The sequence below is a fragment of the Haliotis rubra genome, unplaced genomic scaffold, assembly GCF_003918875.1.
Source record: "Haliotis rubra isolate DU_JTF1 unplaced genomic scaffold, ASM391887v1 Scf21, whole genome shotgun sequence".
Classification (NCBI taxonomy): domain Eukaryota; kingdom Metazoa; phylum Mollusca; class Gastropoda; order Lepetellida; family Haliotidae; genus Haliotis; species Haliotis rubra.
In genome coordinates, this window is record NW_025766114.1 from 2654214 (window position 1) to 2726302 (window position 72089).

Consider the following 72089-nt stretch of genomic DNA (forward strand, 5'->3'; position numbering starts at 1 on the left):
TAAATATATTTCTTCATCTTTTCTGGTCACAAAAAAACCCGGTGTCATGAGTTCGATCCTTCGGGTGAGTGAGTGAGTTTAGTTTTACGCCGCACTCAGCAATATTCCAGCTATATGGCGGCGGTCTGTAAATAATCGAGTCTGGACCAGACAATCCAGTGATCAACCGCATGAGGATCGATCTGCGCAATTGGGAACCCATGACATGTGTCAACCAAGTCAGCGAGCCTAACCACCCGATCCCGTTAGTCGCCTCTTACTACAAGCATTGGATACTGAAAGTTCATTCTAACCCGGACCTTCACGGGTCCTTCGGTATCGTGTCATCTTATGACATACTCAAATACAAGTTGAAACAGTGTCTTATAGTTTCCTTAATCAAAACACGAAATGTCAATAAAGTATTTACAACAGTTTAATATCATGACATCACCATATCGAAAGTACAAATGCTTCTAATTACCTCTATTTTAAACATATAATCAAACATCTTACATCTGAGGAGTAAAATATACTGCATATCTAAACAAACGCGAATGGGTACATTTTACACTTGTAGTTTCCCAAAAACAGAAACGTAATGCTGGATATTTTGCAGAATCAATACACACAGAGAATATGCTTTTAATGCCGTCATATCTCTGTCCAAGACAAAATAGGTTTCTCAATACTATAGATGAAATACAGTGTTTACCAGTACACTAAATTAAAGATTAGATAACAGAGGAAGAATGACAAAGTATTTTATTAGGATAAAAGGCATCAGTTGATTGGTCTCGCTCTGTTGTTCCTGCAACTGCACCTTTATATATATTGAGAGAAACAAATAAAGGATCACAGTAAAATTCCAGCGTTCCATTAATATTTTTCAGTTTTCATCACCACAACGCTATTCAAAGCTTTACCTGTTTCTCTCAGTATATGTATATGTCTATCAAGTTCTTGGGGCGATGGGTTAATTAGCCTAGTGGTTAAAGCGTTCGCTCGTCACGCCGAAGACCCGGGTTCGATTCCCCACATGGGTACAATGTGTGAAGCCCATTTCTGGTGTCCCCCGCCGTGATATTGCTGGAATAGTGCTAAAAAGCGGCGTAAAACCATACTCACTCACTCACTCACTATCAAGTTCTTAATGTGTCTTCAACCATAGCCAAATACGTCAGTTCAAAGAATAGCACACTGGGCTATGAAGTACAAAAGGTATAAACGTCACTTAACGTATCACACAATGCCCTAAACCCAAAGCTTTTGAGATCATGTAAATCTGGATCACTTCTGTGTAAAGGGTATAACGGTTTGAGTACAAAATCGCGACATAATTGTAATACTTGACCCCAAATAATGTCACCAGAAAATTTAGCAGTGCTTTAACATCTCCAAATTTCCAAGCTACGTATACAGTCAATCAGATACTGTGATGAATTAAAGTCATGAAACATTGCATACAATATAAAACTTCTCTCCTTAAAGTATGGCACACTTTTCTTGTACAGAGATGGGAAATACATATTCTGAGATATGTGACTGGGAGAATGTGGTTTAAATACACATGTTTGTCACATGCTTATTCCTTCATATTTATACACATATTATTTCCTTTTCTCGACCACCTGCGTGACCTTTGCAACGTAGTCCAGTATACATGTGTAATTAAAAGATCATCATATATGATGTGTATGCGGCTAACTTCAACCAAGTTGGCTAGCACAAACTGAGAACTATATTATAGTCAAGCGACAATTCAAGCATCAAGAACTCGTCCCCCCCAGACAACACTGATATAGGATGTCTCTGTGTAGTTTCACATTGTCAGGTTCAAGTTCGTTTTGTTATTATCTAATGCTGAATATGTTCTTACACTTACATAACTTGTTTGGCACACATAACCTATGTTATATTGTGTTAAACGTAAACTTAATATGACAATTTAAAATATGAAATCAAATAAATTACATTAAATACTTAAGTCAAATATTTCAGCATTATTTTTCATCTTTCAATATACTGTCTTAACCCTCACTCCACAAGCATCCAATTGGCACACGCCGGTATTCTCCTGAAAACAACAATGATATTAAAACTTCTGCAATGCTGATGAAATTCATATTACACAATATACTTCTACTATGACTAATAAATAAAGTGCAATTCAATGTGTCCATTTCACTCTGTGTCGGTGAACCTTGTTCATCTGGTTTGGGCGGGTGAGATTGCACGAGTGTGTATATCCCCACCCCACTGATTCCTCCACTGAGAAAGCCGGTGAGACCCAGCAGTGATGCTCATGTTATGCCAGGGGTTCAGGATTTTTCAGATAATTCCTTGCAACTTCGAAGCAGAAAGTGTACTGGCTCTGAAATAGACACATAAGGCTACATGAGTTTATAATTATGCGTAAATGAGTTATATTTAATTTTTTTAATTTTTTATTAATAATTAGACACTCAAAGAATAGTAAAACTGCCGGAACGAAAAATGTATGATACGTTGTCAACTTGTTCCCTTTACACATAAACATTAAATAAAGAAACTCTCTAACGATGCGTTATATATTTAGGCAAAGTACATTGCATTTTTACTTTCATTTTATCTAGTTTTAAATCAAGTCAGTCTTCGCTATCTTATGGATAGTCAATCATTTTTGACAGACTGCATTGCATGCTTTCTTTTATTTTATGTCTTCAGATAATGACAATCAACAATAAGTCAATGGTATACGTCAGTACACGCCAGAATGGTATAAACTCGTGAGGATCCGGATTAAAATTGGTCTTCAGCAACCCATGCTTGTCGTAAGAGGCGACTAACGGTATCGGGTGGTCAGGTGGACTTTTACACGTCATCGTATCCAACTATGCACCATATCCAACTCGATTATTTACAGACCGTTGCCATATAGCTCGATTATTGCACATTATTTACAGACCGTTGCCATATAGCTCGATTATTGCTGATTATTTACAGACCGTTGCCATATAGCTGGATTATTGCTCATTATTTACAGACCGTTGCCATATAGCTCGATTATTGCTGATTATATACAGACCGTTGCCATATAGCTCGATTATTGCTGATTATATACAGACCGTTGCCATATAGCTCGATTATTTACAGACCGTTGCCATATAGCTGGATTATTGCTGATTATTTACAGACCGTTGCCATATAGCTCGATTATTGCTGATTATATACAGACCGTTGCCATATAGCTCGATTATTGCTGATTATATACAGACCGTTGCCATATAGCTGGATTATTTACAGACCGTTGCCATATAGCTCGATTATTGCTGATTATTTACAGACCGTTGCCATGTAGCTGGATTATTGCTGATTATTTACAGACCGTTGCCATGTAGCTGGATTATTGCTGATTATTTACAGACCGTTGCCATGTAGCTGGATTATTGCTGATTATTTACAGACCGTTGTTATATTGCTGGATTATTGCTGACCGCAGCGTCATTTAGCAACAAATAAACAGAACGGTGTAACATCTGAGCATAAACTGGCAACACAGTACGTTAGTAGCTGTTACAACAGTAAGATGGATGCTTTTCAACATCCAATCACACGGAAAAGGTAACAGGTATTCTCCATTAGCTTTGTTTGTCAGTCATCCTGCAAGATTCTCATTGGCACTCACAGAGGAAGTAATGATGGCCGGCCTTATACACTGCAACTCGCGGACAATCAGGAAGATGTCCACCTCCTTGTCCATCTTTAACCGGCTGATGATGTTGGACACGGCACAGAATAAACCACTTCGGCTAGCACCATCCCTGAAATTGAAACAGCTTAATACCTGGCTGGTGTCATCAGCAAATTTATGTGAGAAAAGCCAACAGGTTTTCGTCTTCTACGTCAGGTAAATCTGTTTTGGTGTGTGATAGAAACTGGCTGTTCTCGTATCGTTTACAGGTGAATTAGCGACTGAATAACTGAATATTGTTTTTTGGACACCATACTCAAATAATATACGGCGTCCAGTAATTGACAGAACCTCTTCTACTCGAGAAAAGACGTATGAATGTGCTTTTTACCAAGTTCCAAAATTAGCAAGACAATTAAAACGGTTATTTTTTAGAAAACTTTACCTATTTAGATTATGTTCAGTACGTTTGTACCTGTCAATGATGATCCACCCATTCATCTACTCATCAATCGATCAATCCACCCAACAATCCATCAACTCATCCATTCATTGTTAAATATCGTGATAATTCTAACCAACACACTTGAACATCTCCGCGTGTGAGGGATCCGATCACTCTGTACCATGAAGATTGGCACACACGAACTTACAAGCAGTGGACGATAATTGGGTGCAGTCCAGCGTCCTTCTGCCGCTTGACCAGCATCTCCAGGAGCAACAGAAGAACCAACTTATTGGAGGGAATATCCTCATTCGCTGACCAGTCGGGTACACTGAAGACCTTGACGTGACGGCTTGGGGTAAAGTCATCCTGAGGAATACCAGAACATGAGTGAGATTGGTTTTACGCCGCTTTTAGCAATATTCCAGCAGTATGATGGCGGGGGGCACCAGAAATGGGCTTCACAGATTGTACCCATGTGACGAATCAAAACCTGTGTCTTCGGCGTGACAGGCGAGTGCTTTAACCACTAGGCTACCCAATCGTCCCGTTCTCACCGGAAACAACCCTTACGATGTATGCAAGATTCACAAAACCACGTTCGCAAATAAATGGTATTACTTGTCTTTAAGTCTCTTTCATTTGATATACATCGTAGTCATTTTACTAGATTTGTATGTCAGTTTGACCAAACGCAAACGCCTCCTATTGCTACAGACCTCTTCAGGGGATTCCATACGAAGACTGATGACGTTAAACCAAATATAACTGGGAGGTTCTAAGGATATCATTCGGTTAATAGTTGTGCGTATTTGCACATGCATATAAGCATGTCCGTACGAAACTGTCCGGTCATGATGCATGAAGTTAGATCTATGAATCTATATGGATATAACATTCTGGAGATGTGACAATGTTTGTTGGTTCCTACCTCGCCCTTAGTTCGCAAGATGAGAGTTTTCTCTGGGATTTCCTCCCTCGTGTTGACGGTAGACTTCAACAGAACATCAAACTTTCCAACCGACAATGCCTCACCTTCCCTCAGAGGCATATATTCGCCATAGTCCTGGAACATGTATATCTTACTTATTAAGGAAACGCAATGACCCGATAATCATATGTTATCAGTTCAAACCTTATTTCAATGAAGTTTAAGAGATAACGGATATATGTAATTTGAATGTTACAGGGGACCTTGATGGCTGAGGTAACGTCGGAAGTGCATTTTCAATTTGTTTAACCACATTTATATATTTTTATTATCATTAATCGGAAAATATTTCTTCGATGAAGAAGATGACGGAAATAAAATACCTGTCTATCACTAACATTGTTTTATCTATGATAGATTATCCAGTGAATCCACAGTTTTGTGTTATGATACATTTAAATGATGACTCTTACACAGAATGATGACACTAACCACAGAGGTTACTCCCAAAAGAAGGACAATGCTGTGGTATGTTAGGCCACATAAAAATATATTCTTGTTTCTCATCACTTTTGAAAAAAATATGGGTCGGGCGGGCGGACTTTATTTTTACAATTTATTTCAATTTCATTGTCGAAAAACTCTTGGCTTCTGTGGTGGAAATTTACACCTTTTCTCCGAAAGAAAATCAAAACTTAGAAGTGTAAAATTTATGCACATTTTGAGAGTCAAATTTGCATTTTCTCTGGTGAATAAAAATGAAAAAAAATCTTAGGGTCGGGCCGAATGTTTGGGCCGGGCGGTAATGAGAAACAACATTATTTTGTGTATGGCCTTAGAGATATAACAAAGCTATTGCTACTCTAAGACGACCGTAACCTCCATACTTTACCGTAAATCAATCGTAGCGCTACGCTCGCTTTGGGGAACGGGTTCCATGGTATTGGACATACTACATGTAATTTGGATACAATCGACAATCCAGGATGAATGTTTTGTAATATCGTAACAATGTCGATGGAAATATGTAAACCAAATACATTTGTCTGCGAACTGAGCCAATGATGTCAGCCTTAACCAAGTTTTGGACGAAGTGATGACTGAGTATACATACCTTCAAGTCGACGGGGTTGAGATCAGGGGGAGTGAGAGATACAATGGTCACCGACTCCTGCTCCTGAACCAAGGTCCAGAACTGTTCTACACTGTGGAACAGAGGCTGCTGGGTCACGATGAAGCCCCGACGGTGTAGCACTGACTGGAACAACCCAATGTACAAGAATAAGTGGGAAAGTGAGTGAGTATGGTTTTACGCCGCTTTTAGCAATATTCCAGCTATATGGTCATTGTAAATAATCGAGTCTGGACCAGACAATCCAGTGATCAACAGCATGAGCACCGATCTACGCAATTGGGATACGATGACATGTGTCAACCAGGTCAGCGAACCTGACCACCCGATTCCGTTAGTCGCCTCTTACGACAAGCATGGGTTGCTGAAGATCAATTCTAATCCGGATCTTCACGTGTCTTTGAATTGGTGGGAACACGAAACAATCTAGCATCATGATCGGAGCATACCAACGATACAGTTGTACATAATGAAGACTTGTGAATGAGTTTGTCGCCTCTTAAGACAAGCATGGGTTGCTGAAGACCAATTCTAACCCGGGTCTCCACGGGTATCACCAGCACCCAAGAAACATAACCGCGAACCACTCATGACTGCCATAGCCAAGGTCACGGTCAAGGTCATGAATTCTACACGTAAACAAGCCATTTTTTTATCGTAAAATTAAGTGAGGCATAATTATTGATGATGAGCTTGGTACATCTTACCGGTAGGTACACAGCGTTGATGTACGGGTTTGGGTTTCTTGTCGTCCCTTTCAAAAGTACACGATGTAGGACGCCTAGCAGAAAGTAGACACAGTCAACGTGATTGATTAAAGTAGTGAGTGAGTGAGTTTAGTTTTACACCGCACTCAGCAATATTCCAGCTGTACGGCGGCGGTCTGTAAATAATGGAGTCTGGACTAGACAATCCAGTGACCAACAGCATGAGCATCTTGGTATACGATGACACGTGACAACCAAGCCAAAGAGCCTGGCCACCCGATTCCGTTAGTCACCTCTTACGACAAGCATGGGTTACTGAAGGCACATTCTAACCCGGACCTTCACGGGTGATCGATTAAAGTAATGGAAACGTATGGGAAACAGTTCATAAAAGCGTTGGGTTAGAATCGCTTAGGAAAGTAAACTGACGGACAAAAGAAACTACACATATGGATCTGACGTGGATACAGCTATCTTACTCAAATCCATCACTGTGGAATAACCATTTTCTGTTTGTATTAGTTTCATCAACCAACTAACCAATAACTACACTGTTGTACTGAATTTCCACTGATATGTCAACTTAATGAATATATGAAACTGTGTTTATACAATCTACGCTCTAGGTTTCACTGTCTAAAGGGGACGAGATGTAGCTCAGTGGTTAGACGCTCACTTCGGACAACGAGGTCTGGGGTTTAAATCCCACGGGCTGGGCATCTCCGTCGTGGTGAACTGTTAGGGATCTACAGGGAACAATGTTCAACTGCAGGCAAACAACCAAACTGGTGGTACAGACCTTGTACAAACTGGGACATTGTTATCAGCGTTAAAATTTCGAAAGTAAGACCACCTGATGGTAGAACGACATGATACGAAGTCTAACTTAAAAATGAAACTTCCTCTTGATTTACACCACAGTAAATTCCTCCAAAGAGGTTATTCACGAAAGAAGTATCCAATATGCAAAATTTGGAATAGGCTTGTAACTACATGTAGTTGTCAGCTACCAATCTGCATAGAGAGATTGGTTTAAGACTGCTTTGAAATTAAAGTATTTGAGAAAGTGTTCAACAGATTGAGCTATATTTTGCTGTTGAACGGTATTTTACGTTTTATCACGGAGTTGACAGTATGTCATATATACGAAGGCGAACAGTGATTCAGTAATAACATTGGGTTGGACAGTGTTACAAGTTATATTACGGCGTCGAATCGTATTTTAAGGTTTATCACGGAATGGGGAGTTATATAAAAATAATATATTGTGGCAACACAGCGTTGAACAGAAACCTTTTTAGTTGTATGTCAGTGTACATGTTGAACTGTCACACTGACTGACTGAGTTTGGTTTTACGCCGCTTTTAGCAATATTCCAGCAACTTCACGGCGGGGGACACCAGACTGACTGACGGAGTTTGGTTTTACGCCGCTTTTAGCAATATTCCAGCAACTTCACGGCGGGGGACACCAGACTGACTGACTGACTGAGTTTGGTTTTACGCCGCTTTTAGCAATATTCCAGCAACTTCACGGCGGGGGACACCAGACTGACTGACTGACGGAGTTTGGTTTTACGCCGCTTTTAGCAATATTCCAGCAACTTCACGGCGGGGGACACCAGACTGACTGACTGACGGAGTTTGGTTTTACGCCGCTTTTAGCAATATTCCAGCAACTTCACGGTGGGGGACACCAGACTGACTGACTGACTGAATTTGGTTTTACGCCGCTTTTAGCAATATTCCAGCAACTTCACGGCGGGGGACACCAGACTGACTGACTGACTGAATTTGGTTTTACGCCGCTTTTAGCAATATTCCAGCAACTTCACGGCGGGGGACACCAGACTGACTGACTGACGGAGTTTGGTTTTACGCCGCTTTTAGCAATATTCCAGCAACATCACAGCGGGGGACACCAGAAATGGGCTTCACACAATGTACCCATGTGGGGATTCGAACCCGGGTCTTCGGCGTGACGAGCCAACGCTTTAACCATTAGGCTACCCCACCGCCCCTTAAACTGTCACAGTATTTAGGTATCACGGTGTTGAACAGTATTTCATTTATATCAGTATTGACACTGACACAGTCTTTCCGTTTACATTCCATTAAGATAAATAGATAACTTTATTTATCAAGTTGTTTAACAATATTTCTGTTACATCACGGTTTCTAATAGTATTAAACGTTACATCCCGGTGTCAAATAATATTAAAAGTTATATCACGGTGTTGAACAGTATCGCAGTTATATCACGGGGGTCGGACAGTTATATAAGTTATATCACGGTGTTGAACAGTATAATGCTATAACAAAGTTGAACAGTAACTGTTTTAAAGTTATATGATGGTGTTAAACAGTATTATATGTTATAACAAAGTTGAAGAGTAACTGTTTTTTTTAGTTATATCACGGTGTTGGACAGTATTTCTCATATATCACGGTGTTCAACATTATTTGATCTCACGGTTTGACACTGAATGACTGAGCTTTGAACCGAATTTCAGCTACACTCACGATCATTTTGGTAACATGGAAACAGCATGCGGATGAAAGCGGGATTAGAACCACTGCTCATAGATTTCGGACATTCTACAGAATAAGACATTGACACGACACCTTTCCGTTTACATTCCATCAAGATTGACGACTCGAATAAAAAAGTTGTTTAAACGAGGTGTGCGAGTTACACGTGTGAAATTGAAATTTCACTATACACGCTTGTTGATTACCTGGCTGTTCTACCAGCAAGTGGTACCCCTCGTGAAAATAGCGAAAAGTGACAGCAAAATAATGTTTGTTAAACAACTTTTTGATTCGGGTGTCCAAAATTATGAGACAAATCATCAGAGTTGGTCTGTCGATTTCATGTGACTGTGCAAAATTTGGTTTTGTTGCAATTATTAGATTTTGTGTTAGTGAGCAATTCATCTGTCTCAAATGAAATCAAACGGACTGCAAGTACTTTGACAGGTGTGTAATAAACGTACCTGGCAGGATATTCATTGATCTGTTTTTCTCAACATTTTCTTGTCTCCGGGCAAACTGAGTGTCTTCTTCACTCAGCGTAGGTCGCATACTTTCTAGAACCTGAAAGTGAAGATACGAACTTTAATTTATTATAATACATTACAAAAACACACAGACAAACCAAACCAAATTAAACAACGAAAACCAAAAGAAACCCCAAAACCAACATGCAAAATAGACCAAGAAATCAAAGAAAAAAATATGTTTTGTTTGTTTGATTGTGTGTGTGTGTGCGTGTGCGTGTGCGTGTGCGTGTGCGTGTGTGTATTAAAACTTTATTTCTTTACAATAGTTTATGGATGATAATATGGACACATCCAAGTTTTTTCGTTTTATTTTTACACATAGATACAACATTCGCTAACACATCACTGAACCGCAAAAGAAACGCGACTTTTCAAAACCAAATTTTGTTCCTACAAGGTGGTGCTTTCATTGTGATTGTACCGTTTTGTTAACATGATTTTCAATCCCAATTGACAGTTATTACCAACATCAGTGTGTTTTCTGATGAGAAAGCATATCGACCAAACGTATCTAAAAAGACAGACGTGGTAACAGGTTCCGTATGGCATTCGTAAAAATGAAAATGCACGTGCAGATCGTGACAACCCTAGCAATGAAAGCGAGTCTCAAACTCGCCTGAAATCATTCTTGTGTTGACACAATCGCCACGAGAGATGAGAAGAACCAAGCCTTGGGGCGGTTGCAAGCTTTCCAGGCTGCACAGAGGGTAGCCAATCATTTTAATGTTCATGTTAGGACAATCTAACGACTGCAGAAAAGGTAACACGCCACTAACAGCATCCCAGACCGTCTACGCAGTGGACGACCTGCAGTAACATCACAACGTCAAGACCGACAGATTGTGCGCAATCAACAGGGCCACGGAAACAGCTCGCACGACCACTGGGACTCACAAGAGACCCATTAGTGCCGATAAAGTGCGTCGACGTTTGCGCGAAAGAAACCTGTGCTGTCACAGACCATGTCGTGGCCCAGTTCTCACCGCTCGTTACCACCCAAACCGACTTCAATGGGCAACTCAGCATCGAAATTGACGTTATCGACAATGGAGAAGTGTGCTTTTTTTGATGAAAGCCGATATTGTGTTTCGACAGCCGATAGCAGAGTGAGAGTATGCGAAGGCATTGGGGAACGATTTTCCAATGCGTGTATTGTTGAAAGAGACTCGTGGGGTGGTCCAGGCATCATGGTGTGAGGTGCAATCGATTTGAACCAGAGAGTTGGCCCCGTGCTGTTCCAGAATCACGGTCCAGAACGAAGAAATGTCGTGACAGCTGCTCGCTATACTGACCAAGTCATAAGACCGCACGTTGTACCACATTTTGAACGTCGCATAAATCACATCTTCCCACACTGCCAGAGCAACACTGGACTTCCTAAGACAATATGGCATCCAATCCCTTCAATGGGCTGCAATGTGCGGACCCAAGTGCCTATGGCCTTCATCAACCGACTAATTTATTCCATGTACAGATGCAACGCAACGCTGGCATCGATGCCCATGGAGGACAAAGCGTGGCTCACCTGGTACTCGACCCGTGGGCGACTACTGGCTGACAGAGATCGGAAGGACTGTGTCCGGTACTTCTCCATGAGCTCCGCGCTGCTGAGGAGAGTGTCCTTGCTGGCCAACATCTCCTGTAGGGCCAGGTGGACACCGGCATACTGCACCTGGGGGTAGACAAATGTGAGTGAGTGGCTTGGTTGGTTGGATGAATAAGTGAGAGAGTTAGTGAGTGAGTGAGGTTGGCTGGGTGGGTGGGTGTCACTTCTGTTGCATTACATAGTTTCAACTTTGATAGTGAAGGAAAAAGAGTAAGTGAGTGAGGTTAGTTTTACGCCGCTTTTAGCTTAGCAATCAATATCACAGAAATGGGTTTCACACATTGAACCCATGTGGGGAATCGAACAATTTCTTCGGTGTGACGAGCGAATACTTCGACTGCTAGGCTACCCCGCAGCCCCTGGAGAAAAGTAACTCGGGCTGTACACGTTGCTTTGATTAAACACACGGCACACATATAGGATCTAAATTCGAACTCACGATGGTGGGTAAACTGTTATTATGCTTTTTGAAATTTAAAATTCTGTATATTTTTATTTTGGGATACATTTTTTTGTTGCGTGTGTTATGAGAATGTGTGTTTTTGTTGATTAGAATGCCACATGGATTAACTTTTAGTTATTGTGTCTCCCCAGTCTAAGTAAACTTAGCCTCAGTATTATTCGTTACCCTACTATACTACCCTCAGTATAGTAGGGTAACGAATAATACTGAGGCTAACTTTACTTAGACTGTTTGTCACCCCCATATGGCTGGAATATTGCTGAGTGCGGCGTAAAACTCAACTCTCAACTATTGTGAGTCACAAAGGCTCAAAGCGCTGAGTTTCAGTTTGAACTCGCGCCTGGGACTTAGGCTGTGTAATTTCACCTGTCGAGGGTAGGTGAGAGTTACCTCCTCTTTACTTTATTGATTATCGAAGTGCTGAGAAGTTGGTAGTGCGATCTAAAATGTCGTAGTGAGGAGTAGCTACTGCTACAAAAGTCCAGAACTGTATAAAAGGTATTGACAACTGGTTGCTGAGATGTTCGGCACGACGTTGAGGACTGCTTTGGATTTACGATCATCTGTCTGCTAACATCGACGTTTCAAGACCAACCGTTCACCAAGCCTCGTCTACATATTTTCACCAGCCGTTTACAATCTTCAATCAGTACATTGACAAGAACTAAGACTCCGGAAACTGTAGACATTTAGTTAATATTTTAGATCTGGGACCCAATAGTATTGTATTAGAAATCTGTACTGTCATTCATTGTAACCATGCTCATTGTTTAATCAATACAGAATTGACTACTATAAACTTGTCTGTGTTATATTTTGCTGGTTTAAAGGGAACTCACAAACCAATTGCAACGGCCATATCTAAATCTTAACCAGTGACATACCCTGGTTCGGACCATTTCCGGTCTGTGTAGCCTCATTCTGCACACAAACTTGAAGACGTCCACTTCCGGTTCCGCCCGTGCTTGTTCCACCATGGCGTTTATAGCAATGAAGGTTCCTGTTCGTCCGACACCAGAACTACAGGGGTAGTAAAGTTTGATTGCTATCAGAATCATCTGGTAGGAGCTTTGAAACGTGCTTTTATTAGAAATATTCAGAAATTACAAGAACAACTATTTTGTTATCAACATTCAGGACCGCTGGTCAAGTGGATAGATCGTCAACCCGGAGGGCGGGTAGCACACTACTGTTTCCCTGTTTGGAAATGACTCAAGATATCACTGTGTTTATGAATAGAAATCTCCAATAAACAAATATCACTCCTTGTGATGATTCGTTATAACGTGAGCGTATCCTGCAGTGCATGTTGCATCTGTCATAAACTCATGCAAAGACAAGGCAAGTATTCACATGAACAAACACGGGTTCAGGCTAAAATGGGGATTTTCATTTGACCCTTTGAATCACTAACGCATCAAATTTGAAAATGTCAGCCACATGTGTACTATAAAACTATATAATATATAATAATAGCAATATTTATATTATCATTAATGCGATAAAGGAAGGACAAGACTTCTGTAACCATTTCTAAATCTTGAATATGACAGAGACGAATATGCAGAGTATATTGTCGTTGACGATAGTTACAGATAAAAAGTGAATTGAGTGAGTGAGTTTAGTTTTAGGCCGCACTTAGCAATATTCCAACTATATGGCGGCAGTCTGTAAATAATCGAGTCTGGACCAAACAATCCCGTGATCAACAGCATGAGCATCGATCTACGCAATTGGGATACGAGACATGTGTCAACCAAGTCAGCTAGTCTGACCACCCGCTCCCGTTAGTCGCCTTTTTCGACAAGCATGGGTTACTGACCCGGTTTAGTTGTGACGAATGTGTTATAAAGAGTAACAAATGCTGTCGCCAAGGGATGTTGTTTACCTGCAATGTACCACCACTGGACAGGTAGGACTGGCCAGCTTGTTGACGTGTTTGATAAAGCCGACGAGAGCAGGAGTTGATGGAAAGTCATCTGCTAGCCAGGACGCGAACTGGAACTGTGTCACCACGCGTTTCTCTGCAGCCTTGAACACAACCAAATTTAATATTGTATGATTTGTTTCAATATGCAAGAACAATGTTCCTGTGTGTGGCGAGATGATACCAATAGGTTATCGTCGTTGAAGAAAACGTTCAGTAATGACGTAGAAATGTCGTCTTGTGATATCCTTGAGGTAATAATTACAAGTAGCTGAAATTGGTCTCATTATCAGCATCGAAGGTTTGACCTACATTTCAGTGTTGGAACATTGGTACCATTGTTAGCAACAAAGGTTTCACCTTCCTGGGTCCCGATCCACAAAACGTTCGTACCTCTACGACATTCGTAGTTCTATGATAAACTATAGAGTTACGACAGGTCGTAATGTTACGAACGCTTTGTGGATCGGGGCCCTGATCAGGAAGGTCAGAATCAGCCGACCTCCCTGGTCATAATGTTCGAAAACATTAGTGGCATTTTAAGTATCACAGCATTGACATACATCATGGAACTATATATCGATGGTATTGTCTGAATAACGAGGGTGACATACCCGATGGTATGAGATATTGATGTTATTGTCAGTATCACAGGTTTGACATACATCATGGTACTATATATCGATGGTATTGTCTGAATAACGAGGGTGACATACCCGATGGAATGAGATATTGATGTTATTGTCAGTATCACAGGATTGACATACCCGATGGTACTATATATTGATGGTATTGTTTGAATTACGAGGGTGACATACCCAATGGTATGAGATGTTGATGTCATTGGCAGTATCATAGGATTGACATACCCGATGGTAGCAAATATTGATGGCGTTATCAGTATCAACGGCATAGCATACCCGATGGTAGTATAGATAGTATGTCATTGTCGGGATTGACATTCTCGGTAGTGGTAGATATTGATGTTATTGTTAGTGTCACTGAATTGACATACCCGATGTAGCAGATATTGATGTCATTGTTAGTGTCACTGAATTGACATACCCGATGGTATGAGATATTGATGTATTGTCAATTTGACATGATTGACATACCCGATGTTAATACTTATTGATGGTAGTGTCATCATCTGTATCACAGAAATGACATACCCGATTGTAATAGAGGTTGTGCCTACCTGGTGGTCGTAGACGTAGAACTCCCTGACGGTGTAATGAGCTCGGCTCACCATCTTGATACACGTCACAGAGAGGTTTCCGTACGTCTTCCCATCTTTGATGTCAGGCCAGTACTTCTGACACTTCACCTGAAATGTACGTACGACCAAAACTAAACCGTCCACGCCAGAACACAAACAGTCTTGATTGTTCGTGGAAGCCATTGAGCGTTAAGTATAAGAGATGAATGGGGCCCCAATAGCAGTGTTGAAACCAGGTGTTCCCGGAAGTATGTTCTGATCTGCCTGATGTACTCTCCACTCATATAATTTGCCAAATAAATTAAGAGTCTAGTGATGGCATAGACGAGTCCTGACCAGACGGTCAAGTGATTCCATAGGACGTTTACTGATTTTGTTGAAACTAAAAACAATATGCTAATCATGAATTTCACTTTCTGCGAAGGACACCCTTTTATTGTATTTGTTCATTGTTGTTGCACTGTTTACTTTTTCATTTAATAATACGAATCTGCGTGCGTATGAATACATACGTCTTGGTCTTGACAATGTGCGACCACTAAAAGAGTCTTTTGATGTAATGTAAAAATGAATTACAGGCTCTCGGCTTGAAACATGTCCCCAGCACCCTACATTGGTCGTAATAGGCGATAAATGGACCTAAATTGGTGAATTGGTTAACAAAGAGTCACGGTACCCGAATATTCATATTATCAATCACCGGATTGTTTGATCCAGACTGGATTATTTTCACGTCATAGTTCAATACTTCTGCGTGCGTTAGACTAGTAACAAACGAATTAACGAACTAACGAATGAACGAACAAACATGGTATTATAAATTACGATTAATTTTTTCTGAAACGAAACAAAACATATATTACACCACCAAAAAAGGAAGGCACAAAATCGCTCTACAAATTTCGTAAATCACGATCACAACATTTATGATATAACAAAATGGTTCCAGCATACACATACACATGAGTTTTCATACAAATTCAAATTTTAGAAAACGGATATTTGTTTTCTTTAATATAATTCCTTTTGCAATCCCACCTTCAGTTGAAAGATACACCGCCTAAATGTCCATTTTAGTCATTTGGATAGGATTAATGTTCCATTCTCGGAATAAATATTTCAAACCAAAGCATCATTAAAATATATATCTACCTTGCCATTCTCTTTGGTTCTACCCAACATGACCACTTTGCAGACATTCCTCTCCCACAACATTCTCCAAAAGTCGTTTACAGTTTCTGCTGTTGGACCTGAATGAAAGGGGCAATCTTTCTATAACACGTATACAACGACACATGTAAATAATTCTGTAAGCTCGATTTATCTTTTCATATGAGAAAGTTAACTCAAGGTTTGTGACTTGTAAGTCAAAATGAAAAAACTTTGCAAAATGCTGGGTTTTTAAAAATTGATCATCAAAACAAGTGTGTACTCTCTTCCATACGTCAGTTTATACAATAAATCTTTAACATTGTCTTTCCTACCTTGCGTAGCTATATACTCTTCCATGATTGTGTATCCCTGAAAAAATACAAACACAACTACACTTCTTGGTATTCCATCTTCTTGGGACTCGTGATGATCCGGGTTGGAATTGATCTTCAGCAACCCATGCTTGTCGAAAGACTAACAGGATCGGGTGGTCAGGCTCGCTGACTTGGTTGACACATGTCATCGTATCCCAATTGCGTAGGTCGATGCTCATGATGTTGATCAGTGGATTGTCTGGTCCAAACTCGATTATTTACAGACCGCCGCCATATAGCTGGATTATTGCTGAGTGCTGCGTTAAACAACAACCAAACAACCAATATCTTCTTTGACATTTATCATCAATCGACAATACAAGATGGCGTCGTAATTACAGCCATAATTGAGCCAAGTGTCAATTGAGTAATGGTGAATATGTCTTTGGTAACTTTGACAGAACGAGTTATTTTTACAAAGTGACTGGCCACCATGTCTGAACGGGATAAAACTTGCTGTTCAGAAACAACACACCAAACATTTACTTAACGTTTTCATTATACAGTCGAACCCCAATGTCTCGAACTCGGTTGAGACGAACTCATCTTTCGGTCCCTGCCGATATCTTTATATTTATCATTATATTTACCCTGATGTCTCGAACTTGATATGTCGAATTCCCGGTTGTGTCGAACTCATTTTAGGGTCCCCAAAAGCCCTAATAAGTACAAATTTACCCTTTTGTCTCGAACTGTCAAAGTTGGTTCTGGCAACTGAAAACTCCATTCATACATTTCTGTTTGACCATATCTTGGATTAGTTATGATACAAGTCAGGTATGTACAGTTATCTGCGTGTGCACACTCACGTCTATGTGACTGGCGTTGATATAGCTTGACCCGTCTGTACCATCACTTTGTGATAAAACCACTCTGCAGTCATCGTCTGAAAGGTCACGTCAGAATTAAGTTCGAGAAATGTCACATTAAACTAAGATAAGTGGGATTTGCAAGCTTGGGAAATACAGAGTGTAAAAAACATTATTTCATCGTAATATTTTAGGGTACCGTATTATTCGAAACTTCAAAGAGCTACATAACACATTGCCAAGATGTGGATTGTCATTACTCGCACGGGCCCTGTAGGAGATGAGCAGTACTTACATGGTAACACTCTTGGATATCTGTTTTTGGATTGGTTTTCAGGAAGTAGACCAATAGCATGGGACTTCCTTAACCCATTTGGAAGAAGCTGTGCGTAATAACAAAATGAAATGTACAAAAAATATTTTGTGGTTTATATAAAAAGGTGTTTGATTTGTAAATTCATTTTTTTAACATTTTGATGTGACTAAATACAAGCGTTTAACGAACAAACACATCATAATATACCGAAAATGAAACAATTGTCAAACAAACATACAGTGAGTGCATCACATACCGAAAATTCGTTTTCAAATCCTCCAGCCGCCATTTTCAGTTCAATGTGTTCGTTAATCTCATACACAGAGAAAGCCGTTGAAGTGTTGTCCTCGCTCGGCCAATTGAACTCTGAATTGACAGATTCAATGTCAAAACCGTCTTCATCTGTGGTGATCGCCTGAACCCTAGACGGGGTCAAGGCTGACGTCCCCGTGGTGTTTGACGTGGTGCTGAAGCCGAGAGATGAGGACTCGGTGTCCGGGACTGGGTCCAGTTGGGACAAGAGGTCACTGCGGTGCTTAGTGTTTTCAGACTGCACAGATAACACGCTACCGCGTCCAGCTGGAATACACAGAGACGTTTAACTTGTCCGTAATATTATCATCGTTATCATTACGGGTATTGTAATTCATATCACTCATAAATAGGGCTGCGCAATAAAACCGGTTTACCGGTATTTACCGGTTCAGACATGAAAACGATACATATTGCGATACGCTGATCGAAAACCGGTATTTTGACTTGCATTCGGAAAACTTCGTAACACTCGGAAATGTTCGGATATGTCCTTGTTTCATTTGTGCCAAATATTATTCACATTTTTAGTTAATCATGATTAAAAGTTGTTATTAAAGCTTTATCAAGCCTAGTGATTTTGTTGTGTATTTGCTCTATAAATCAAGAATTAACTCGATTATAAGTAGTTTTTTGTTTAAAAATACTTCATGCAATATATTGCAATACATATCGCAATACATGCTTTCGCATCGCAATATATCGCAATATGAAAATCTCTGCAATACCCACCCCTACTCATAAAGTATCACCGTGCCACGCAACAGTTTAAATTTCGCACAGAATCGCCAACACAACACAAGGTTTAAGTTGTAGCGGAAACTTCTGTTTCACACACAAACAACAAAAGGTTATTATATAAGAAAAACTTAATCTGATAATACTTACGATATAACTAACAATGATAGTGAAAATTATTGTTTTTGTTATGACCATTATTATTATTGAAATAGGGTGATCAATGTGTGTCGTACTTGCAATTACATTCATCATCATAAGAGTAATTGCCACCATTGTCAAAGAATCGATCATCATCACCATCATCATATGACGTCATTACCAAACCGCCAGGTGGCACACCCATGATCATCATCATCATCATATTATGACGTCATTACCAAACCAATCGGTGACACACTCAGGATCATCATCATCATATTACGACGTCATTACCAAACCGCTAGGTGGCACACTCATGGTCATCATCATCATCATATTATGACGTCATCATCAGACCGCTAGTTGGCACACTTATGATCATCATCGTCATATCATGACGTCATTTCCAAACCGCTAGGTGACACACTCAGGATCATCATTATCATATCATGACGTCATTACGAAACCGTTGGTTGGCACACTCACCTGTGTTGTAGATCTGGTTTTGAAAGGCTATAGGAACCTTGCCATTAGCAGCTGTGGAGCAAAAGCGGCAGATCAACAACCGGCATGTTTTATTGTTATCAATAATTTATTTATGATACCTTGGTATCAACTAAGTAACCAGCATCACCTCTAACCCCATGTACCCCTACATCATAGAGACAGTGTGGTTTGTTAGTAACGCCTGCAATCAGTGAGTGCCTGGTAATTACTTAATAAATGCAGTGGGGTAGCCTGATGGTTAAAGCGTTCGCTCGTCACGCCAAAGACCCGAGTTCGATTCCCCACATGGGTACAATGTGTGAACGCCATTTCTGGTGTCCCCCACCATGATATTGCTGGAATGTGGCTAAAGGCGGCGTAACGCCATACACACTCACTCACTCACTAATTACTTGATTTAGAACTTGACGCAGTTTAAGCTCAAGTACTGCTGATAGTAGAGGCAATGAAGAACATTGAATCACCCAACAACCAAATATATGATGAAGCACCAACACTCGAGACATGAACAAATTAAGACAAAACATAACCCCCTAAATTTTGTATCTATTTTAAATACCTTTTATTCCTAATAATGCAGACCAATAAACAGTCAAATCGAGTGCCATATCAATGATGAATATTTAAATGTACTATATCATTTCGACCATGGCGCTGGTAACCTCTCTGTATTGAATGACATGAAGTCGTGTGTACTTAGGAATACATTTATGTCATATTTTCCTTTAGTTAAGAAATCATACTTCCCGACCCACCTCTTGAGAAAGGATCTCCATCGTCGAGCGGATCCAGGATCCTATCGCTTGAGTTTCTATTTATTCTCTCCCTCCTTCTTCTGTGACAAACAAAACGCAACAATGTCCAGTTGAATGTTAAACACCGCTGAGAAGGTTTGTAATTGTCGACCATCTAGTGGTTAAAGCGTTCGCTCATCACGCCTTAGACCCGGGTTCGATTCCCCACATTGGTACAATGTGTGAAGCCCTTTTCTGCTGTCCCCCGCCGTGATATTACTGGAATAGTGCTAAAAGCGGCGTCAAACTAAACTCACTCACTCACTCGACAATGACAGTTACATATATATATTATCATTGTGCTCGTCATGTATATATATACATATATATAATGACGAGCACAATGACAATCACGACGCTGACAATGAAACCTATGACAAAGAGAAAGATTCGATGCTCATGATGTTGATCACTGGATTGTCTGGTCCAGACTCGATTCTTAACAGACCTCCGCCATATAGCCGGAATATTGCTAGGTGCGGACATCTGTCCTTAAGAAACAGGACATTAAAGTATTCTAAATACCTGTAGCAACACACAACGACGACACAGAGTATTACCGCCAACGCTATCACCAAAGTGAAGACGACAGCAAGGATCATTGACATATTTCCCTCCTGTGTTTTAATATCTGAAATGGAAAGCATTCACAGAATAATTTGACATTGTTTGGAATTGGAATGTGTTAACAGGTAAGTAATTCCACTGAATATGGCAGTTGTATAAACCTGGGCCTAGATTTTTGTCGAAGCTCTCTTAACGCTAAGATAGTCGTAAGTTAATGTTAATGTATACGTATGTATGGCACTTACGACTATCTTAGCGCTAGGAGAGCTTCGAAAATCTAGGCCCAGGTAGATTTAAACGGCGGAAACCCATTCCACACAAGGAACAATGATCCTTTTGTTGGAAGACTGGTTTTGGTCACCACATAGTATCTTTCGACGTAATATGGTTGCAGTAATGCTATGCGATCAATTCATTATAAAACTAATTAACGGTGGAGGGTTAAGTTTATGATGACAGATCAAAACCCGCCCTTGAAATAGAACTTGTACACATAACAGTACTTCCAGTTCACCTAAGCTGGTTAACCTTTAAGGTTCCCTCACTGTGAGTGTGTGAGTGAGTGAATAATGAAGTACGCGACTTTATGGAAAGCAACTTCTTGTTAATTGCAAAGAGGGACGTTTCGTTGCTTTATTATTGCCTCAACGACTTCAAGAATGCCCATAAAACAATGAGTGAGTGACTGGCTTGTTTTTCATCGTCCTAAGCATCATTGGAGAAACGCCAACAGTGATGCTACTATCAGACGTTTACCACTAAAAGAACGCACGTGTTGAAATACCAAAGATAATCATGTTACGTTGCATGTGTGTTGAAAGACCAAAGATAATCATATTGGTACGCATGTGTGTTGAAAGACCAAGGATAATCATATTGGGACGCATGTCTGTTGAAAGACCAAGGGTAATCATATTGGGACGCATGTGTGTTAAAAGACCAAGGATAATCATGTTGCATTGCATGTGTGTTGAAGGACCACGGATAATCTTATTGGGACGCATGTGTGTTGAAAGACCAAGGATAATCATATTGGGACGCATGTGTGTTGAAAGACCAAGGGTAATCATATTGGGACGCATGTGTGTTAAAAGACCAAGGATAATCATGTTGCATTGCATGTGTGTTGAAGGACCACGGATAATCTTATTGGGACGCATGTGTGTTAAAAGACCAAGGATAATCATGTTGTGTCGCATGTGTGTTGACAGACCATTGATAATCATGTTGCGTTGCATATGTGTTGAAAGACCAAGGATAATCATATTGGAACGCATGTGTGTTGAAAGACCAAGGATACTCATATTGGTACTCATGTGTGCTGAAAGACCAAGGATAATCTTATTGGGACGCATGTGTGTTGAAAGACCAAGGATAATCATGTTGCATTGCATGTGTGTTGTAAGACCAAGGATAATCATATTGGGACGCATGTGTGTTGAAAGACCAAGGATAATCATGTTGTGTTGCATGTGTGTTGTAAGACCAAGGATAATCATATTGGAACGCATGTGCGTTGAAAGACCAAGGATAATCTTATTGGTACGCATGTGCGTTGAAAGACGAAGGATAATCATATTGGGGACTCATGTGTGTTGAAAGACCAAGGATAATCATATTGGAACGCATGTTCGTTCAAAGACCAAGGGTAATCATATTGGGACGCATGTGTGTTAAAAGACCAAGGATAATCATGTTGCATTGCATGTGTGTTGAAGGACCACGGATAATCTTATTGGGACGCATATGTGTTGAAAGACCAAGGATAATCATATTGGGACGCATCATGTCTGTTGAAAGACCAAGGGTAATCATATTGGGACGCATGTGTGTTAAAAGACCAAGGATAATCATGTTGCATTGCATGTGTGTTGAAGGACCACGGATAATCATATTGGGACGCATGTGTGTTAAAAGACCAAGGATAATCATATTGTGACGCATGTGTGTTGAAAGACCAAGGATAATCATGTTGCGTTGCATATGTCTTGAAAGACCAAGGATAATCATATTGGAACGCATGTGCGTTGAAAGACCAAGGATAATCTTATTGGTACGCATGTGTGTTGAAAGACCAAGGATAATCATATTGGGGATTCATGTGTGTTGAAAGACCAAGGATAATCATATTGGGACGCATGTGTGTTGAAAGACCAAGGATAATCATATTGGAACGCATGTGTGTTGAAAGACCAAGGATAATCATATTGGAACGCATGTTCGTTGAAAGACCAAGGATAATCATATTGGAACGCATGTGTGTTGAAAGACCAAGGATAATCATATTGGAACGCATGTTCGTTCAAAGACCAAGGGTAATCATATTGGGACGCATGTGTGTTAAAAGACCAAGGATAATCATGTTGCATTGCATGTGTGTTGAAGGACCACGGATAATCTTATTGGGACGCATATGTGTTGAAAGACCAAGGATAATCATATTGGGACGCATCATGTCTGTTGAAAGACCAAGGGTAATCATATTGGGACGCATGTGTGTTAAAAGACCAAGGATAATCATGTTGCATTGCATGTGTGTTGAAGGACCACGGATAATCATATTGGGACGCATGTGTGTTAAAAGACCAAGGATAATCATGTTGTGTCGCATGTGTGTTGAAAGACCAAGGATAATCATGTTGCGTTGCATATGTCTTGAAAGATCAAGGATAATCATATTGGAACGCATGTGCGTTGAAAGACCAAGGATAATCTTATTGGTACGCATGTGTGTTGAAAGACCAAGGATAATCATATTGGGATTCATGTGTGTTGAAAGACCAAGGATAATCATATTGGGACGCATGTGTGTTGAAAGACCAAGGATAATCATATTGGAACGCATGTGTGTTGAAAGACCAAGGATAATCATATTGGAACGCATGTTCGTTGAAAGACCAAGGATAATCATATTGGAACGCATGTGTGTTGAAAGACCAAGGATAATCATATTGGAACGCATGTTCGTTAAAAGACCACGGATAATCATATTGGGACGCATGTGTGTTAAAAGACCAAGGATAATCATGTTGTGTCGCATGTGTGTTGAAAGACCATTGATAATCATGTTGGGACGCATGTGTGTTGAAAGACCAAGGATAATCATATTGGAACGCATGTGTGTTGAAAGACCAAGGATACTCATTTTGGTACTCATGTGTGCTGAAGGACCAAGGATAATCTTATTGGGACGCATGTGTGTTGAAAGACCAAGGATAATCATGTTGCATTGCATGTGTGTTGTAAGACCAAGGATGATCATATTGGGACGCATGTGTGTTGAAAGACCAAGGATAATCAGGTTGGGACGCATGTGTGTTGAAAGACCAAGGATAATCAGGTTGCATTGCATGTGTGTTGTAAGACCAAGGATAATCATATTGGAACGCATGTGCGTTGAAAGACCAAGGATAATCTTATTGGTACGCATGTGCGTTGAAAGACCAAGGATAATCATATTGGGGACTCATGTGTGTTGAAAGACGAAGGATAATCATATTGGGACGCATGTGCGTTGAAAGACCAAGGATAATCATATTGGTACGCATGTGTGTTGAAAGACCAAGGATAATCATATTGGAACGCATGTTCGTTGAAAGACCAAGGATAATCATATTGGGACACATGTGTGTTGAAAGACCAAGGATAATCATAATATGACGCATGTGTGTTGAAAGACCAGGGATAATCATATGGTGACGCATGTGTGTTGAAAGACCAAGGATAATCATGTTGTGTCGCATGTGTGTTGACAGACCAAGGATAATCATATTGGAACGCATGTGTGTTGAAAGACCAAGGATAATCATATGGGGACGCATGTGTGTTGAAAGACCAAGGATCATCATATTGGGACGCATGTGTGTTGAAAGACAAAGGATAATCATATGGGGACGCATGTGTGTTGAAAGACCAAGGATAATCATAATATGACGCATGTGTGTTGAAAGACCAGGGATAATCATATGGTGACGCATGTGTGTTGAAAGACCAGGGATAATCATAATATGACGCATGTGTGTTGAAAGACCAGGGATAATCATAATATGACGCATGTGTGTTCATAATAATGCATGTGTGTTGAAAGACCAGGGATAATCATAATATGACGCATGTGTGTTGAAAGACCAAGGATAATCATAATATGACGCATGTGTGTTGAAAGACCAAGGATAATCATATTGGAACGCATGTGTGTTGAAAGACCAAGGATAATCATATTGGGACGCATGTGTGTTGAAAGACCAAGGATAATCATATTGGGACGCATGTGTGTTGAAAGACAAAGGATAATCATATGGGGACGCACGTGTGTTGAAAGACCAAGGATAATCATATGGGGACGCATGTGTGTTGAAAGACCAAGGATAATCATAATATGACGCATGTGTGTTGAAAGACCAGGGATAATCATAATATGACGCATGTGTGTTGAAAGACCAGGGATAATCATAATATGACGCATGTGTGTTCATAATATGACGCATGTGTGTTGAAAGACCAGGGATAATCATAATATGACGCATGATAATCATATATGACGCATGTGTTGAAAGACCAGGGATAATCATAATATGACGCATGTGTGTTGAAAGACCAGGGATAATCATAATATGACGCATGTGTGTTGAAAGACCAAGGATAATCATAATATGACGCATGTTAGTTGAAAGACCAAGGATAATCATAATATGACGCATGTGTGTTGAAAGAGCAAGGATAATCATATTGTGACGCATGTGTGTTGAAAGACCAAGGATAATCATAATATGACGCATGTGTGTTGAAAGACCAAGGATAATCATATTGGGACGCATGTGTGTTGAAAGACCAAGGATAATCATATTGGGACGCATGTGTGTTGAAAGACCAAGGATAATCATATTGGGACCCATGTGTGTTGAAAGACCAAAGATAATCATAATATGACGCATGAGTGTTGAAAGACCAAGGATAATCATATTGGGACGCATGTGTGTTGAAAGACCAGGGATAATCATATTGGGACGCATGTGCGTTGAAAGACGAAGGATAATCATATTGGGACGCATGTGTGTTGAAAGACCAAGGATAATCATATTGGGACGCATGTGTGTTGAAAGACCAAAGATAATCATAATATGACGCATGAGTGTTGAAAGACCAAGGATAATCATATTGGGACGCATGTGTGTTGAAAGACCAGGGATAATCATATTGGGACGCATGTGCGTTGAAAGACGAAGGATAATCATATTGGGACGCATGTCTGTTGAAAGACCAAGGATAATTATATCGGGACGGCCTTGCAACGCACCAGTGCTTTGCCATTTGCTCCAGCAAATCATGATACCTCAGGCGATTAGGGGAGTATTGTTTCTGGACGTTTAAAGAATGTGCAAGTACTATTATGACCTTAACACCTGTAGTTCTCTCACTGAACAATCGAAACATAGTCTACGGCGGGATGAACAAATACCAATACAACCAGGTACCCGTATCGCCCCAACAGAGGATAAAGCCACTGTTTATTCAATGTCTTGGTTTAGAAGCATGTGTTATGTTAATATTACCGATGGGTTCCACGCAGAGTAGACCTGTAAAACCCTTCTGACACTTGAACGGACACGCCCCTGATACCTTGTCACATCCCCCTTCTCCCGCACAACGGCCGCACGTGTTGTTACAGTCGTCTCCATAGTAACCAATGTCGCATTCTGAAAAATGGCAAAATCAAAACATTTAAATTGCTGCGATGGTTGACTTTGCACAAAATGCTTAAAGCTTTAAAACTAAACATACGACTCTGCTCAAAATGTGCCACTTTGGTGTTTCAACTGTACAGAGCCGAACGTTACAATTATTCATTGGAAAAATATTAATAAGCCTCTCTGCTTTATCATTGACACATCAGAATTAAGTATAGTTATGACAAGCACTTTATTAATACATTACATTGATTAATGTATACAGGTTGTAGTTATTTTGTCTTCAACCAAATGTTTAAGAGAAAGATATTTAGACCAAGTGCATTCTAAACCAAGAAAGTTTGTCAAAAACTGAAGTACTTTTAAATACATGAGACAAATATCAGATAAAAGTTTTTTAGCTACTGAATATCAAACTGTACACAATGTTTAAATATAAGAAAATGGATTTGTGTATGCATACTTCGACTGAATAGTGAGATATTATAACCTTTATCACATTTGTCTCCAATCCAAGATGGCTGACATCCCTCTGGGCACACCCCCGTGATGTAGTCACACGCGACGCTGTCCTGACAACGTCCACACTCAGTCGCACACCCGTCTCCATAACTACCATCCGGACACCCTGGAGTTCATAGACACAAGTGAATAGCATGGTATTGTTTGTACACACAAAACAGGTACTGTTACTTTGATGCAAAAGGGCCCTTGAAGATCCGGGTTTGAACTGATCTTCAACATCCCATGCTTGTCGTAAGAGGCGACTAACAGGATCGGGTGGTCAGGCTCGCTGACTTGGTTGCCACATGTCATCGCATACCCAATCGCTCATGCTGTTGATCACTGGATTGTCTGGTCCGGACTCGATTATTTACAGACCGCCGCCATATAGCTGGAATATTGCTGAGTGTGGCGTAAAACTAAACTCACTCACTCGATAAAGAAGTCATTATTTCCTGGATACAATCAATAATTAGGTGATGTGATAAATATTTTGTTGTACCATCTCAGTGATTTTGTGCGTTTCGGTAAATAGTCGGCCGTTCGTTCAATAAAGTCAGCTCGAAATAATAATTTATCATATTTCATAAAATAGTTTATTTTCATGCACCTACTTAGAGTACAGTCTTGTCCTGTAAAGCCCGGCATGCAGCCAGTTGGACATACTCCAGATGTCCTGTTGCAGGGGACACCATCCTGACACGTACCACATGTATTTGCGCAATTAGGACCATGCTTGCCGTCTTCGCATTCTGAAAAAACACCACCATATATGTATGATTGATACTCTTGCTTCCGTAGTCGGGACAGTCAGGACAAGAAATAATATCCTGGGCCTAGATTTTCGAAGCTCTCTTAGCGCTAAGGTAGTCGTATGTTAATGTTAATGTATGGCACTTACGACTATCTTAGCGCTAAGGTAGTCGTATGTTAATGTTAATGTATGGCACTTACGACTATCTTAGCGCTAAGAGAGCTTCGAAAATCTAGGCCCTGATTAGTATTCTAGTTGACGAGACTTGCGAAAAACATTATAGATACATGTGCGAATAGATTAAGATATGCCTGGATGCATTAAACGGTATCTGAATGCATATCTGGACACATTAAGAAATGCTTTTTTTCATGTAAACAAAGAGGGACTTACAACATGAAGTTGTATATTTTTATATTTACTGTTTACAACACCATGTTGAAACCATGTTAACTCTAACATTTGAAACGTCACGTTGTGAGGTCGGTTCTAAGTTATATTCATAGTTGTATAGCCTGCCATTAACTAGCCTACATGTACCTAACTCGAGAATTAAAACTAGGTTCATTTCTGTATCTTACCCTCAGTACAAGTATCGCCTTTCCATCCAGCCAGACAAGAGGGACAAGCGCCAGTGACCGACTTACAGCTGGCTGTGTCACAGTGACCACACGTCAATGAACACGCGTCACCAAACGTCCCGGCGTCACACGCTACAACCAGAACGTCATATATCAGTGAGTGAGTGAGTGAGTTTAGTCTTACGTCGCTTTTAGCAATATTCCAACAATATCACGGCGGGGGACGCCAGAAATGGGCTTCACACATTTTACCTATGTGGGGAATCGAACCCGGGTCTTCGGCATGACGAGCGAACGCTTTAACCACTAGGCTACGCCACTGCCCTTGTCATATATGAACATATGCATGAATTGTAACGATTGCTTGAATTAAAATATTCACTAATGTCTCAATTGTTCAGTTACAACTGAGAAATGGTAAGACATATTGTGAAATGACATTTTCCTTTACATTTAAATAGATATGTCTAATAGACAATCTAATGTCAATTACATCGACAAATGATTTGTTAGATTATATAATACATTTCAGCGGAAATGTGTTTTTGAACAAGTTAAAAGAGATTGTGTCCAGAATAAAAGGCTGGGTGTCGTACTTTCCCTGCATTGGGTCCCTTTAAAGCCAGGTCCACATCCACCCTCACAGTCCCCCGTCACCTTGTTACACGTTGTCCCCGCCTTGCACTGACCACATGTTTCCTGACACCGCTCGCCATAGGTGCCGTTCTCACATTCTGTGGAGGCAGAATAAAACCAGGGGATTATTACAATCTACAGTGATTGATTGATTGATTGATTGATTGAGAGTGAGTGTGAGTGAGTGAGTGAGTGAGTGAGTGAGTGAGTTTAGTTTTACGCCGCATTTAGCAATATCACAGCTTGGGATACTAGAAATGGGCTTCACACCTTGTACTTTTGTGGGAATATAATGTACAAGTGTACAAGGCATAGTGTTAACCACAGGCGGTGTCATCATGGCTGGATTCTATTCTTACAAGTGTGGGTAGGTTTATTCACGAGTTTAAATTTGTATAATTATTTATTGTTGCGTTCAATATTCAAGAACGATATATGTTTAATGCATTGCAGCTAAATAATGAAAATGTGACAGAAATGCGTCCTTTGTAGATAACCAGTTTTGTCAAAAAAAATTGGCCATTGAAAGAGCTATATAAAAATACATTTCTATTGTTTTGGTTCTGGGGCCGCGTGTTAACGTTCACATTATACATTCTATACTCAAATGGTTTTGACCACTCGATCAAATGATGGGGTATCGATTATCGTATATTGCATAGAAGAAAATCTGGTTAAAAAGACTTATACAGAGGACTTATAGATATACAGTTCGACGTTGTTGACATGAAAAGTACAAAAGATTCACGCTTACACAAAATTATTATTCCCAAGCAATTAATGATCTGTTCCCATTACACGTTCAACATACTTTGTATATTTAATATTTTGCTGTTATTGTGTCCGTTAGTTTGCTATTTAACGCCGCACTCTTATTACACCTATACAACTATACTAAGGGGGTGGGGGTGGGGGTGGGTGGTGGTGGTATCCTAGTGATTTAAGCGTTCGCTCGTCCCGACGAAGGCCCGGGTTCGATTCCCCACATGACCACATGTGAAGCCCATTTCCGTTGTCCCCCGCCGTGATATTGGTGGAATATTGCTCAAGGCGGTGTAAAACCCAACTCACTCACTCACTGTAAATGATCAAGTCTGGATCACACTGATATCGATTGATTGATATCACGAGAATCGATATGTTCAATATTGATACAATGACACACATCAGCTAAGTCAGTAAGCCTACCACCGATCCCGTGTGGGTTGCCGAACATCTCAGGTATTCCTTCAGTGAGTGAGTGAGTTGGGTTTTACGCCGCTTTTAGCAATATTCCAGCAATATCACGGCGGGGGGACACCAGAAATGGGCTTCACAGATTGTACCCATGTGGCGAATCGAAGCTGTGTCTTCGGCGTGACAGGCGAATGCTTAAACCACTAGGCTAACCCACCCACTTTCCTTTAGTAACAGAGATGGCGTATGATACTTAATGGTTATCTGCACTATGATTTTTTTAACTGGTTTAACTGTTTCATAAGAATATTTGTGTCGTTAAGCATTGATAAGTGTTAAATACAGCTGCTGAAATCATATGCAATAGAATCAATCTCCTCATAAAGTATGGTTCCGGATTTAATAGTATACATGTGAAAAACAAATGGTGCTACTGTTAGATTTGAGTTTTCGATGTTCTTATTTAACTGTCCGTTTTCATATTCACGGGTGGGCTCAGGTCTCAAGGAAGCCTATGACGTCATCGATTGTATCATGACGTGATATCATTAAAGCCATCGCGAGTGCTCACTTGGAACTGCCGGCCATGTCTGATAACATATTTTACAATGTAAATGTGCAATATTAAACAATGCAAAAGCCATCTGTTAAAAAAATCCCACCCACAGAATATGTAATGACACCGGCATATCTGGAAATACATAATATTTGTCTAAAAGATGAGCCCTGACTGACCCGTCAGACAGTTGAGGCCTTGCCACCCGGGTTCGCATACATCCGGGCAATCACCCGTCACGTGTTGACAGTAAGCGGCATCCTTACATGCACCGCAAGGAGAATTACATTCCGCACCAAAGGTGCCGTTGGGGCAGTCTGAAACACAAACGAATATGACATCATATTACATGTATTTACCAAAAGATGACTTGAAACGTTCATTACACTGACACGTGCTTTCGCATTTCAAATATGAATTTCATTTGATGGTTTGATGTTTAACTCCGCACTCAGCAATATTCCAGCTATATGGCGGCAGTCTGTATCTAATTGAGTCTGGACCAGACAATCCAGTGATCAACAGCATGAGCATCGATCTACGCAACTGGGATACGATGACATGTGTCACAAAGTCAGCGAGCATGACCACCTAATCCCGCCAGTTGCCTCTTTCGGCAAACATGCATGAGTTGCTGAAGATCAATTCTAACCCGAATCTTGCCTGAAATCGATAATTGAAACTTTGAGGCGAACAGCTTCTAAACAGGGAACACTTGCCATATATGGAATGTAAACGATTGCTCCGTACATCGAAAACTGTCGCACGCGGTGTTGTCGGTGTTCGCCGAACTGGCCTCAATACACTCACAAGTTGCGTTTATAGCATTTTCTTTAAGAGCGTTCCAAGGGACGTAACTCTATAGACTTCGCTTGAAATAAAGTTCGGTCGGTAGAGGGTGCGAGAGTCGATTTAATGCAATGTTGCATTAATTCATTCGAACTTTTTAATTTCATCTTGTGATAGTGTGCCTTCAACCTACGCCAAACGTCTTCCGATTTAGGAAACACGTTGTTTACATTCTATTTACACAGATCCGCATAACTGGAGTACTTACTGGTATTACAGTACTCCGTAATCCAGCCAGGGGCGCAAGCGGAACACAGTCCAGTGACTTTGTTACAAGGGACATTGTCCTTGCATCGGCCGCATGATTTCACGCATGCGTCACCATAGTAACCGTTCGGACACTCTGAAAATAAACATAATTTCAGCAAGAAAAATTGATTTATGAACATAAGGAGAAAACAACGGTGAAGGAAATTTGTGATTTTCGTGTAAAGTATTGACATGACGTACCTTTGTCACAGTTCACACCAGTCCATCCAATTACGCATCCGTCTGGGCAAGATCCGTCCACGTGATTGCACGGTGCGCCATCTTTGCACTTCCCACATTCAAAACTACAACCTTGTCCATATCTTCCGGGGTCACATTCTGAAAGAGTGGTTGTATGTAGGACGATGGGATATTCCAAGGCATTCGTACATAGTATCTTAGTTGGTGTCGTCATAAGTAACGTACTTTTTAATGCTATGGCAAAAACCAGCGTCAGAATCCACAAAGCGTTCGTAGAACTGCGCCATTTGTAAGCACATGATAAAGCATAGCGTTACGATAGGTCGTAACGCTACGAATGCTTTGTGGATTCGAGCCAGATCTTTTTGGAATCTGAAGGGGTACGAAACCACACAATGTTGCCTATTTTCAGCATTGGTTTTGACGATTTAAGTAGTACTTTGTGGGGAAAATTAGCTGCATGTAATAACGGGTTATAATCAACTCTTTAAAATGTATAACGACAAGTCTACCTACAGGGAGAGTACGCGCCAATGTGAAACACAGTGAAAAAAAGTGGATTTAAAACAAACTGGCAATTTGCCTCAATCCAAGCATTTTAGTAACTTAAGATAACCTTTTAACACTTAACTAAAACATTGTTGAAAGATTCCTCCCTCAAAAGCAAACACAAAATAACAAAATAATTAAAACATAAATAAAATGTAAAACCACCAAACAAACAAAACAAAACAAAACTGAAAACAAACACCAACAATAACAACAAACAAACAATAAAATTACTGGTTTGGCATTGTTCCCATTTGTATCCTGGCTTGCAACCGTTGGGACACCGTCCATTTTCCTTGTCGCACAGGTCGTCGTCCGTACAGTTGCCGCACTGTTGGTTACAATTGCTGCCGTAAGTCCTGTCTGTACACACTGGAAAAACGTGGACAGTTTTGTAACGCATAGTCATATATCGAAATTACATAGGACATAAGCCTCATAGCATCTAAAATGCATCACTCCTGCATGGAGTTTATTATAGGTTAATCAACCACTGAGGTTCACGCTTGAAAGCGTATGGCACTTAACTTTTCATATTACCATCGAACTGTATTGAGTCGACATAGTCCAGACTTGTAAATGTTACATTGGTCATATGAGGTATTGACACTTTACACGTAAATAATGTGGACAAACAGGTTTGCAACCTGTCCTATATGTCAAAGAAAGATTATCTGGTGTGCGAACACGTCGTCATTTGACACTGCATGTTACACTACCGTGTCCGAGTACAATGAATTGAGTGAATGAGTGAGTTTACTTTTACTCCGATTTTAGCAATATTCCAGCAATATCACGGCGGCGGACACCAGATATGGGCTTCACATATTGTTCCCATGTGGGAAATCGAACCCGGTGTTCGGCGTGACGAGCGAACGCTTTAACCACTAGGCTACCCCACCGCCCCTGTGGGCAACTAGGAAGGCTGTAACAATATACATGTATGATTACACAGTCTATATGAAATACATAAATGAACAAGCAATGTGAAGGTTTTGCACGTATTCTACCTTCATTGCAGAGTGCCCCTCTCCAACCGGGACGACAGCCGGTTGATGGACATACTCCAGTAGCGAAGTCACATGACTCTAGGTCAAGACACTGACCGCATCTCTTGAAACAGCTAAAGCCATAGGTGCCCCTTGGACAAGCTGAAATGAAACAGTGCAAGTAAAGTACAGGTTCTCATTTCAACAGAGAGACTCCTATTCGACGCATTGCAATTGACTGATTGTTGTTTAACACCGCACTCAGCAATATTCCAGCTATATGGTGGCGGTCTGTAAATAATCAAGTCTGGACCAGACAATCCAGTGATCAACAGCATGAGCATCAACTTGCGCAATTGGGAACCGATGACATGTGTCAACCGAGTCAGCGAGCCTGACCACCCGATCCCTTCGGTCGTCTCTTACAAGCATGGGTTGCTGAAGATATATTCTAACCCGGAATCTTCAGGGGTTCGCGATGATGTAAATATGGGCAATGGAATTTTGGTCGTCCATGTGAAAAGCCAAACACTTTAAGATCAAACCACCTACAAACCCTGATGAGGCACTTAAAGAAAATAGTTGTTTCACTGTAATATATTATAGAGAAAAATATTATCTGACTGATATATGTACACCAAACTATTTGTAATGAATAATGCTTTTGAGCTTATGAATCAACGAAGTGCTGAAATCGACTTCTTCAGAATTATGAAAGCAATGTAATAAATGATAACAAGAAGGTAAATAGTGACAGTTAAATCAAATACATTTTCTCTCAAATGTTAACAAGGCTAACAAGTCCTACTTTGCAGGCATAGCGTTCCGTTGTATCCGTCCTGACACCCGGACGGACAAGAGCCATCCACCCGGTCACACACCACCCCTGGTCGACATCGGCCACAGTTGAATGAACAGCCAGAGCCGTAGGTACCTTCCGCACAATCTGCATTGTGAAAATATCAAAAGTTTGGAGTTAATACATGTTTTTGTTGTTTTCGGAAAAGGGTCATATTATATTTTTTTAAAGTGTATTATGTTATATTTTGGATTACACTTTCTTATTGGGGTTGAGTCCAAACAGGATTCGAACCCACGCCCTCAGAGAGAGACAGAAACTGTCAACGGTCTAACCTACTCAGCTATCGACGTTTCAGCAAAACTGGAAGGACAGCAACTGGTTGTCTTGGTTTTTAAAGTGTATTCTATTTTGCGAACAGGATTAATATATGTCTATAGATGTGATACCTAATCGTCATGGCTCTCCAAAATGTTTTGGCAGATTATATAGTTAATAGCTTCACCCATAAATGATGAGTTATAAGTCAAACGTTGACATTTAAAAAAAGATCAGCCATTGTTTAGTTTGTTTGTTGGTTTGCATGCTTGACGTGTTCACTCAACAATATTCCAGATATATGATGGCGGTCTGTAAATAATCGAGTCTGGACCAGACAACCCAGTGATCAACAGCATGAGCATTTGGGATGCGATGACATGTGTCAACCAAGTCAGCGAGCCTGACCACCAGATCCCGTTAGTCGCCTCTTACGACAAGCATGGGTTACTGAAGATCAATTCTAACCCGGATCTTCTCGTGTTCATCATTTAGTAGTGGTTTGTACATAATCCTTGTTTTCAGACCGTCACAACATATGCTCCGAAAATGTGATTCTCGAACAGAGCGGAGCTGAAAGCTAGTATTCTAGCTAATTTGCATATTGGATCTAGGATTAATGCTTTCCCTTTTCGATTATTGGGTTCGAGCTACATATTGAAGCCGTATGTCGTTACCTTCCACGCAGAGGTTACCAGTTTTCCCAGGGTCACAACCGCTAGGACAACTTCCGGTCACTTTATCACACGGTGCCTTGTTTCGACACGATCCACAGGAAGATTCACAGTTGGCACCGTATGTCCCATCATCACATGCTGTAACATGGGGTTTTATATTAAATCATATCGAATAACATGCAACAACTGTTTAATCAGAATTTTAAATGTTTCATCCAAATAGACGTTTTGTTTTCATTTGTCTGTCATCACAACTGTATTGCAAGTGAAAAGTAAAAACATGCAATGACTGACAGAAGCTCAACGCAATCAGTCGACTGCAGACAGGCCTCTTGGCTTCGGACGTAGCCAGATTTCTTCACGTGTCGCCAAGCACCCAAACTATGAAACCGTCATCAGGTCCGGTCGACCACGTGTAACGTACATGTACAGTGCAGGACAGGTCGTACGGGTCCGTTACATATGTGATAGAGTGAGAGAATGAGTTTGGTTTTACGCCGCTTTTAGCAATATTCCAGTCAATTCCAGCAATATCACGGCGTGGGACACCAGAAGTGCGCTTCACATATTGTACCCATGTGGGGAATCGAACCCGGGTCTTCGGCATGACGAACGAACGCTTTAACCACTAGGCTACACCATCGCCCCTTATGTTATAGACCCACCAGGGCCACCATACAGCTGCAGCCATACGGGATTACACTCGAGTTCAGCCCAGACATGAAGAACCGTCTAAGCGCTGCAGGCATTCGCCCAAGACAACCAGTTCGATGCGTCATTTTGAGTGACCAGCATCGCCATACGTTAATGGTATCAAGACACATAGTTGGCCACAAGTGCGATGGAGACGTATTTGGTTTAGGGATGGCTCACGTGTTTTGCTTCTCCATGCAGACGGAAGACGTCGTTGGTGGACAGGAGAATAGACTTGATACACGTCAAGGGCAATTTAACGGTACAGCTTTACACAGATGAAATTCTGCAGCCACGTATCCTTCTGATTTTGCAACAAGCATACATAATCTTTCAGCACGACAATGCCCGACCCTCAAACTGACAAAGGCCTTTTTTGAGGAACCACAACATCCAAGAACTGCCATGACCCTCAAGAACTCAATCAAACATTGCTCTTGATCTTGATGTTGGATTACGTCAGCAGCAGTAACAGAACCCCCTCCAGTTGGCACAAGCACAGCAGCTAGAGTGTATGGACATTCCTCATGCCACAATTCGTAAACTCATAGGTTCCATGGGGCAATAAAAGGTACTGACAACTGACCTTCGCCTTGACATTTTGTTGTCGTGTGTGCTGTGATGATTGATATTGACAATGATCTGTGCCAAATGTGAACAATTATGATCTGTTGATTATTTATATTATACACAAAGTATACATTAGAATATCATTTTGCGTTCCTTGTTTGAAGAGAATACATTAACTCGAATATTCACTGTTCCTGTATTGCGTAGAGATGTGACTACCACAGGCCATCGTGACTACCACGGGCCATCGTGACTACCACAGGCCATCGTGTCTTAGCGAGGATTAAAGTGTAAAAAAAATGAGATGACGCCCGACTCGAAATGCTTCACAGTACAATAAATCATGATTCAATTATATTTTTGTAATCTTCAATCCTCGCAAAGACACGAGAGCCTGTGCTGACTCCGTCGTTGGCGACAAGTGCTTTACCTGATCGACAGTAAGGCCGTTTGTACCCTGGTTGGCAGTCGCCAGGACACAAGCCAGTGATCTTATCGCAAGGCGTTGAGTCTTTACATTGTCCACATCTGTTACTACAGCTGGACCCATAGGTGAAGGACGGACATTCTGTTATAATTTACAAACAATAAATTCGTAATTAAATTGACAGTTATAAGTCAAACAAAAATAAAATAAAAAGAAATGATTCATTACTACCAAAAGTAGCATAAAATACATTATATATGATAAATGTATACATTGGATTAGGTTTGTTTGTAATAATTTGTATATCGTAACATAAATGTTTCTAGTTTCTAACTGATATATCTTTATTGACCCCAATGTATATTGAAACATCAGCCATGAACATATGCATGTGCACCTTTTAGAAAAAACATATAATTTATCATTCGGTAGTGTTTTTTATTGTACTAATATAACCCTTAGTTTCCAAACTAAAAGAACCGGCACATAAGCTCATAAAATGTATAGGCCCACAGGTGAAGGATGGACATTCTGTTACAGAATGTACAAACGTGATGTCTTAAGACCATGTCGAAGTAAACATTACTGGACTAGACCATTCAATGGTAGGCAACCTATGTCTATTTTGACATATTTGCAAAAATACTTTAGAATTGTTTGGAGGAGCATATTTACATAAACACAAAAACCTTACATGAAAAGAAATGCACCATCACCTACAGACAATGATAGCTCATTGTCATTAACACACAGGCATACATTAAAGTGCATAACCTACAAGAACACATACATGTATGGGGCATGCATTGCCATAAATGTATGTACAATGTCTTTCATCGCATGTTCACCAATAAAGAAGTGTTTCGAATTGACAATTTGCCTACGTGCATAAACTGAATACGGACACACATGAAGTAGTTCTCTTCTGGCATTCATGTATTGTGGTTAATATCTTGCCTTACACACATGTGGGTACTCATTTGACTTTTTTACTCGCCACACATACAATGTGGATCACTGACTGCCAAACACACCTGTCGGATGATTTACATGTGTACCAAAAAAAACCGAATATTTAATCGGAGCACAACTTGAGCCTCCGCTCTATAGCTAATTCAGGGTGAGATTTGGTTTCTCGCAACCTTGTTGACCGTAAGAAACAACCAAGTGTATCGAATGGTTAAGCTCGGTGACTTGGTTAATTTCTTGTCAATGTTGCCTGATGTGATCGATTGTTACTCACGATATTGAACCAACAAACAAAGACTAGCAAGAAAGCAAGTCCACCGGCAAGCACTCTGGCTGCCAAACGTAATTATCGAAGAAAACACAGATATATTTCCCTTCACTACAACATGGATCATATATTGCTGAGAACATATACATTTATGCCAACACAGAGAGAAACAGTCATTGCTACACCCATACAGCCACATTCCCAACTCTGGCTTCCACACATATGTACATTTACACGTTGGCTGGATATCGCAGTGTCGTTCGAATCGTTTATTACCTTTATCTGTACAGACACTTGGCACATGAAACAACGGTATGGGTACAGGTTTGTTTTTTGAAAAAATGGTGACAATGGAATAATAAGGGGGAGGTACAATTACTGCGTACTAATTAACTCATGTCTTAATCTACTAGCCTTATATAAATATTTACCTAAGTTACATAATGTTCTAACATTGTTAATACTTAGAAGTTGACTAAGCTTAAAAACTGATGGATATTTATAATAATATGGTTTAATATACATATTCTATATTTATGATATGATGGACATTTTAATATAAAATGCAGTTCGTCTTCAATACCATCTTTATACATTAAACATTTACGATTTACACAATTTTTGTTTTGGTATCTGCCAGATTCTACCGCTTTTTATGGGAGCTGAGTTGGAATTGTGAGAAGTACTTATAGAGATATGGAATAGATTTATGTAAATATTATTGAAGCGAACATTGATTCGTACCATTTTCATAAATCACACATTTCGACAAGTTGGATAACTGACTAAAAATAAAGTGTATAGCCTGATCATTAATAGTTGTTAAATAACTGATAAAAAATCTATTGGCAATCCCTGCCTTAACCATATTTCACTGAAATCAATGCTTGACAAAATACGTTTAACCTGATACGCCCAATTCTTAACACCTCGGGTCTCCCACCTCCTCATGCAAATACTTATAAGAACCTTGTAAGATACTATTATCAGACACAAGAAGCTTACTCCAATGTTTAATGTTAATATTTAATTTTCCTGTAAACTCATGGGCGAAAGAAACGTCACCAAAATAAATTTTTTTTATCTTTTATCGTACACTAAGTGATTATTCATATCTGTAGTTCACACATTTATCATTCAGAATGTTGTAAATCCAATAATTTCCCAAATATGATTGTTAAATTTCCAAAATCTGAGTTTGTTGTTTTGTGACAAGTTAAAAATGCGAGGTGACGTTTCTTTCGTCCGTGAGTTTATATAGACATCTACACTCGCCAGCCTTTCCCTCAACTGCCAGACATTTATCGCTGTACCTGTTTGACAGATCGCCCCTGCAAAACCCGGACTGCATCCTTCAGGACAGAATCCGTTGACAGTGCTACACACAGTGTTCACTTTACAGTGTCCGCACGTCTGGACACAGTCTTGACCAAACGTCCCTAATCCACATTCTAAAAAGAGAAACACATTCACTGATCAAAGGTCTCGGGGTCACCACTGGATCAACATAACTAAAGATTCTTTACAAAAACTTGATTATACCATGGTTGTCACAGTAATACACACATGTATGTGAATAATTTGAAGAGATCATTGCGTAATTGTGAATGGTAAAAATCCTTCATTGCTATTAATTAAGCGAGTGAGCGAATTTTGCTTTAGCAATATCACGGCGGGGGACACCAGAAATGGGCATCACATATGTATTATCAACATTTGATGTTATACAAGCATGTGTCTGATAGGGTTTGGTTCATGTTCTTCCATACTAGTTTTATGTATATACATTTTCGTGTAGTAACGCAATGGGGTGTTAATTAATAGAAGGGCGCTGGGGTAGCCTGGTGGATAAAGCGTTCGCCCGTCACGACGAAGACCCGATTTCGATTCCCACTTGGATACAATATGGGAAGCCTATTTCTGGTGTTTCCCGCCGTTAGTATCGCTAGAATATTGCTAAAAGCTAAAACCAACTCAAAAACTCATTTGTCTTCACAGGACAGGATATTTCAATGATCGGCTCCAGATCATAAATCCCCCAAATAGTACAATTACACGTAGAAGGATTACCTGTATTGCACGTAACGCCCGTCCACCCAGCATCACATCCCTTGAAGCACATCCCCGACACTGTGTCACATACATCACCATTACGACATCGTCCACAAGCAAACTGGCAGCTGGTGCCATACGTCCCGGCATTGCAAGCTGGGAACACGAAACATAAAACATAGACCATGTTTCAGATCAGAGCATACCCAAGATACGGTTGTCTATAACTAAGACTCGTGAATTGTTTGTTTGTTTATTGTTTAACGCCGCACCCAGCAATATTCCAGCTATATGGCGGCGGTCTGTAAATGATAGAGTCTGGACCAGACAATCCAGTGATCAACAGCATGAGCATCGATCTACGCAATTGGGAACCGATGACATGTGTGAACCAAGTCAGCGAGCCTGACTACCCGATCCCGTTAGTCGCCTCTTACGACAACCATGGGTTGCTGAAGATCAATTCTAACCAGGATCTTCACAGTAACACAAAACATAATCCGGCATCGTGTTTAAGAACACAACATTTTAAAGTTACAGTCATACATAATTAAGACTTGTGTATGGGTCTAGGTTAAAGCGGTTGAAGTGTGCAGATCTTTGTCGTTTTAACTTTATTTAAACTGACAAGCAAGGCATGGCCAAATCGAAAGAGATATTCAGATGGAATATTACCATGGATTGGAGAATATCGTCATAGGCCTGTGGCACACCTAAATTAATAACCACAGCAAAAATTACGGAGCTGCCCCTTGCCAGTTATTACAGATTTATTCCCCAATTATTCTTAAAGATAACAATTAGTGCCCCCAAAAAAAAAAACAAAACAATAAAACAATAAAACGAAAAAGAAGAAGAAAAAGAAACATAAGTAAATATTTTTTCTGAACAAAATATCCGTATTGACCAAATATGAAAAGGTTTGTGTATTTCTAATTCTATCTGAGTAGTGTTTTCTTAAGAATCAATTCAAGAGAACAGGTGTGAAGATACATTTGTATTTAAATATTGAAACCTTATTTTTAATTTCTTTGGACGGTGGATCCGAAACCAATTGCAAGAAACGGGGAAATTCCATGGAAGAGCTCAAGACAAGTGGAACCGGTGCTCTTAAGCTACAGTTCATGTCTTTTTCACTTTTTCGGAGCCGTGACTGTTTTCGGAGCCCGGACGTGACGGTCATGCCTTTCTCCTCTATATTTCACGTGTATCGACCATGAACCAGGCAAACCAAGCATTATATCGGTATGGTAATAACGTATATTTACGTGTTGAACACATAATCCCAGAATAGCCGGGAGCACATCCAGCCGGACATGCCCCTGTCTGCTTGTCACAAGGCTGTTTGTTCTGACACGACCCACACACAGACGCGCACTGAGGACCGAATCTTCCATCGCTACATTCTGAAAGGATAGTAGGTTAACACAATGGTTCTGCCTTGACAAATGACATATTGTTGGAAGAATTACGACATGACCATAGATGCATCATGAATACTTTGTTCGGGTTAAAGAGTTTCTTGTACGTGCATTTTTGTCCTAGGTTTTATAATACAATGAATACATGGCATTTTGAAATGGATACAACTTCTTATATATTTTGTCACGACCATTCAGGGCTACTTCACCTAACCGACTAATTATAGTCTGTTTGTTGTTAAACGCCGCACTCAACAATATTCCAGCTATATGGCTACGGTTTGTAAATAATCGAGTCTGGACCATACAATCCAGTGATCAACATTATGAGCATCGATCTACGCCATTGGGATACAATGGCATGTGTCATCAAGTCAGTAAACCTGACCACCCGATCCCGTTAGCCGCTTCTTACGACAAGCATGGGTTACTGAAGACCAATTCTAATCCGGATCTTCACGGGTTGACAGAGAATATAAGAAACTGTTATTATCCATTTAAAGCGTCATGTACTCATGGTCTTCCAACATCTAAAATGCCTATCAAAGACTGTATACTACAATGTCTATAAATCATGATCAAACATGGGGATAACTGCTCTAGAGAGTTCAGGTACACTCAGCTATTATCACTATACAGAAGCCTGCGATGTCAACACACATTAACTATTAATAGTTTACAACATGAATAACGGTATTTATAAGGAACTTGTCAAACTTGAGCAAGTTTTTAGGGTCAATATTAAATACAGAAATATGTACTCATTTTCACAACATGAGTTACGGTATGCATACTTCCCATCAAAAGTTTACACTCACTTAAAACACGCACTATATGTTATGTATATAATACATGGTTACATCGAAGATTGATTTCTCCACTAACTGGGGGAAGTAACCGCAAACTTTATGCAGATGAATTGCACGGGGATCATACATCAAATTGCTGAAAAGCATGTGCAGACATCAGTTCATGTGTAAACAGTACCTTTAAACAGTATGGATTATTTTTGCAAAAGTTAGTTTAGAAAAGTTGCCTGAAGTAAGTGGCTATATTTACTCTAGTAAGTCTAAACTTTTGGCGGGGAGTATATAATGGACTTGTCAAACTTCAGCCAGTCATTAAGATCATTACTGAATACAAAAATAAGTACTCAAATTTTAAAACATGAATTACAGTATGTATAAAGAACTTGTCAAACTTAAAGAACTACGTTCACAAAGCTAGGTGCACTTTTGCATTATATAATGAAATATATTTATTGTTTTTCTAATATTCCTAAATACCACCAATGCTGACATATGAGATGCCATGTTGTGACACATGTACAGTGTTGGTGTATCAGGGCAACGCATACTCACGTGTATTGCACTTTGATGTGAAGAACCCCACAGTACAGCCGTTTGGACACACTCCCGTCGTCTTATCGCAAATCACCCCGTTCAAGCAGTTGCCGCACACAGCGGAGCAGTTGGTGCCGTAACGACCGTCGGCACATACTGAATCATAAACACATGCAATTATTCGATAACCATATGATAATTGCCTTTTTCAACCTTTATTAATGTTTTACCTTCACAATCACCATGTGCTAATTGTCACTACCTCCTGTTCAGCCCAACGTAGTGCTTTACCTCTACAGTTACCTTATGATAATTGTCACTACCTCCTGTTCAGCCCAACGTAGTGCTTTACCTCTACAGTTACCTCATGATAATTGTCACTACCTCCTGTTCAGCCCAACGTAGTGCTTTACCTCTACAGTTACCTCATGATAATTGTCACTACCTCCTGTTCAGCCCAACGTAGTGCTTTACCTCCACAGTTACCATATGATAATTGACACTACCTCCTGTTCAGCCCAACTTATAATTAGTGCTTTACCTCCACAGTTACCATATGATAATTGTCACTACCTCCTGTTCAGCCCAACGTAGTGCTTTACCTCCATAGTTACCATATGATAATTGTCACTACCTCCTGTTCAGCCCAACGTAGTGCTTTACCTCCACAGTTACCATATGATAATTGACACTACCTCCAGTTCAGTCCAACTTATAATTAGTGCTTTACCTCCACAGTTACTATATGATAGTTGTCACTACCTCCTGTTCAGCCCAACTTATAATTAGTGCTTTACCTCCACAGTTACCATATGATAATTGTCACTACCTCCTGTTCAGCCCAACTTATAATTAGTGCTTTACCTCCACAGTTACCATATGATAATTGACACTACCTCCTGTTCAGCCCAACGTAGTGTTCAGTGCTTTACCTCCACAGTTACCATATGATAATTGTCACTACCTCCTGTTCAGCCCAACGTAGTGCTTTACCTCCACAGTTACCATATGATAATTGTCACTACCTCCTGTTCAGCCCAACGTAGTGCTTTACCTCCACAGTTACCATATGATAATTGTCACTACCTCCTGTTCAGCCCAACTTATAATTAGTGCTTTACCTCCACAGTTACCATATGATAATTGTCACTACCTCCTGTTCAGCCCAACGTAGTGCTTTACCTCCACAGTTACCATATGATAATTGACACTACCTCCTGTTCAGCCCAACTTATAATTAGTGCTTTACCTCCACAGTTACCATATGATAATTGTCACTACCTCCTGTTCAGCCCAACTTAGTGCTTTACCTCCACAGTTACCATATGATAATTGTCACTACCTCCTGTTCAGCCCAACTTATAATTAGTGCTTTACCTCCACAGTTACCATATGATAATTGTCACTACCTCCTGTTCAGCCCAACGTAGTGCTTTACCTCCACAGTTACCATATGCTAATTGTCACTACCTCCTGTTCAGCCCAACTTAGTGCTTTACCTCCACAGTTACCATATGATAATTGTCACTACCTCCTGTTCAGCCCAACGTAGTGCTTTACCTCCACAGTTACCATATGATAATTGACACTACCTCCTGTTCAGCCCAACTTATAATTAGTGCTTTACCTCCACAGTTACCATATGATAATTGTCACTACCTCCTGTTCAGCCCAACGTAGTGCTTTACCTCCACAGTTACCATATGATAATTGTCACTACCTCCTGTTCAGGCCCAACTTAGTGCTTTACCTCCACAGTTACCATATGATAATTGTCACTACCTCCTGTTCAGCCCAACTTAGTGCTTTACCTCCACAGTTACCATATGATAATTGTCACTACCTCCTGTTCAGCCCAACTTATAATTAGTGCTTTACCTCCACAGTTACCATATGATAATTGTCACTACCTCCTGTTCAGCCCAACGTTAGTGCTTTATGCCTCCACAGTTACCATATGATAATTGTCACTACCTCCTGTTCAGCCCAACTTAGTGTTTACCTCCACAGTTACCATATGCTAATTGTCACTACCTCCTGTTCAGCCCAACGTAGTGCTTTACCTCCACAGTTACCATATGCTAATTGTCACTACCTCCTGTTCAGCCCAACGTAGTGCTTTACCTCCACAGTTACCACATGCTAATTGTCACTACCTCCTGTTCAACCCAACGTAGTGCTTTACCTCCACAGTTACCATATGCTAATTGTCACTACCTCCTATTCAGACCAACGTAGTGCTTTACCTCCACAGTTACCATATGCTAATTGTCACCACCTCCTGTTCAACCCAACGTAGTGCTTTACCTCCACAGTTACCATATGCTAATTGTCACTACCTCGTATTCAACCCGTCTTGGTGCTTTATCTTCACATTTACCATATGATAATTGTCACTACCTCGTATTCAACCCGTCTTGGTGCTTTACCTCCACAGTTACCATATGCTAATTGTCACTACCTCGTATTCAACCCGTCTTGGTGCTTTATCTTCACATTTACCATATGATAATTGTCACTACCTCGTATTCAACCCGTCTTGGTGCTTTATCTTCACATTTACCATATGATAATTGTCACTACCTCGTATTCAACCCGTCTTGGTGCTTTATCTTCACATTTACCATATGATAATTGTCACTACTTCGTATTCAACCCGTCTTGGTGCTTTACCTCCACAGTTACCATATGTTAATTGTCACTACCTCGTATTCAACCCGTCTTGGTGCTTTATCTTCACATTTACCATCTGATAACTGTCACTACCTCGTATTCAACCCGTCTTGGTGCTTTACCTTCACAGTTACCATATGATAATTGTCACTACCTCGTATTCAACCCGTCTTGGTGCTTTATCTTCACATTTACCATATGATATTTGTCACTACCTCGTATTCACTGGTGCTTTACCTCCACAGTTACCATATGATAATTGTCACTACCTCGTATTCAACCCGTCTTGGTGCTTTATCTTCACATTTACCATATGATAATTGTCACTACCTCGTATTCAACCCGTCTTGGTGCTTTATCTTCACATTTACCATATGATAATTGTCACTAACTCGTGTTCAACCCATCCTAGTTCTATAAATTCAGTTACCATATGATAATTGTCATTAACTTGTCATTAACCAATCGATCGTACTCCTCAGTTACAGTCACAAAATTCTATGTGTTTACGCAATAACATTCTTGTCACGAACCGATTAAGTATAACACCATATAATACATGTGTGTGTGTATAGGGTGAGAAAATTAATTTGAGTGTTTAAGCGTTACATGGACCCAAATATAATAGATCAAAGCTATTTCGTCTTCGGTCAACCGAAGTCACCCTTCACCTTTGCAGTCCACGTCGCCATAGCCATCTGGACAACCGGAAGGACAAGCACCATTGATGGGGTTGCAGATAGGGTCAGTCTCCTTGCATGTGCATCGTTTCTCGCACTGGGCACCATACCAGCCATCGCCACATACTGGAAGTCAATTCGGGATATTGAGTGCATTTTGTTGATTCGCCACCGAAAACACAATACAAACAGTAAACTAAACAATTAAACAGACATAACCCTTTTCCACATCCATGAGAAATATCTGTTAATAGAGGATATTATATGAGTGCCCATGTCATACTGTGTTTACGACACGAGTGCCTAAATGTTGCTATTTCCCGACCAAGAGCGAGGGATATACCGATATTTAGGCACGAGTGTCGTACACATAGTATCATATGGGCACGAATATAATATTTTATTTATTACCGAAGTCGTCAAATTGAGGAAACTAACCCAAATCTACTTTCAAACATTGGGTGGCTACCCGTCACCGCCGCATTTTCAACGCATCGTCATAGAATAAACAATGCTGTGACATCACGTCACCATGACAACGTGATATGTTGCCCTAGGGCATCGTATGAACAATATAAACCCCGATAGTTTCGCCCTCGTAGGTAATAAAAAGCAATATTACGATTCCGACTGTAACATGAGCACATGTTTACTAATTACTTTCAAATAGTGATTATACCACGTGTTCGCGAAAACGTTACCGTCACAAACACGTGCAAAGGCAAGTCAACTGCTCAACTGAAAAAACACGGGAACAAAGGGTACCTGTCCAAAACTTGAAATGCATCGGACAATTACATATAATCTCTGTGGCATATACATTTATTCATATCACATCAAAATTCAAACCTACCTCAAAAAGTATATCGTTCAACCCGTCAATGTCTGATGATATGCAAATATGCCTAATCGCAACTGAAGGGTGTCCAAAGTTTTTCAAACACTGACGGATAAAATGCAACTAAATGTCCTCTCTTCCCAAACACGGGTACGTTGGACAATTTCTGCTTTGAATTCCTGGCCCCGGATCCACAAAGCGATCGTAGCACTACGACAATCGTTACGATAAGCGCTACGATCACTCTTTGTCGAACGAGTACCAAGATGCAAGCACCATATCACCAAAACGCATTGAATCAATCATCAATTCGTACAACCAAACTGTATTTCAGATAATAATCAGAAAGGAGTGTTGTTTCCACTCACCGTTGACCTCAATCTCACACACCGACAGATATCTTTCACGAGGTAGGTACAGAGTAATGTTACTCCCTATCAATGTTGTCGAACACGGTATGTCAACTGGCAATGTCGCTGTGGTAGACTCGTAACACAGATCGCCATCCACAAGGATCTGAAGACCTTCTAGGGAATCTCCTGGTGAAGAAAAAAGTCAGTAATGTAATCTTGTAGCTTCTCAGCATTCTACCAATAGAAACGTAACATGTATGGTCATACACAAGGACCTGAAGACCTTCTAGGGAATCTCCTGGTGAAGGAAAAAGTCAGTAATGTAATCTTGTAGCTCAACCTTCAGCATTCTACCATTCGACTTGTGTCGCATGTAAGGAAAATGCAAATGATACATTAACCCACCCCCAAAAACAACCCAAACAAACCTAAATAATCAAAAACAAAAGACACCCCAAAAAAAAAAAAAAAAAAACAGAATAAAAAAAACAACAACTGAGAAATGGAAAATTCTTTGTTTCTGTGTTGTTCATTGTGTTTAACGCCGCACTCAGCAATCAGCAATGTTCCAGCTACGGCTGTACAAGATCAAGTCTGGATCAGACTATCCAGTGATTGACATCACGCGTGTCGATTTTCACAATGGAATACGATGACATGCATCAACCAAGTCAGCGTGCCTGACCACCCGATCCCGATCTTAAGACAAACATGGGTTGCTGAAGACCAATTCTAACCCGGATCTTCACTGGTACAAAATGGAAAGTACTCCCCTCGAATCATACATACCTATAATAGGGAAATATACCCGAATGCCAGCGATCCGTGGTGACGAAGGTAGACGCAAGGTGAAATATGTTCCTGTAGTATATCGTAACGTCCGAGCACAGGTCCTTATGTCAGTCGTAGTCTTGCTGCCATCTACTGCGAGGTTACTGTTACCTATACTGACGATGTTTCCCAGTGCATCATACTCAACGTACACGCTTTTCTGTTGGGTGACTTGGGAGTAAGCTATGTTTTCTGGTAATACAAAAAAGTGTAATGCTTAACGAATAAACCCGTAATACTGCATGAATTAAGTGTGTCGAAATACAGTTCTATTCAATATAAAGGCCACCGGCCCAAAATACAAATCATTTGTGACTGAATAATTAAAGCGCACATAGGATATGTAATCAATGAATATAGGATTTCCTGATTTTGCGGACACATTTCAAAACGTTACAGAATGATGCTATTTACTTTCAGTTACCTGTTAAGGCTGTTTCAAGTACTCAATGAACGAGATAATTGCATTACAAAGGAATCAGTAGACATGCTATCGTATTGCAGTTTCAATAAATCATCTTTGGGAATATAAATTCCAATAAAATCATGATTGAAACGATTGATGGATGCGATCATTTGTACAACGGAATTAACAGACATATCACGGTTTTGTGGTTCCACATAAATTATCTATGGCTCTGTGAACAACTTAAAAATGAAGGTATTAAAGTACTGTCGGAAATAGAAAAAATTTCTTTGGCTGTTGCTCTGTATCCCTAAAATTTACACAATTGCAAATAGCATATGTCCAAATAACCCACATCGGCCAAACTGGGCGTTCAGTGGGATGCGTAATAGGATATCAAAACAAGCATGTTTACTCGAAAAATCGGGCAAAATACTAATAGCTGTTTATAACAATAGATCAGACTATAGATGACAATTAGGTCCCTGAGCCAGGTATGATGACGCAACGTCGACACACCTAGCATGGAATGCACGTGCTGCCTACAGGCACAAGGGGTCATCTCAAAGATATTAAATATATGCGTTTTCTTGTGTGTTGAATATGTCTCACATGTTGATTAACATCTAACGTGTCTTTCTTTCATAAAGTGAATGTTGAGATATGTAAAATAGTATGATACCTATATAGAAAGACTTAAATCAGTCATCGTATTAAATGTCTCAAAATATATAGGTAGCATGGCAACCCGAAGATCGACCGGACTTGATATTATTTGTAAAATGTTACTTGCCCAGCTTAATTCCCCGAAATAATTATCTTATCTTAGCTGATATCTCTATCCCCGAGCCCGACCCCAACCACCTTCTGCGACACCCGACCTGGTTTTGCTTTGAGACGACCCCCGTGTCTGTTTGTTTTGATAGTGGTTGTGAGACTCCATGGCAGCTACATCCTTAAGAGTTTCACAGTTAAAAATATTATTTTGTACGTTCAGCTATCGTTTCTAATGAAGCGAAGTCTAATTTCAAAATGGGAATTTAAAAAGTGTCCTTTGTAATACAATATCATCGCACACTAATTTGCATAAAGCCAAGGTCTGTTCCAAATAAGTCGACTTGGACAACACATTGCTCATTTCTGCACTAATCTCTCCTCAGTAAAGTTCTTTTTTAACGTTTCCTATCTCCTTACCACTGAGACTGTAGTTAGACCGAACTTGGTTTAACAGATATTTCACACTTTCACATAATACCTGAATAAATCGTGGATATAAATGTGAAAAAACCCAGGGTTTTTTTTCTATTTCCGACAGTACTTTAGGTGAGGTGAGGTGAAATTGGGTTTAACGTCGTGCTTGAGAATATTTCGCTCATATGACGACGTGCATGCGTGTGTTTGTGTATGTGCGGCTGCTTGTACTAGCCCAGACTGAAGCTGGTTTTATAGTGCTAGCCCACTGAGATACCATGCCGCAGTGAAGCATGAATACCCCACTCAGACACATTATACTGACTCCGAGCCGACCAGTCCTTGTCGAGCGCCAGGCAGGGACCAACAAGTACCATATGTTAACGTCTTTTGGTATGACTCGGCCGGGGATCGAACCCGCGACCTTCCGCTCTCCGGGCGGACCGACAGTACTTTAGGGCTATCAGTTTTAATCTTCTCAATCAAATACACCATACCTAGGAAATTACACCAGCTGACATTGACGTGTATACTCCTCACATTTGCTAATATGTTGGTAATCATGTCTGTCAAATCATTTTTATTACGAAAACGCACATCATAAGACTATCAAATACTATTTAGAGTTTTTCTTCGTAGCCTTATGTTTGTGCATTTTGTTTTAAAGTATACTTGCTAAAATATTTTAACACAAAAAATATGTTCGGTGTAGGTACTAAAAACATCTATGTTGGTTTCGATTGGACGAGATAACCGATGGAAATGGGTCTTATTGATTGCATCCGAAATAATCCAGGGCATCACACCACCATTCTGTTATACACTGTTGACCCATTCGCCTGATTAGTCATGCTACAGACGTGACGTCACAGAATATACTTCACTCAGCGGTTAATGCGGAATCCTATTTTAGTTACTCTGGTTCGAATGATCGAGTGAGTTTAATTTTACGCCACACTCAGCAATATTCCAGCTATATGGCGGCGGTCTGTAAATAATCGAGTCTGGACCAGACAATCCAGTGATCAACAGCATGAGCATCGATCTGCGCAATTGGGAACCGATGACATGTGTCAACCAAGCCAGCGAGCCTGACCACCCGATCCCATTAGTCGCCTCTTACGACAAACATGGGTTACTGAAGATCAATATTCTGACCCGGACCTTCACGGGTCACCGATATACTACAGTGAATGTACTTTGGGTATTTACAAATACGATGGGGATATAGAGTAAACTTCGGTTATAACGAACTGAAGGGACCTCTAAGTTTAGTTCGTTCTAACCGTAGTTTGTTGTACGCATTTCAGGACAAAAATTCGTTATATCCGTCAAATTGTTATAATCGTCTTCGTTGTAAACATAGTTTACTGTAGATTACTGTAGTTTACTGTCCCGGATACACAGAGTTGGAATTATGGTTAGATTGTTATCGGCTGACCCTCTATATCTCGACATGGGGCGGTGGGGTAGCCTAGTGGTTAAAGCGTTCGCTCGTCAAGCCGATGACCCGCGTTCGAATCCCCACATGGGTACAATGTGTGAAGCCCATTTCTGGTGTCCCCCGCCTGATATTGCTGGAATATTGCCAAAAGCGGCGTAAAACTAAACTCAGTCACTCACCATATCGACATTACATAGATTCGGATATTGGTATAAAACGAGCCAAGTATGTGGAGAATTCATCTGTATAGTATACATCAGCAAATACTGATTAACCAAGACTCGTTGGATATTTCCCAGATTAACAAATTCACGAGGGATGAATTGTATGATAATTTTCACATTACTGCTTCCTTTTTAAGAAATAATGCATCAAAATTTACATCTTACGTAAATATTTAAACTTTAGTAACGGTAACAGCTATGATTCTGTGTCATTTGATTAAATCTCTGGTATAAGTTCCCTGATAAATTAAATAATTCCACTTTCGAATCAAACGGTACTCTCAGGCGAAAAAGGTTCTACTTCCGGTTATCTAATTTGCATATGTTATTTGCATACTTATGTCACAGGGGTATGACATACGGTACATGTATTCATGTCCTGAGCTTATGTTAGGATAAATGCTTCAGTTAAATGATAAATAACGCTATGCATCTTCAACTTACGTGCTTGACAGTAGGGCCCCCACCATGGAGACTGACATGGGGAACATCCTTGTTCCCGGAAGTTGGCACACTGGGTTGGGTTCAAGCAATGGCATGTGTCCTGAGCTGGAACAAAACAGAGAAACTGAAGCAAATTCGTTAACAAGTGTTCTCGGATTTCCGATAATGTGGTTTTACAATGTTTTGTTTTTTACGGTGTGGAGGATATTTCCAAATTAGACACATCAGTGACAAAAATGAACCGCATTTTAGTTCCCAGTATTTCCTATCGGAAAAGACCCGTGAGGATCCGGGGTGGAATTGATATTTTTTAACCCATGTTTGTCGTAAGAGGCGGCTAACGGGATCGGGTGGTCAGGCTCGCTGGCTTGGTTGACACATGTCATCGGTTCCCAATTGCGTAGATCGATGCTCATGCTGTTGATCGCTGGATTGTCTGGTCCAGACTCGATTATTTACTCGCCATGTAGCTGTGATATTGCTGAGTGCGGCGTAAAACTTAACTCACTCGCTCACTATCGGAAACGTACAATGGGCTCTGCTGTTATCAAAGGCCGTAAAAAGGCGATGCAGGAAACTCCGGTTATAACGAACTAATGTTTTCGCTTATTCATACATGATGCCAAGGGCTCAAACTAAATACTGAATGGTAACACAAGAGTCAGCTCGCAATATATTGTAAACAGGCCCAGCTTGAATATCAAGACACAATGTTTTTGAAAGATTAAAATGGGAGTGTCTTTAAAAAACAGCCCCCGTCTAAATATACGTCTTTACTATACTGAACATATATTAATGATATTAACTGATTGCATACCATTATCCAAGAGGTACCAAATGACAGATCGTTTTTCATTTTCAATTTGTTTAGAAATATTATACCCTAATGACTAATATCTCGTTAACCGCATTACCCACATATGTGAAATTTTGGATATGGCTTTGCTTATAATTCCTTCAAAATAAAATGGAAGCTTTTCAACCATTGGACATCGAGAATATAGTTAGGCTAACTACATTTTGACCGACCCTCGTATGCAATGCGTTACACTTGGAACATTGGTACACAATGAACAAGGCTGGCAAAACAGTAGCCAGTGTGTTACTTAAACATCGCGCATCAGGGGTCATTTAACGACTATGTTTGATGTGTTATATATGTCGTGGTGCATTAAAAAATCACGGGCTAAATGTCAAATGCTCAGAGATATGGCTTTATAATATGTCAAACAATTTACGACATGTTGGGAATAGTTTACGGCAAAGTCGCAGCTTTCTTGACATTGCAGCACTGTGTGACTTCAGCAATTTAATCTTAGGAAAATAAATTCCAAAACAGATTTAAGATCAGTTTGTAAAGTTGTTTATTACATTTTTAACAGAATGAGATCAGCCATTTTTTACCTTGTGCACAAGTATTTGTCTGTACTTTTAACTACAAAAGCGTAGTGATAATGATTGGTCCTTAATTTTGAATAGACGTTCTGCATTATGCAAATATATGTCAGCGTGCTTCAAGTAGAATTTCGCTCATTCATTGGGTGCCTACTTGTTCGGCGTCACCTGTGGGTTAGCCCTGGGTCTATAACAATGCAGTTACAATATATAATTTTGAATACATAGTTTTGGAACTAAACGTCGAGTGTCTCATGCGATAAAAACAAACAAAAGATTAAAAAACATTATAGAACATAATGTCAGGCACTGAAACAAAACCAGGGAGGCTATGCAGGGTTATCAGTTGGAACCGTTGTGATTCTCTCGGACCCTCTGTTTTCTGTGGTTTTTCATTATTTTTGGTTTACTTTGTTTACTCCTGACAATAACTTGCTTTATTTTGTTTGTTGTTTAACCCCGTACTCAGTAATGTTAAATAATCAAGATTGGACCAGACAATCCAGTGATGGACATCATGAGCAACGATCTACGCAATTGAGATACGATGACATGTGTCAACCAAGTCAGCGAGCCTGACCACCCAAGTCGCCTCTTACGACAAGCATGGGTTCCTGAAGACCAATTCCGGATCTTCATCGGTTCTGACAATAAGAGGTAGGATATACCTTACTTATTTTGTATCATTACATGCTGACGTATATATAATACTCAGAATAGTTAAGGAATACCCGATTCTTTCACTTTACTACAGTTAACATTATGGTATAACATCAACTACAATACCATGTGGGTATAGGGTGGTCATAATTATATATTTAGTTCTATCCATTGATTCTACCCATAACTTTCCTTTTACAAAGAATACAAATCCATACACCAGAATTATGCAAGCAGAATAGTTCATACATATAATGCAGCTTGTAAAGCGATTTCAAATTATGAATAATACTTGTGTAACAGGGGTAAATCGCCTTTGAATTAATGCAATTCGCCCAACATATGTGGAGATAAAGTAAAATAGATTACAGAGACAGGCAGAAATAGTTTATTTAATTGTCATTTGAAGTACATGATATAACATGTATTACGATGGTTTCAAAACTGACATCCAACCATATCTTGGCTAATAACGAAGTCATATGAATATTTGTTGAGGGTTGGTCTTGCGCAATTGACATGCAAGCCTCCAACAGTGTGAATATTGAACGGTAGGCCTACAATAGTTTTCAAATACAGTTCGTCCTCCAATTGTTTGACTGTCCTGCAGTAGCTACATAATAGGTAAACACAGGTTAGCCATATATTTAAATGAAACGTTGTTTTAAACTGGATATTATTTCATAAATCAAGATCATTTTTGCACATGGGTCCATTTACAGGCAAAATAATCCTTACACTTTTCGTACACTTACAAGACGCTGAAAACTCACTGCAGCGCAATAAATATATACTACCTTGTTGACTAAATATTTATATGCATCACCATGTATATATTAAACATGTTTGACTATTTGCTGAAAGGTGAACAAAGTCAGAATTATAAAAAAGAATAATTTTAATTATGAATGGATTTTTTGTCAAAAGTAGTGTAAATTTGTTGAGGATACCAATTTAAATTACAAATTTGAAAGAGAGAGAGGCAGATTGACTGACATTTTCATGCATATATTCACACGTTACGTACGTACACACGCACGTACACACATACGTACACATGCGCGCGCGCACGCACACATATACCTACATTCATTTCTTGTAACTAAGGGTACTGTTCTGAGGCTACATGGGGGAGACTCTGTATCACCATGGAGAGATTGTAATGATCCTTGAACTAACTGGCTGTGGTGAACAACGTAACATCTGTTTTATGTATCTACACAGGACCTACTCAAATTAGCTAACTGTCGTTTATGCCATCAACCTGCACAATAAACAAGTTGAAGTACGTCTAATGATGATGTTTCTAAAAATAGAGACGACAATAACCCTTTCCTCTTTCGTGTGATATCTCTGAAAGAAATGAATCACCAACATATACAATACCTGGTCTTCCTGTTTTACGTTAATAAATATTGCACACGTCAATCAATCTCACTCCTTCACTAGAACGTGAGATTATGACCAATGAAAGAATCCATGACCTTTCACAAAATTCTATGCATATTCCATGATACATAAACTAGAGGAGCGTGTTTAGCTATGCAGTGTTCGAAATAGCCACTGGCCCACTATCCCGTGGCTAGTATAAATCCAGTCGGGCCAGTAAATCTCCACAGTCACTGGCCCGACTTTATATTCTATACAGCTTACATTTTCATGGGGTCATTTTGTAAATGCATGTATATCCCCCTCTCCGACTTGTTAAGTTATAATACACTTTTAAATGCAAGATTATGGCCTGATAAAGCTGTTCATCATATTAGCAGCTTTATGATGTCTACATTCACATTTCGGGCCAGTGAATAATTTGGCATAGCTAGCCCCTCTGGCTAACAAACTTTGGAAACTATGTTGCACACTGCTGCTATGTATTCGTACATCTTACGAGACATTACAAACACATCAACAAAATTAATATAAAATATACTGCTAATTAAATAGTCATATGCATCAATATAAGTCCATCAAATAAATTTGACTATTTGCTATAATTCGAACAGAGTCGGAAGTATATAAAAGAATGCCCGAAGTTATGAATATATTGGGGTTTCGTCAAAAGAACGTGAGATTACTACCAATGAAAGAAACCATGACCTCTCACAAAATCCTGTGCACATCACATTTACATAACGTGATACATAAACTAGCGGAGCGTGTTTGATAGCTATGTACAGCATTGAATACCACCAACGTTTCCCATACCACGATCAACGTTACAATACAATGTCCAACCAAAGTCTATATATCGGCTCACCGTGCGCCGAAGGAGAGAGGTCACCCATTTCTTCACCTTCATATTCATTCCTAATTGTTACCCATGTTTTCTTATGTAGATACATCTTACAGCATTGTCGAGGTCAGTGAAATTGTGAATACTTACTTACGTACAACAGGGTAACGTGACACGGAGCTAGGGTGTGGATTGAAACCAGGAATAAATTACCCTATACACATGACGAATCAGTTCAGCTCGTACACATATGCTATATATCAAATATTTTCTTTAGATGTTATAAACTATGAAGAATGTTCTCTAGTAAACAATCAAGCTTGATATTCTATGTCAGTGTGTAAATGGGCCAATAGGCGAATAAAAGAAGTAGAACCACTTGGAATAATGTATACGGTTGGAAAGTATTGCTGTTGATGTATTCTGTATGGATATGGCGTTGTTTCAGTGCAGACTGACCATGGCCTCAGTGCTTTTGTGCCGAATATTGCATAGACGCATTATTGTTTAAGCAAACAATTTGAGAATCATTTTGTGTATTTGTATCTGTGTCTATGTTATAAAGCAGTCACATATGAAAACAAAATGATCAACAACCTTAATGATGTCAGTGAGAAATAGTCTATAACAATACGTAGTATCTGTTGTCGGGGGGAAATTGGGCCACCCTGAAAATTGCTGTACTACATTTCGATTTATCGTTCGTGATTTTTACATGCTAAGAATGAATGATTGTGTTGATATCATACAACTACGACTAACGGTCGTCGTCATATTTACCGTAATACATGTATATTAGTCATCAAACCGGTCTTGTTTTCTTTCGATGTGATTCTCGACAGTGCTCCATTACAGATATAAATTTATGTAAGACAAGACACAACTGCCAACAGATAGTATGACTGTCTTATTGTTTAGGATACAGAAACATATAAAGCATTCAATATAAGCAAAACAAATAAAATGTTTAAAGGTGCAAAACGTCATAAGTACGACGTGTAGATTTTCCGTAAGTTAGAAAAAGTTAGTTAGAAAATATCATGCACATAACGAACCCCTGCACACTTTACCACATGACAAGGCTGTACATGGATGTACACAAATCTGTAGTGAGGGCTTACAACACGTACCTGATGTACCGAACGACCACAACACCACGACGAGACAAACACTCCTGAGAATCATTGAATTGAATACATCCATCCTAAATAGCACCAAGAATCACATGTTGAGCTGGTATAGATACATCTCAGATAATACAACTAGTGATAATCACGCTGGTCACCGAAAAAGAGTTTGCATATTGCGTAGTGGTTTAACCCTACTGAACCAGTTTCCATGTTCATGTACAGCACAACCTTCTTCGTATGGTAGAAACGTATGCAGAAATGAATAGGAGGTAGCATACACCCCTGTCACCGCCCTATTCATACATAGCCGTGCGCGTTAGGAGTGTACTGAATACAGAACACGTCACAGGATTCAATGAATATGCTAAATTCTATTTTCAAACGGGTTTACGACGGTATTAGTGTCTGGGCTATTTTACGGTTTATTGAGCTTTATCAAAGTGCGTTGGACATTGATATGGAGACTTCTGGTACCCGTATTCAATCAAGTTCAACTTAGCTTGATTCATTTTATGACAGAACTTTGCATTTATGCTTTCCCACGCAGAATATATACAAATGAGTGTGAAAAGCATTTTGATAGGCGTTAACATGTGTATCGGTATGAATGGTATTGCATCAAATGACCAGGGATACCTTTAAGCACTAATACCAATAGTACTACACCCAGCAGGTTGATGTGAGTGACTGGATTGATTTATACGCCGCTTTACAAATATTTCAGTTGGATGATAACATGCCAGCTAATCGAGTAAGTGAAAGTGAGAGTGAAAATGAAAGTGAAAGTGAAAGTGAAAGGCTGTATATGATTGCCCCTTGAGCAATCCTCGAGCTCGGGAACGGTTGTTGATAAACCAATAACTTTTCAGGATTCGAACATTTTGACATGACTAAGCTATTTGACCATCGGGTCAACGGTACCCGTCTTAAGCTGAGCAATATGGAACAGTATTAGTAACAGTGCCGAACATAGTGCTAATCAAACGATCAATCACTGATTGTGCTTCAGAGTTTTTAAAATGAGGCCAAGATATGAAAGAGTGAGTATGGTTGTATGTTTCGTTTCACAATATTCCAGCAATATCATGGCGGCAAACACCAGAAATGGGCTTCATCCATTGCACTCTAGTGGGGAATTAAACTAGTGACGGGGGAACGCTGTAACCACTAGGCTACCCCACCGCCCAAATGCGAAGGGGAATTGCCGTTACGTATATACTTGTAACTTGTATTTTAGTCCCATCCGGTGTAATTACATAACAGCATCAGTTTTAGAATATTTAACAAATAATCTGTTCCTTGAATATGAATTGAAAGTTAATTGAGTGAGTGAGTTAATATTTAACGTCACATCGGCAATATTGCAGCCATATCGTGACGGAAAGTTAATTGAAGTTGCGATGATGTAGCATAATGTTTAAAGCGTTTGTTTGTCGGGGGTCGATTCTACATATGGGAACATGTGTGAAACGTCTTTTGATTCCTCTTTCGTATAGTTACAATCAACCTTAAAACAGCTTAAAACCATACTCATTCATAAGCAGATATGCAATATCAAACAAACCATTTGACCAAGGATTTACATAAATCTACCCACAAACAATTCAACTTTTCTTTTGTCTTGTGCTTCAGGTTTACAGTCCACAGCTTGACAATGAAAGGCAGAGTGTAACACTGTCAATATGCATTATTTGTTTTCTTTCATTCAAAGGCTTCTAGACAAAGTCACCAATGAATGTCGCTCTATCGCGATCGGTCTACACACATAAGCTTCCCAAGTTATTGCTTGACTGGCTGTAAACAAGTGACACCTCACCCGCCATAGCATATTAGAGGACATATTCATGTTTCTGCTATGAAAGCGTTTTATTGCAGCTACAAAAACCGCTTTGAATTGATATGAACACCTTCTATGTGGGTAAGATACAATGGCGACAAAGCTCACATAGCAGCTTGTGAATACACATAAGACCACTAGCGAATATTTATATGAAAATGTGGCCAGACATTTCAGCTCAGCTGGTTTCGCACGAACACTGAGGTGTATTGTGCTGCAAATGGTGTTGTCCTCCAATAATACCCCCTTGTACTCGTACACATTGTTGACACATCGTGGCATAACAGGTACTGTTTTGTGCAGAAACAACACAGGCAGGAATGAATTGAAAATACATTTATTGTAAATACACACATAATATTGGCCGGAATAAGATAAAAATACAGTTATTGTACATACACACATAATCATTATTTTGCACATAATTGGGAGCTGGTTCGGTTGCTACTTACTAATATTTTAATAAGATTGGTTGCAGGGGCAGTGGCCGGCCTTGGCAACCCGAGATGGAAGCAATTGCAGGGGACGAGCCGGCCTGACAAAAGCTTAATGTGCAGAGGCATTAGCCGGCCTCCGCAGGTGAAGATGGAAGTATTTGATTTATAAGTAATTGGGGATATATTATGAATTTAAATGCCCCAAACGAGGTAGCAGCCGATCGCCCCCCCACCCCCCCAAAAAAAAAGAAAAGAAAAAGGTGCTGAAGTCAGTTACACATATTCCGGCATATGTTCATTATTCAGGATTTTTGAGAAGTAAGGAAAAGGACGTATTAGTCCCCATCAGTTCCAGCAGCCTGAAGTTACCAGCGGGTTCGTTATTCGTTTTTCGAATAACGAATAACGTACTAGCAGCGGGTTCGTTCTTCGTTTTTCGAATAATGTGCTAAAAGCGGGTTCGTTATTCACTCTATACCAATCAGTTCTATCAAATATCAAATTTATGTTAGATATAAGCTATCCTGCCCCGGGTTTGTTATTCAGACATGGAAAAATAAGTATTAGATGCCTAAATCCCAGTGGATTCATATTTCGTAACTCGTATGTCGAATAACGAATAACGTGCCAGCAGCGGTTTCGTTATTCAAAGGCTGTACATGGCTGAAGTTTCAACACCACCGGGTAACCCAATACGGATCGGTGATTTGGCCCATTGCGCTCTATCGTATCCCAAATGCATATATTGGTACTGATAGCGTCTGACATAACACAATTAGACAGACACAATCGCCATATTGCCAGAGCAGCCAAAGATATTGATACATGCAAGTCCTCTATTTGTACTTGAAACACGGTTAGGCCGAACAACAGTCAGCTTTCACGTCATGCTTTCAGCTCTTACGGCCGGGTGTATCGAGACGAAACTCTCACCTTACAAAGAGCGGGTATAGCTAAACAGTGAATGAAGTAATTCTTTAAAGGGAGGCAATAAGTGAATAGTGTGACATCCTCATGGACAGTTTTCATTTCTTGAGTGAATGAGGTTAGTTTCACGCCGTTTTAGCAATACTCCGGCAATATCATTGCAGAGGACACCAGAAATGGGCGTTCCATTTGTTGAGTTTCTTTAAAAATGAGCGACTACGTACAATAGATATTGTTTACCAGTATAAACTCTTCATCATACCTTTATAAAAGTGACAAAAACAGTTTGTTTCATAAACGTTTAATTCACAGAAAATAATGAATAACATATTTGGATGCAAGCTAATAAACATGTACTTTAATCATATATCATTTAATCGTCTTTGGTGAACATTTTGTGATCGTAACGTCAAATAAGTTGTATTTAATATAAACAAAAAACAATAAATATATGTTAAATAAGAAACTATTAAATAGATGTTAAATATGTTTTATTTGGGATTACAGTTTCTCGGTCAAGTAAAGATTCTAAGCCCATCCGGGATTCGAACCCACACTCTCAAAGTGAGTGACCAAATCGCCAGCACAGACTGAGAGTGTGGGATCGAATCCCAGATAGGACTCAACCCACGGAAGTACTAGAATCTGTACTTTACGAAGAAAGTGTAATCCACATATAACATATATTACATTTGCCCAGTTTCATGTATATTCCAAACACTGTTAGTCGACTAAGCTGGGATTGCCTCTGTGGAAAGAGTTGTAGTCAGCCAAGCCCACCATGTCGATGCACTGTTGTTTGATCAGGACCATGTCGCCGAGAAAGCAGTCCCCGTTCTCGTTGACCCAAGCGGGACAAGGGCGTGGTCGGGGAGGGGTCACTCCATCAGGCCCGGGGACAGGAGCTGCACAATACCCAGGAACCAGTAAATTAACTGTGATGTTTACAATGTATAAACATGAATTGGTTGGTTGGTTTGTTGTATAGCGCCGCACCCAGCAATATTCCAGCTATATGGCGGTGGTCTGTAAATAATAGAGTCTCGACCAGACAGTCCAGTGATCAACATCATGAGTATCGAATCTACGTAATTGTGATACGATGACATGTGTCAACCAAGTCAGCGAGCCTGACCGCCAGACCCCGTTAGTCGCCTCTTACGACTAGCATGGGCTACTAAAGATCAATTCTAACCCGAATTTTCACGGTTAAACATAAAAGCCAAACTAACTGTAATCATGTAATCTTATAGTAATTATATTTTGACAACTGAAAATTAATGAAATGAATATGATGAAACGGCTAATGGAAAAAACAGAATATTTGTAATGGCCCTATGAGTTATACGAACGATAAAACAGTTCACTTTTTCAAATAACACACATCATAGCTACTCAGGATTTACAGACCGTCGCCATAAAGCTGGAGTTCGGCGTTAAACGAAAAACCAAACCTCGAGGAAACATAGCCAGATGCGTTACATTTGTATCAACAAAGTACGATAAAAATGGAATTACTCAGTTACTTTTGAATAAATATGGAGTATACACATTATTGTTTTTGTCAACATTCATCGGCATAATCAGGGGACAGTGATACAAAAATCGTTGATCAGAGAAACTGACTATCTTGGTCGTCTCCCTCCAACACTTTCTAAACAATACACAGTACATTACGGTTATAACGAACTCAATAGGGACCACTTATTCTGGATCGTTATAACCATCGTTCGTTGTGCGCATTCGGCTAAAATATCCAACAAGCTGCCAGGACAAAACAAACCAACTGTTCGTTATATCCGTCAATTCGTTATAACCGTAATTCAATGTATTTGTCCGTATATGGGGGCGCCCCTGAACAACGTGAACTTCTTGAAGACCGATTCTGCATTTACAGGAGACCGAAACGTCTTACATACGATTCCAATGAGCTATCTCAATGAGTTATCTTTCAAAAATACATGTCATCATGATGCATTTAGAAGATAAATAGTTTGGTTTGTTCAGTATCCGGGAATCATTGGAATTCAACATTGGCAAATATAATATATCCCCCATTACTTATAAATCAGCCGGATGTTTTAAACGCTAAAATTTGCCGTTTTAAACTAAATTTGCCTATGTTGAATTCCAATGAATCCTGGAAATTGAACAAACCAAACTATTTATCGATATTGTAAACCAATTTGTAGTGAGAAGCGTTTTTTCAAGGAACTCTTTGAATGTAGCGCGATGGTAGGTCGCAATGCGGTTAGTCTCTCGCGGTCTACTTCGCTGTCGAACCAAATACGAGAAACGACACAAGAAGGGTTACGCTATTATCTAATGAGGGAGATAGGTTACGTCATGTTCGAAATGAATAACTGTCAATATAATACAATTATATTTTTCAATTAAACTTGATGAGTAACATATTACATGTCTTCATGTTTATCTCAATTACACTCGCGTAACCTTGATTCGTGGATATAAGGGAAGTGCGGGGAATTTCATATTTTAAATGCATAAAACTTTTTTTGTATATGCACTGATTATTTTATTCATTGATTCAGCAAATTGAAAATGCCTTTTAATATTCCACTCGTGAATGAAACGTTTGTTTACCGAAGCCATTGGCAATCATCAATCATTCGTGTGCCCACAAAATGTGACGTCACCTTGTTTCGTGGATTACGTAGTCGGTTACTTTATACCACTGTGTACGACATCCCACTGCAGTAAGTATTGACACCAAGGAAAGCAGACAACGAGAAGTGAGAAGGTTGGAGCTAACGGTATCATTTTTCCTTGACATTTTGTAAAAATAAAATTTGGTAATGGTGGTATTGGGGCTATTTATCCCAATGCTGGACAATTATATTTAGTGTACTTGCGTGTAATGCAGAGATTCGGAACATTGTTGTCAGCGAGGCGTGTCATTGTATGTACATCAAAAGAACCGCTTCGTGATGTCATACGAGACTTAACTTACGAGCTAACATGATAATTTCCGCGATCCACGAATCAAGGTTATCCACGAATTTAGGTTACGGTTCTGTACTGTAATACCACTGGAATTACAATGAAGATGAAAAAATTCCATTTTATGCTACCTTCTCCACCTCATGTAATCTTACGTAGCCTGGTCCAATCAAGGATGACCACATGGATTTGATCGTGTCAAATTAGGCCTACTGTTGATTAACGAAGCTGACATTTATCTTAGAATTGTGTATGCCCTGAAACATTCCCATCACGGACACAATTGAAGAACTTTGCAAGTATGAAGAGGCCCCTAGATGGTGAAACAGTGGCGACGGCACGAGAATCGACGCGTTGGCGATCAGACACCTGCAAAATGGCCGAGTACGACCTCTTCTGTACACTGCTGGATTCGGTGCAGTATGTGATTTTAACCTTTAAACTCGATTCTGGCATGGTGACGGCTGTTGCGTGAAGGCAGTGATTTGTGTACGTGTGTGGCAACTTGGCATTCTTGGAGGTGTTTTTCATCATTTGTGACAGTGAATTTGTGCCAACGCACCGTGAGGTGTACCAAACAGAATCGCGGATATCGACGACAGATTTTGGATGTTGAAAGAACGATTCATTATTGGGATTCATGTAAGATTTGTACGATATGAAGGATGAAACCAGACACAAAAGGTATAATTTCAACATTTAAACTTGTTTTGATATGCTTGGGCTTGTGTCAGTGGGATTTCCCCTAGACTGCATTAACTAGTACCTTTTCAAGATTACCGATTAGTATTTACTTTTGCTATTTAAGTATATCATGATATTATCATTCAGAGTTCGATCAGATGTAAATCATGTTGAAAACTGTTTTTTAGAAATAATAGCTATATTCGCTTTTATTCTTTTGATAATTGTGTTTAGAACCGTGCGACAGTTTAGCGAAAGGGAGGTAACTAACATGTAACTTCCTTTTTGGTTTGTTTACAAAATGTTAAACGTTGCACACCTCTGAAGAGTTTTACGCCCCAAATTGTATTATTCTCGGTTGCTTTCGATAATGACCCATCACTTATTTCTCTCAGGCCATTCTCATCAACCTTAGCAAAGCGGGACTGTGGAGGGACGCTCGGTGGACAAGATGGAGACGTTAGCGCTAGAATTTCCAATGGAAGTGGAAACGTTCGGACTGCTGTGATTGGTGACTTTTGGAAGATCAATATCCAGAAACAAGTAGCATTAACTATTTTTTTGGCTGAATAATAATCTTTAACCTTCGAACATTGTACCAAATTAAATACACGAATGCTTGAGATTTGCAGAGCTATTTATCTCAGTGCTTCATTCATGAATTTTAACACAGTCTCTCAGTACAAAACATCAGATGATACTTACGTGGCATGAGGACGGCACCTTGTACACAACCTGAAGGATATATACATGTTCAACGTTAACATCATAGCAACTCCTTTCCTAAGAGCTAACTTAATGTTGTGCAATACTGTATTTGCATATAAATAGCTAACATCAGAGAATACCCAGTCACTATTATCCCCCGAAACAAATACCATTGGGTCGTAATTTGAAAACAGATTAATGTTTCAAATGTGTAGATATGTATTGAATCCAAGAAGGGACATTGTCGCGTTGTCGCCCTCACCAAAACAAGCAAAATGGGGCAAAATTAACCGAGTTACAACAAAGTTAACGCGGCAATGCAACAACGCGAAAAGGGTCCCTTCTAGGATTCCATACATGTACATATGCCAAAATCCAAACTAAATCGTTTTACTGATAGTAAAGTATACCATTTATTCCTTGCTCTCCGTATTTCCTGTTTCTTATATTCTGTTTATTTATGCTGCAAATATATCCATGTAACTGCTTGGAAAAGGCTGTTCTAATTGGACAATTCGTGCCAGATCTGTCTTTGATGAATATAATAAACTCTGTCAAAAAAGAAACGCAACCCCTGTATTTTAGAGATTTTGATCTGAAGTTTTAGGACGACACGGCATTTTTATTATTTAAGACAGAAGTCTGAAATTTGGCAGAATAATAACCCAGATGGGCATGTTTAAAATTGTCATTTCAAAAGTCATCTCACAGACACCAGTTTGTCACCAGGGGGGCGTCTTTCTCAGTATCTCGTATGAGCACCACGCGCTGCAATCACTGCACGGCATCTCCTTGGACAAGAACGGATAAGACGCCGGATTCTTTCCTGGGGAATGGCTCTCCACTCCTCCTGCAGTGCAACGGCGAGCTGTTGCAGCGTCTGTGGCGGCGGCTGACGTTGACGTACGCGTCGATCCAGAGTATCCCACAGGTGTTCAATAGGGTTGAGGTCTGGTGATTTAGAGGGTCATGGCAAGACATTGACGTTGGAATTCTGCAGAAAGTTCATTGTTGCACGTGCAGTATGAGGCCGGGCGTTGTCCCGTTGAAAAATCTGTGTCTGTTGGTCAATAATCGGGAGAAGGTGAAGCTCTAACACGTGGTTGATGTAACGTTGGGCTGTCAGGTTCCCTGGAACGATCACCAAGTCTGATTTCTGGTTGTATGAGATGGTTCCCCAAACCATGACGCTTTCTCCGCCAAATCTGTCCACCTGTCGGACGCAGATGGGCGCAAAACGTTTATGACGTCTCCTATACAGACGCTGTCTTCCGTCGTGACGTTGCAAAAGAAAACGTGATTCATCAGAAAACCAGATTCGCCTCCAGTTTTGTAAAGTCCGTATCCTTACGTTGTTGCACCACCTGAGTCGTCGGCGTCGATGTAGGGGGCGTAGTACAGGTCCAACAACTGGTCTACAGGCACGTAAACCCGCTTCTTTCAGACGGTTCCTAATCGTTTGAGCTGACACTCTCCTCAAACCTGGTATTTGTGTGGCAGTCACGGTTGGTAGGGCATGCCGATTACGCAGGTGATGGACCCGGATGTACCGATCTTGAAGGGGGGTCGTGATTCTTGGCCTTCCACTTCTCGGGCGATCGTTGGTCAAATTGAAGTTGTTGTAGCGGCTCCAAAGTCGGGATATCGTTGTTTTGTGAACATTTAGGTGCCGTGCAACAGTTCCAAAACTTTCTCCGGCTTGAACACGACCAATGGCGATATTTCGGTCGGCAGCACTCAATCGTGGCATTTTTAACACAGCTTTTCGGCGACAAATGAATGAATATAATACGGAAGCACATGGGCTTTTATACACCCCTACATTAACTGCCATTTTCATGATTTGCATGTGTTTTTTTGTGCGAAGTCACCATGAGGGTCATTTCATGCGTTGTGACGGAATAAGCAATAAAATACACTTATGCGTACAAATGCAGTTGTTTGGATGGTAATCTTCATTAATTACGTGTATCATTTCAATACATTCGAATAAAATTTAGTTTGGAAGCAATAACTTCATTCAAACGAATTTTTCATATCTGAGGACAGGGGTTGCGTTTCTTTTTTTGACAGAGTTTATGTTCATATGAAATCAAAAGGCAAAACAGTTGAGAAACCTTTACGAATCGATCACTAAAGCTCAGCCATGTCAGCAGGTGTTCACGAAAAGTGTGCCTCTATTCTGCCCTGCCGGTAGATATCTTCATGTTTGTGGTCAAGGGCGTGAGTGAATTTAGTTTTAAGCCGCACTCAGCAATATTCCAGCTATATGGCGGCGGTCTGTAAATAATCGAGTCTGGATCAGACAATCCAGTGATCAACAGCTTGAGCATCGATCTACGCAATTGGGAACCGGTGACAAATAATAATCTTTAACCTTCTCGAACATTAAAATTCAAATTAAATACACGAATGCTTGATTTGCAGAGCCATTTATCCGCGTTTCCACCATGAATTTTAACACAGTCTCAGTACAAAAACATCAGATGATACTTTACGTGGCATGAGCAGGACGGCACCTTGTACAATAACCTGAAGGTTGATATATACATGCGTTCAACGTTAACATCATAGCAACTCCTTTCCTAAGAGCTAACTTAATGTTGTGCAATAATTGCATTTGCATATAAATAGCTAACATCAGAGAATACCCAGTCACCATTATTATCCCCCGAAACAAACAACATTGGTCAAAATTGGAAAACAGATTAATGTTTCAATGTAGATATGTATTAATCCAAGAAGGACATTGTCGCGTTGTCGCCCTCACCAAACAAGCAAAATGGGGCAAAATTAACCGAGTTGGTTAACAAAGTTAACGCGGTAATGCAACAACGCTGGTGTATGGGTCCCTTCTAGGGATTCCATACATGTACATATGCCAAAATCCAAATCCAAATCGTTTTAATTGATAGTAAAGTATACCCATTTTATTCCTTTGCTCTCGCATTCTGTTTCTTATATTCTGCCTTTATTTCTATGCTGCAAATATATCCATAAATTCCGCCTGGAAAAGGCTGGTTCTAATTGACACCCGTGCCAGATCTGTCTTGATGAATATAACATGTTCATATGAAATCAAAGGCAAAAACAGTTGAGAAACCTTTACGAATCGATTCACCAAAGCTCAGCCATGTCAGCAGGTGTTCACGAAAAGTGTGCCTCTATTCTGCCCTTGCCGGTAGATATCTCATGTTTGTGGTCAAGGGCGTGAGTGAATTTAGTTTTGCTTCTGCACCGCAATATTCCAGCTATATGGCGGCGGTCTGTATCAATCGAGTCTGATCAGACAATCCAGTGATCAACAGCTTCGAGCATCGATCTACGCACTGGGAACCGGTGACAAGTGTCAACTAAGTCAACATTAACTGCCATTTTCATGATTTGCATGTGTTTTTTGTGCGAAGTCACCATGAGGGTCATTTCATGCGTTGTGACGGAATAAGCAATAAAATACACTTATGCGTACAAATGCAGTTGTTTGGATGGTAATCTTCATTAATTACGTGTATCATTTCAATACATTCGAATAAAATTTAGTTTGGAAGCAATAACTTCATTCAAACGAATTTTTCATATCTGAGGACAGGGGTTGCGTTTCTTTTTTGACAGAGTTTATGTTCATATGAAATCAAAAGGCAAAACAGTTGAGAAACCTTTACGAATCGATCACTAAAGCTCAGCCATGTCAGCAGGTGTTCACGAAAAGTGTGCCTCTATTCTGCCCTGCCGGTAGATATCTTCATGTTTGTGGTCAAGGGCGTGAGTGAATTTAGTTTTAAGCCGCACTCAGCAATATTCCAGCTATATGGCGGCGGTCTGTAAATAATCGAGTCTGGATCAGACAATCCAGTGATCAACAGCTTGAGCATCGATCTACGCAATTGGGAACCGGTGACAAGTGTCAACCAAGTCAGCGAGCCTGACCACCCGATCCCGTTAGACGCCTCTTACGCCAAGCATGGGTTACTGAAGATCAATATTCTAACCCGGATATTCACTGGCGTTTGTGGTCAAGAAAGCCCGAAGTAATGTAATAAGATTCGACCACACGACTAGCGTATCCTGTCGCTGTAAGGGACGTAATCAACACTTTGAACTACCTCGCGTGGTACGACTGACCCATACGTCTCTCCCTTAACTTTAGTTGATGTGAAATATATTCGTATTTGTAGCGGTACACTGTTAGTACCATCATACAAGAATCTTGGAAAACCCTGTCAGATGTTATTCGTAGTTAATAGCTGATATTGAGAAGAGAATACAAACAATGCCATAGATCTAAGTACATTTAATTTTGTTTAATGACATGAGATATTGATATTGGTGAGATATGTACCGATTCGACAGTTCTGGTAATTTTCATTTACAGCAGTTATTGTTGGACACTATATAGTTTGGGTTGTACAAGAAAGAAATGAACACAGAAGCGACTATTCCATTTCGATATTTAAGAAAAATCTCTGCCAAAAGCAGAGCCGGCCGTACGATTCTGATAACTATTCTATTTATTAATGACTATGAAAGAGTGATCCTACAAACACACGCCAAGGCAAGTCAACTATTCACCTAGCCACATATAATTCTATTATCATGGTAATACCGAAATGTTAGGCTCAATATACTCTGTTTAGAAAGGGTTAAGTGTTAACAGTTCTCTCAGAATAATAATCATATCTTTGCTTTCAATATTATGAATTAGACACAGATGCCTGAATGAATCACAACAATTAGTATATGTACATGTTTCGACGCGTGAAGTGTATTGGTTGGTCTAAATGACCACTAAGTATGGACATATACGTGGATGTAGGATCTAGCTTGTCTTCGCTTATTGATGTACCCCTAGACGCGGACCCGTGATGATCCGGGTTAGAATTGGTCTTCAGCAACCCACGCTTGTCACAAGAGGCGACTAACGTGTAGTGGTGTGACATGTGTCAGTCTGACTTAATTGACACGTGTCAGCATATCCCAATTATTGCGTAGATCGATGCTCATGATGTTGATCACTGGGATGTCTGGTCCAGACACGATTATTTACAGACCATCGCCATATAACTGGAATATTGCTGAGTGCAGCGGGAAATAACAAACAAACAAACCTACACCCGAAACTCTAAACACTCACAGTAGTAAATTATTTATTTGATGAGACCACAAGTTATACAGTTATGAATTGATCAATTAGTTTCACCCACCTTTAGTAGATGTACTAGGGACGACGTTTGCTTGTAGTTGACAGACCCCTAAGGTCAGGAAGAAGGCAGCCAGGATCATGGTCATCTGAAAGTACATGTATTGGTCAAACCATGACAGACCAGAATGCAACACAATATACATGTAGAGTCAACCTCTGTTATACGGACACCGTTAATCAGGAAACCCTATATTCTGATCTATTAATTTACCTTTACACCCATAATAACAACTCGCAAATAATTACAATTAGTGGCCCTTACATACTGACTCATTAATAAACATTTACACCCATAATAACAATTCGTTTATAATTACAGTTCGTGGCCCTTACATACTGACTCATTAATAAACATTTACACCCATAATAATAATTCGTTTATAATTACAATTCGTGGCCCTAACATACTGACTCATTAATAAACATTTACACCCATAATAACAATTCGTTTATAATTACAATCCGTGGCCCTTACATACTGACTCATTGATAAACATTTACACCCATAATAACAATTCGTATATAATTACAATTCGTGGCCCTTACATACTGACTCATTAATAAACATTTACACCCATAATAACAATTCGTTTATAATTACAATTCGTGGCCCTTACATACTGACTCATTAATAAACATTTACACCCATAATAACAATTCGTTTATAATTACAATTCGTGGCGCGCTTGAATTCCTTATAACCCTTGTCTCCTGTATGCGAACTGGGAAAGTTTTCACTTACCGTTTGAAGAGGCGGTGGATTACTCTGCAGTGTAACAGTGTCTCCGAATGTAGTCAATATATAGTATCCTCAACCAGCGATAATCTCGTAGATACAATATATCAGTGACATGTTCGTCAGTGTTGACAGTCGGACATATTTAATCACATCGATCAAATATCTACTGATCCCTGTAACAGTGACGTTATATAACCAACAATCAATCGTGTGTCGGAGTCGACAATGGGGTTTGTTAAAACTCTCCATTTCGTAAAACGTTCAGGTAAGTTGTGAGACCCGTGAAGATCCGGGGTAGAATAGGTCTTCAGCAACCCATGCTTGCCACAAAAGGCGACTTTGCTTGTCGTAAGAGGCGACTAACGGGATCGGGTGGTCAGACTCGCTGACTTGGTTGACACATGTCATCGGGTCCAAATTGCGCAGATCAATGCTCATGCTGTTGATCACTGGATTATCTGGTCCAGACTCGATTATTTACAGACCGCCGCCATATAGCTGGAATATTGCTGAGTGCGGCGTAAAACTAAACTCACTCACTCACTCAAGTAAGTTGTCGTAAGATTTCACAGCTCATGAAATTGACATAGAATGAGTGTTGTTTCAGCCGCATTAAAAGTTTATTTTAAAGTTACATCAAGATATTTCTATTCCATTTGGAAGTGCATTTGGGGTATAATTAAATGTTTATGAATTTGTTGAAATTCGTGATGACGAGTGCAGTGTTGATAAAACAAGATGCGTGAGCCTAACGCTCTAAACAATAGTCCAGTAATGGGAATAATAAGGTATGAACCAGACATTCCAGTGATTGATATAATGAACATTGATCCACTCAGATGGCACACGATGACCTGCAGACCCTTGCTGCTGAACATCGGTTTTAACCCGGGTTTTCACATGTATAGAATTAGTAGTTTCCTGTGTAACACGCGTATGTATATTGCCTTTACTCGGTTTAAAACTAAGAAAT

The 72089-nt window shown here is 40.0% G+C and overlaps 1 protein-coding gene across 1 annotated transcript; it reads right to left on the minus strand.

Moving 5' to 3' along the window:
- Positions 1-1121: 1121 nt before the first annotated feature.
- On the minus strand, positions 1122-57845 carry LOC124276555. Its single transcript, XM_046712199.1, has 41 exons — positions 57624-57845; positions 52206-52310; positions 48455-48688; positions 47681-47851; positions 46466-46600; positions 43140-43277; positions 41626-41763; positions 40376-40513; positions 39619-39756; positions 37072-37209; positions 35379-35516; positions 34393-34530; positions 33606-33746; positions 32830-32967; positions 32047-32184; positions 31805-31939; positions 30927-31064; positions 28976-29113; positions 28380-28511; positions 27659-27796; positions 27031-27168; positions 26406-26549; positions 20812-20917; positions 20248-20327; positions 19472-19522; positions 18051-18373; positions 17774-17861; positions 17479-17555; positions 16628-16664; positions 16296-16393; positions 15123-15251; positions 13886-14028; positions 12882-13017; positions 11454-11600; positions 9863-9962; positions 6868-6941; positions 6143-6286; positions 5029-5163; positions 4306-4466; positions 3647-3782; positions 1122-2353 (listed from the first exon to the last, which is right to left on the minus strand). The coding sequence occupies exons 1-41, from the start codon at positions 57694-57696 to the stop codon at positions 2288-2290; spliced, it is 5295 nt and encodes a 1764-aa protein (XP_046568155.1). The 5' UTR covers positions 57697-57845; the 3' UTR covers positions 1122-2287.
- Positions 57846-72089: the final 14244 nt, after the last annotated feature.

What these genes read in the sequence shown, in the direction of transcription:
- LOC124276555 (XM_046712199.1), bottom strand. Translation starts at nt 57,696, where the DNA reads ATGGATGTATTCAATTCAATGATTCTCAGGAGTGTTTGTCTCGTCGTG. An exon ending in TGGTGTGAACTGTGACAAAG is followed by an intron (nt 31,940 to 32,046) that starts GTACGTCATGTC and finishes GTTTATTTTCAG; the next exon opens with AGTGTCCGAACGGTTACTAT. An exon ending in GAACCAAAGAGAATGGCAAG is followed by an intron (nt 15,252 to 16,295) that starts GTAGATATATAT and finishes CGTACATTTCAG; the next exon opens with GTGAAGTGTCAGAAGTACTG.